At 39.4% G+C, this 62,585-nt stretch overlaps 2 protein-coding genes across 2 annotated transcripts; both read left to right on the plus strand.

Annotated features, from left to right (window-relative positions):
* Positions 1-28,203: 28,203 nt before the first annotated feature.
* LOC107553742 (transmembrane channel-like protein 3) lies at positions 28,204-31,298 on the plus strand. The gene is made up of 3 exons (XM_016236056.1): positions 28,204-28,439; positions 29,277-29,423; positions 31,205-31,298. The coding sequence occupies exons 1-3, from the start codon at positions 28,333-28,335 to the stop codon at positions 31,296-31,298; spliced, it is 348 nt and encodes a 115-aa protein (XP_016091542.1). The 5' UTR covers positions 28,204-28,332.
* A 1,965-nt stretch (positions 31,299-33,263) lies between these two features.
* On the plus strand, positions 33,264-55,250 carry LOC107553743 (transmembrane channel-like protein 3). Its single transcript, XM_016236057.1, has 18 exons — positions 33,264-33,275; positions 33,381-33,479; positions 33,627-33,769; positions 34,661-34,808; positions 35,705-35,748; positions 37,186-37,333; positions 38,394-38,503; positions 38,599-38,677; positions 43,450-43,734; positions 45,160-45,288; positions 46,265-46,332; positions 46,707-46,835; positions 49,362-49,472; positions 50,564-50,689; positions 52,278-52,356; positions 52,523-52,565; positions 54,773-55,037; positions 55,139-55,250. The coding sequence occupies exons 1-18, from the start codon at positions 33,264-33,266 to the stop codon at positions 55,248-55,250; spliced, it is 2,130 nt and encodes a 709-aa protein (XP_016091543.1).
* The last annotated feature ends 7,335 nt before the right edge of the window (positions 55,251-62,585 follow it).

The raw sequence follows: 62,585 nt of genomic DNA on the forward strand, positions 1-62,585 counted from the left end.
TATGGCAGGTTTTTAGCTCTTGGTGTCGGCCATTCGGCTGATCCACAGTACATACAGGGGCGTAACATTTCCGTCTCACGCTTGAGGTATTCGGCCAATCACAACGCACTGGATAGCTGGCCAATCACAGCACACCTCGCTTTTTCAGACTGATGAGCTTTGTAAAAATCGATGCGTTTCAGAAAGGCGGGGCATAGAAGAGAAACAATAATGTACAGTATGTGGAAAATAATGTGTTTTTTTAAACTTAAACCACATAAACACATTTCATTACACCAAATACACAAAATATTATTTTTAGCAGCATCATATGACCCCTTTAAATTCAAATGCAACATTTTGCATTTGAATGTGGATTTTTTTATTTTTATTCGATGATTATTCGACTACCATGTTATGAACAATAAAAATACAATAGCAGTCAATGTAATTCAACCAAAACTGTCAAAACATATTTTTTTGTGTTACACACAAAAAACAAAGTAATACAGTTTTGGAAAATGATTAAAATGTTCACCTTTGGGTGAACTATTCCTTGAAGTTTCAACAGCCCATGAGTTTTTTGTCCACTTTAAATTTGTGAAGACATCCATTTCTCACTTAACTACCCAGTGTTACGGGGCTGACAAGACTTGAGACGTGCGGATCCATGTGCAAGCTTTATTCTTAACAGAAGACAGAGACGTGGTCATAGAACAGGCATGGGTCAGATAATGGCAGACAGGTATATGGTGGGCAAGACACAAGATTAAACCTAAGGCTAGCGGAAATCAACGATCGGCAAACAGAATCAAAGGAGCGAGACTAGAGGAATAAACCAGGTAAACAGGCAAGGATCAAAGACTAAGAAAACAGACATGGCAAAACTAGGCTAGGACTAGGAATGAACGAGGACTCGGTAGAGTAGCTATCACTACGGGCGATAAGCGCATACACTAAGAGGAACCTACAAGGCACGACTATCCAATACTCGGCAGTTTGATAGGAGACGGATAGAGTGTTAAATAGTGAGTGAGTGATATGATACAGCTGTGTGCAATCAGTGCTGTGCGCAATCAGTATAATGAATGATGGGATATGTAGTCCAGGGTGATATGCAACAGTGTGTAGTGCGAGAGTCAATGAAATGGAAAGGGTGACCTCTGATGGCTAGCAGACGGAAGTTCATGGACCGGATACGTAACACCCAGGAATACACAAAAGCCTTTTTTTTGTATGTATGAAAGTAAATATGTTGTCTACCCTTGACTTTCACATTAAGCCATGTTATCCTACACAGCAAGAAAGTGCTGTAGATTTCAATACACTGGTGAACCATTCAAGGCCCTACTGGACTCTGTTTAGGTGCTGAGCATCAAGGTCTTCCTTAGTGCTGGGCGGTATGACCAAAAATTTATATCACGGTATTTTTCAAAATTATACTGGTTTCACGGTGACGGTACATGACGGCATTATTTTCCCATGCATGACCGGGTGTTAACCATATTTTCTACAGATTGAGAGAGGAAATACTGCAGTATATTGACTTAGAATGCCCTATTTTACTGTCATGATGAGTGAATATTGTCAAAAAATACCATACTAAATAGTGACTAAACACGACCCCTTTTTAATAGCCTACTGTTAACCAGGAGTCACTCTCATTTATAATCGCGGCATCGTCTGATAAAATCAACATGCATCTACACTAAAGAGTGGCTATGCGGTTGTTTTGGTTATATTACTTTTTTGTCTCATGCAGCGCACTGCCTGCGTCTGAGTAACAAACTAAAAAAACAACAAACAAAAAAGTGCACGTGATATTAACAGACGAACTACGCTCATATTTATAATTCCAAACAATCAGTAAGCGACAGGTGCTTGGAAACACGGTTTTGTACTCATTTATTGACGAGTCGGCTGCGGTGCGGCCAACTGAATGCGCTGCTTCTCTGCCGCTCGCTGCACAGAACAGACGCCGAGAGAGGTGACACTTCTCCGGGAAATTCCCTCGCGTTCGCGGGACAGCACTAGTGAAATCTTCCAACTGAACCATAGCTAAGATTTATCCAAAAAAAGTCGCTAGGTTTGTCAGTATGAATATTCTATGGAAAAAAGCCGCTAAAAGGGTCTGAAAGTTGCTAAATCTAGTGCTAAAGTCGCGCTAGTGTGTGTGTGAGATGCGGGAGCTGATGGGAGGGGGCAGTTGATATCTGTGGTGGTCAATGTGGATATTGTGGATGAGCTTCATGATAGACCCCTTTCAAACAGTGTCGCGTTCCGAACGTTGCTTAAGCAACATAAACACAGGTATTCGGTATGAACCGGTATACCGCCGAGCACTAGTCATCTACAGTACCATCGCAGCGCTTGATGCAAACGCCTTACTACATTTCTTTGTTCGCTGGCAACCGATACATTTTCCAAAATTCCAAATCCAGCTTTATTTTTCCTGGCAGCCGTTACTCCTGTAATGTCCCTCAGTCGGAGGGAAAGCACAATACTCTATGGGAGAGATGGAGGGAGAAGTCTACAGATAAAATGAAGAAAAAGGAGAGACGAGTGAATTAGTGCCTTTAATTTGTTTCCGTGGAATCTAATACTGGTGGAGCTCTGCTAGACTCATCACTGCGCACTACAGCTGATCACATGGAGGCCAAATCAAAACCAGGTGCCCTCATTACAGTGTTGACCATCACCTCTTCAGCCCGAAGCAGGGCGGCAGAGGGTGTTTACAAAAGCGCCGCTCTTTTCTCTGGCCTTCTCCTCAAATCCTTCAACTTTACCCTCCTTTTTCCTCTTTTAACTCAACGTCCTGGATATTTGCTCATGGAAGTAAAGCGAATAGAAATAGTATTTCTTGGCAAAAAGCGGACTTTAACATGGCATGTCTACCAGTGCGCTTAAATCAAAACCAGATGAGATGCACATATAAAATAAAGGAGAGTTGCTTAAGAACAGGTTGGTGCCATGCAGGCGGATATTTTCTGTTTGAATTAAAGCTAGTGTACTCTGATAAGAGCAATTTATTTAAAATAAATAAATAAAGCTATAGTCTCTCAAACTTGCATCGATATCCTTGCACTAAACGATGCACTGTTTATAACTGCATCTAGTGAGCGTGTCATTGCTTGAGGAGATTGTTTAAATACGCTGACTTCCTCTTGTACATTAAAGCATGTCGTTTAATATATAAAATTTCACAATTCTCCTCACCTCTTCACTGAGCTACAGAAAACAGCTTCAGATTTGGGTAAAATGACATGTTTCAAAAAAAGCCTCTGAGCTTTCAGAGCACAGCTCGTAAAATGTGACATGTCTCCTGCTTAAATTTATTTTGAAATTTCAGGTCCTACTCAAACAGCAATAAAGGAGAACATAAACTCAAAATGGACTGTACGTTTCCTTCTTAATGCACATTCCTAGTCTTAATGTGCATGATTCATCAGTGCATGAAATCCAAAGAAAACAAAGATATTGCTGATAAAATAAAATCCTGTTCTATATTATTTTTGTATTTTTTTTCACTACAGTAGCAAAACCGTTTACTGTGTTTCATGTTGACCTTAAAGACATGAAACTGCATTAACAACACATTTAACTTCAGCAAAAAATTAAAGACAGGATCTGACTGGATCAAACAAGTTAGGCTATAATATTATTGATTAACATTATCAAAAGTCATTTCAGAAGCAAATTACAATTTGAGGAAAAACATTAGAACAACAATAGCACTGATGAACAGTGTTGGGGAAGTTACTTTTAAAAGTAACTCATTACAATATTGCGTTGCTCCCTAAAAAAGTAACTAATTACGTTACCTAGTTACTTTTAATGGAAAGTAATGCATTGTTCCCTTTCATGGGAACTTCGAACTGCGTCCTCTAGGGGTCGCTATGGGGAACGCCTTGTCGTGACCCGTTTATTTCACACCAAAAAGAGAAATTAATATGCCTCAGGCTGAAGGAATAGTAAATTAATGTCTGCACAGCAGAATGCAGGAGAAGAAAGTTCAACACTCTTCAGCAATAAAGAAATGAAGCACAAATGTTAGTTTATCTAGAGTAATTTTTGCTTATTAGTATGATTGTAATTGTTTGAAGCTCAGCAGCAAAGACATTGGTTAATAAAATGGGATTAAATACATAAGGGATATTTGTGTTTTTCAATTATTGCAGATTTATGTCATATTCTGAGTTTGCATTTCACTGTTCTTTATTCATTTGGAAGAATACCGAATCTGTTTTTGTGCAAGTGAGATGAGTAAATACATGTTCATATTTACTCTAGAACTAACCATGCACGGGGTACACAAACCCTGCACTTACTCACGATTTTTCTTAACATAAGCCCAGGAGAGCTGTCAGTCAATAAATAGGAAAACGTGTACTGAATACATTTATTGAAAATAAATATAAATAAATGTTAAAAAATAGGATCAATTATGTCATGTTGAACTATTTTTAATTTCACATGGCATCTGGAAAAAAAATGGCAGAACATTAATCTGTGGTCATAAAATAAATAAATACAAATGTTCAAATATTCACACACCTGTCATAACATAATTTGAGTAATATTAATGTGTCAAGTTGCTTGTCAATTGTAAACAGCCTACTAATAAAAGTATATTACTTGTAATAAAAATTGCTTATTTGGTTGCAGAATGTCGTAAATGACTGAACTGCATACAGAACAAGATTACGCTCTCAGTATAGGAGTGAATGGCCAAAACAACCAGAGCCATAATAAACAGTGCATTTAAAAGTGCATGGGGTGATGGGATATAGATTTTTTTTTACTTTATTGTAATTGAATATTGGTCGAATATTGGTCTTTATCATCTTGCTGCCAGAGAGCACCATCAGAAAGTTGTCAGGTTAACGCTAATCCCATAAAACCAGTCTATTTCCAGTCCAATATTAAATTTTTTATGTTGAAAGACATGCCATTAAAAGCTCATCAAAAGTTTTGCCCAAGTTATTCAATAGATTCAACTTGAACAGACTGATTACATGCAGTTCTCTTTATGCTGGTTTATTTCTCATCAGACGCCAGACAGATGCTACTGCTTTGTCATGCATTGGAATTCATCTCCATGAGCATTTCTGTGCCTGTACATTTGAACGAAATAGTCAAGGATGCACTTGAACATTAACAAGTAGTTTGGCTTGGCAAAACAGTATGCCCCTGTTTGTAAAGTCCTTATCTGCACATTTTATGATTCTCGTGAGTTGATCTGACTGTGAAGCGTCTCTTGCACCCGGGTGCATCAGCTCAAATGCAGCAGAACGGTTCTGGATAGCTTGCTGGATAAGATGCATTTACATCGTCAAGAGTCTTGACAGTAATAATCTGGTCTGTCTGCAAAGTGATGTTCACGCACAGGTATTAGACTCGATCCCAGCAGTGAGGGTGTCCAAAAAACAGGCCTTCCAGATATGGAGAAGAATTCACCAGAGAGAGGAATTTTAAGAAAGCAAGGGAAATGCAAATTAATTTCCAGCGAGACAACGGGAGACAGTGGGGCGCCGGATGTACGCGCCTCCCCCATAATTTCCCACTCTCTGTGTCTGATTCATCTCCTGTCAGCGCGGTCCACTACCTAAACGCAGTCAAAACACTGTTATTGCAGTGCTCACAAACACATTGATTTTAAACATAGCTTTTGCACTCTCTTTGTCCAAAACATCCACATTCTCACTATGTGATCAATACATATAACATGAGCTTATAAATTAATACAAAATTACAATTCACACAGACGCTAGGGCTGTACGACTATGACAATGACAACAACTAAATAAAATAAAAATGACACAAAAAAAAAAAACTTACTAAACAAAAATATATAATTTACTAAATAAAAAAGAAATGTTACTTTTGTAATAAAATATATAATGTATAAAAATTATTTAAAATATAATTTGCAAATTTTTTTTTTACATAGTTTACCATATGACAAATGTAAAATTGCAATACAAATATTTAGGGCTTTTTTAAAGTCTTCATTTGAATCCAAATCAAAATGACAGACTCATAAATGTAAATAAATAAATGCATTTTTCCCCAAATTGTGCAGCTCTACTGTCAGCATTTCTAAAGGGTTGCAATTCTCACATTGTTCAAAACCTGTAAGATTTTCCCTCTAATTTGTGCAACACAAAAGATATTCTGAACAATGTGTCAAAAAGTCAGAGGGGTTCAGTGTTGTCCAATGCCCTTCAAAACATATTTTGTGCTTCACAGAAGAAAGTAAGTCTCAATTGAATCAAATGAAATTAATCGCAGTATTCTTGGCAATAATTCAGTTCCCTACAGGTATCATAAACATCGAGCTGATCCAAAGTATGTTTTCCCAGTCCTATTCATGACTGTCCAATCGAAAAAACAACCCCAAGCAAATTAACCTCGTTTCAACTTATTCAGCACTTGTTCACTTTTTATTTATTATCGCTTGCTAGAAATCTACAGTAACTCTTGCCAAAGCCGTGTTAAGAATTCACATTCATCCTCAGGCTACAATTGAGCACAGTCTAGACTGCATTAAGGAGTCTGTGCGGGTGAGAGACAATTAGAAAACAGTTCTTGGCTTCAGTTCACTGAAATGCAGACCATTTTGTTTAAAGCTGAGGTGTTTGTCATCTAGACTGGTTTGTATGTGTAGATTCATATTCCTGACTTTGAGGAGGTGTCGGGGTGAACGTGAACTGCAACATGCTTGCTGAGCTTCCACAGCTCTCCTTTGTTTCTGCTTATCTTTTGTTCATGCTTTCAACAATAGAGAGAGAGAGAGAGAGAGAGAGAGAGAGACAGGGAGAGGGAGGTAGAGAAAAAGAGGAGAGAGACACTGCAGGGAATTGCGGGCTTACAGGAATAGGGCTGGGTATCGAGTTCGATACTTTTTAGGCACCGACCGAATTGCCTCGATACCATCGAGTATCGAAAAACGTCTCGTCGTTCAGTACCAAATTTCGATACCTAAGGGGTTAATCTCATCAGCGTCAGTGAGCCAATAAGCCTGCAGCACTAGCTGGTGTGTTTGACTAGAAGAGGTGCGGTGCAGATCGATCATCTGTGAGAGCGATTCGAAAGCGCATGGTCTGCTCTCTTTAGCTCTCGTGGTACTGCATACACCGATCGGTCTGCACAGTCAGTCTGCGTCAAGTCGAACACACCTACTAGTTTACATCGGTTACACTCAGAGATGTGGTGCACACGTGAGGCTGTAGTGTGAATGCGTCCCAGCCCCCTTAGATGTAAGGCTACATTTACACTGGTGCGTTTATGTTTTAAAATGAAAATGATCCTCGTCATACTGGCATTTCCACTGAGTTTCAAGCTGGCTTTCCACTATCTCCGACAAGCGACAGACCGGTCATTCATTTCCAATGGAGAGTAGGGAGCTGCGTGGAGTTCCGATGCAGATGTCCGTTCATACTAACGTTACATGACCGAAAGTGCGTGTTATGTGACCATTCATGCAAACTGTAGCATCATGCTACATAAGACAATAAATAAGATTTATATTCCGCTTTTACTCAAAACTCACTTTAAACCACCATCGAGTGTTTGTAATAACTTCCAATTGCCGTCAAATGTGTGTTTTGGCCATGTAATGTTGCTGAAATTAATGTTATTACCTCTGAGTCAGAGCAGCGATCATGGAAGAGAGAACACAAGCAGACAGTGCTGGAAGCTGCTAATGCTCATCAGTAAATCAGTGGAAAATAAATAATTCAATTCATTTAAATTTTATTTGTACAGCGCTTTTCACAATACAAATCATTGCAAAGCAACTTTACAGCAAATTAAGTTTCTACAATATTTAGTGGTAGCTTATCAGTGGTGACTGTCAGTTAAGGCAGAAATGTACGGAAAAATCAATTAAAGACATAATCAAACAGACGATAAACACTATTAACAGCAATTATTATATGATGCAATCAAACTTATAGCAAAATGTGCTAGTTCTGTATGTTGTTTCAGGGTTGGCATCATCTGAGGTCCTCTGAGGGGTTGGCATCATCTCTTCTCAGGTGTTCTGGATCCAGACTGAAGCTTGTGTAAATCCTAGTTACCACGGGATGTCAATCCTGTGGCAGAAACAGAGAAACAAATAGAGACATAATTAGCATAGCTGCTGTTCCAACCAAGCAAAATGTATTTGTTTAACCCAAACTAAAGGTTACTTGTTTAACCTTTACAGTCTCTGCACTGGCTACCTATTAAGTTCAGTATCAGTTACAAAATATTATTACTTGCCTATAAGGCCATTAATGGGTTAGCTCCTGCGTACCTAACTAGTCTTCTACCATGCTACAATCAATCACGCTCCCTAAGGTCACAAGACTTTTGGTAGTATCTAGGATAGCAAAGTTCACTAAAGGAGGTAGAGCTTTTTCGCATTTGGCTCCCAAACCTTGGAATAGCCTTCCTGATAACGTTCGGTGTTCAGACACTCTCTCTCGGTTTAAATCTAGATTAAAGACACATCTCTTTGGCCAAGCATTCAAATAATGCATCTCATAATCTTGTACTGCAGTTATATCTGATCAAATGCACATTATTATTCTTTAGTTTGGGTTAAACAAATCAATTTTGCTTGGTTGGAACAGCAGCTACGCTAATTATGTCTCTATTTGTTTCTCTGTTTTTTGTAACTAGGATTTACACAAGCTTCAGTCTGGATCCAGAACACCTGAGAAGAGATGATGCCAACCCCTCAGAGGACCTCAGATGATGCCAACCCTGAAACAACATACAGAACTACCACATTTTGCTATAAGTTTGATTGCATCATATAATAATTGGTGTTAATAGTGTTCATCGTCTGTTTTATTGCATCTTAAATTGATTTTTCCGTACATTAACTGACAGTCACCACTAAATATTGTAGAAACTTAATTTGCTGTAAAGTTGCTTTGCAATGATTTGTATCGTGAAAAGCGCTATACAAATAAACTTGAATTGACTTGACTTGACTTAAAGAATAATAATGTGCATTTGATCAGATATAACTGCAGTACAAGATTATGATATGCATTATTTGAATGCTTGGCCAAAGATATGTGTCTTTAATCTAGATTTAAACAGAGAGAGTGTGTCTGAAATAGAAATCATGATTCTGTCTGAGCTATGCATTTTAAAATGAACACTAACTAGTGTAAATGTAGCCTAACAGATGTGTAAACTGAAGACTATTTGAGCTTTATTAAAACTATTTTGCACTGATTTATTGTGTTGGTTACATTTTGTTCCTTTGTGCAGTGGCTCAGGAGTCTTTGAGTTTGTATAAACATCAACAAGCTGAAAAATAAAACCAAAGTTTTTTTTTTTTTTAGATATGTAATCTTGTTCAAACTGATTTCATAAAAATGGTATAGAATAAAGTATCGTTCAGGAACCGGTATCGAAGTCAAGGTATCGGTATCGAAAATATTTGAACCATACCCAGCCCTAGACAGGAATAGACGCAGCCAGACACCAGTCATGCAATCTAGCTGTGCACAATCACAAACATACGATGAGCATGTTAAAGTCGAGGTGGTTTACTTTAACTTTCCTGCTCTTATTGTGCATGAATTATTGATGCATATAAGCACAACCTAAACTGTTTATCTTCATAATCTTTTATCGAAATGTAATAAGTTGATCCGCCTCTGAAATTGGCTGTGAATCCCCCAACCTCTTACCTACAAACCGTCTGCACACATTCTGGTCTGTTACACCCGTTTTACACAATCCAAACAATTCTCAATGGATAAAATCATCACATGAACTCTTGCATACTTAGCCGATTTATTTGTCAAGCACTCAAAAGTCACCAAAACGCACATCCCTAATAGATATTCCAGATACTCAAGGATGACTCTGTGGACCATTATTACCCATCCAGGTCTGTTCCCAAGACCACTGAACCAGATTTCTGGCTGTTTGTACAGTTATTCTTTTGTGTCACCTTTTGACTCCTGACCTACATGTGAAGTTGTATGTTACACATTTAGAGTCTCAAACAGGTGCATGCTTTTTCGACACAATGATATATTAATGTAGTTTACAAAGCCCCAAAGGAAAATTCAGTGCAAAACAGCTGTAAAGAGCGCAAAATACACAATTATGCATGCAGGTATTGCTGTATCAAGCACTACTGTAAATATCTAAAACAGAGGTATGAAACGTAAATGTTGTATTATACCCAACTATATTAAAATTGATATTTTAAAAATTAAAAATTCACTAATATTTTCCACATTTCAAAGCAAAAATAAAACAAAAAGTGTTAAAAGAAAGTTAAATTAGCAATGAAGATGCTCCAAATGCATGTTTTCCTTAATCAAGGGTCATCACAGGCCAACTTTGGCCATCTCTGATCTAAAATAAATGTTATAATATAACATTTGACTTACAAAAACTACAAATAAAGAAATATAATTTATTTTTGCACACTCCGATCATTTTGCTAGTAAGCACCCTTGTAAATCCATCGCAAAAGTTCATGGGCTATTATTGGACTGTCTATGGAAAACAGAAGCAGTATTCTTCAATATTAAACATTTTATTTCATTTTCACATTGCTATACATTTTAGAAGTCCCAGAGGGGACATAAGAAGATTATGTGAGGGAGTAAATTGTTTTCTATGTGTTCCATTACAAATAACTGAATTGATTTTAAATGTACAGAGTCTTTTACTAAAACTGGCAGAAATGGACTGCTGTGCTTGAGAAACCACACTGTTTTGTGTGCATAGCTCATCAAGATGTACACAATGAAAGCTATTCTGGTATGATGTTGTCATTACAGCAAGTACAGACATTCAAGGACAGACAACATCTCAAAAACCATCGGTAGCATGAAAATATTTTTTAATGATTGCAAGGAATCACAAAACTTCAGTCATATTCTAGAAATTCTTAATTTAAGTGTAATTTAATCTACTTGGACACATGACCTATAGGTTCGCACACTTGTTCAGCTGAATCCCCTCAATCATTTCATTTTTTCCATTACCTTTCATACAAAAAATATATTTTTTAAATTACTTACTATGTAAACAAACCAACTCAAACTTAAGTTGAACTTCTCTTTACAGAACATCTCTTTTTAACTCATCAATCCAACCCATCCTACAGGATCTTCATGAATCTGCAGTCGGCCTCATTATAGCACAGACTTGGCAAGGTGTGAGGAACCTTCATCAAAATAGGGCTGCACGATTAATCGAATGCGATTGTCATGCGCATTTTGTTAGTAAAGCCGGTTCTGTAATCAGCAGGAAATCATCATCACGTGCTTTCAGATGGAGCAGAATTTACTACACGTAGCCGTAGTTCACTGACAAGTTACGCAAAAAAATCGCATTTTATTTCGCGATTATGAAATCGAAGAAATTGTTCGCGATAATGACAGCTGTTTGCATAGCTTCTCAGTGAGCTACGGCTCTGTGAAGTAAATGCTGCTCCATCTGAAAGCATGTGAAAATACCACATTTAATACATTTTTTACTCCAAACTCACTTCATAAAGTCAGACGAGTGTTTGAAATAAATCCTTCTGTGAGATGATGTGGCTTCTTACACAGAATAAGGCACACAACATATTTCATAGTATTTAAGCAGTGATAAAGGCATTGCATTATAAATATACTTTATTTTAATGAAAATTATAATAATAAGAACTCAGATAAACCGTATATTACCGTAATCGTGTGTTTTTTAGTCACGTTGAATCAATGAAAGCAGTTGAATCTCCTGTTTATTCAGCTGCAGCGATAGGCCTTTTCTGGGTTTCTTCTGCGAGGAGTATTTGGAGTTTCAGTGCAAGAGTGCCCTCTGGCCTTTGGATGGAGATTTACTGCTGCGAAACTTGCGATTTCGATTCCATTTCGATTTATCGTGCAGCCCTGATCAATAATGCTCTTTAATCTCTGGCCGGGCCACTCCGGCCGTGACGCTTCCTCACGGACAGCTAGACTAACAGAGCAGGCCCACTGAACTCCATCACCAGTCTTAAATGCGCCAGAAAATAAGTCCCAAACCGGCTAGCCTGCTAACTCTGTGTTAATGCGACATTATTACGGCACAATCGCAGAAAGCTTCCTCAGCATCTACTGCAGTATTTCAGCATGCATCAGGAATATGAAACTTTTTTTTGGAATTACAGAAGAGCTTGCTATTTTAGGAACCTGATTTGGTTCCCCTGCAGCATAATGAACAACAATCATTCATAACATGCTGGTTTAACGGTTATGCAACCTTTCTTCATGAATCAGACCTGCACCACGTAGGCTGAAGCTTTGTGACAAATAACTACCCAAAATTCTGTGGGCACACACAGCAATGAGAAAGATGCATTATTTTCAGTGGGCAATAATATGGAAGTGATATTATATTTTTAAAAATACAACAGTCATTTGGCCCTCACATGAGCTGAATGTGTCTTTGAATGGACATGTAAGTAAGTGGGTGTTGTAAGAAGTGTGGGGATGATAAGACTGAGGAAATGCATTAAGAACAAGCAACCCAACAAAAGACTAGAGACCATGCACAATTTCTGATACCTTGAGGCTGCCCCCTAGTGGCACAGTATTACAATATAAAAAAAATGTTTCTGTCAATCATTAGGTCACTGTAAAAACAACTTTTCAGAAAATGTTCTCAAGACAAATAAAGGCAAAGTATTGCTAAGAATACAAGCATTTTTTTCTAAAGAAGACAAGTAGTAAGGATTGCCTGCTGCGTGACAGAGTTTAAGGCCAGTTGACAGAACCATCACTGCGCTGCCACTGAAAATCATGACAATAGTTCATAATTTTGCAAAAATGATTTGTGACAGTCTTGAAATCCTCAGTAACAATGAAATTACAACCCAGTCAGTAATGTTTTGCATCGTATGCCATTAATTAAAAAAGTAATAAGTTTGTTTATAGAGTTGGAATTATAGTTCTCAAACAAATAATCTTTGTTTGCTTATTTTCTTATTGTAAAGAAAACATGAAAATAATTCAATTTAGATCTGAAATCATGTATTGTTCTGCATTGCAAACTTTTAGTTTTCTGTGATGTACTACTCTACATTATCTTGGTCACAGCTGAGCAATATGTAACATCATTGTATCTAGCAGATGAGGTTGTGGAAAACTGAAAAAAAGAAGACTGTAATAAGTCCCTAAAAGCATCAGTACTGAAAACCACAAATCAATCTCAGATGTTTTGTATCATATTCCATCAGTTTCCAGAAAAAGTGTATTTATCTATTATTGCTTCCCAGCTTGTCACCTTTTTTGTAAAAATCTAAAAAATTAGTAATTAAAATTAAATAAATGTTTTTAAAAAATTAATGAACTAATGATAATATAATGAGAAATATAAATATTTCCAGCAAATATGAAACTGTATAAAAATAATAATTGATCATACTTTTGTGATGGGGGCAGCGAAAATTTAAAAATCAGAACTACTGGCCAGACTGGACCAGTATTATTGAATCCTGGAGGTGATGGAACTGTACTGTTGTTTACTTTGATGCCATCTGAAATGTATGACATGAATATAGTTTAAAATAAATACCACTAATGGAACTTAAACTCTATCTTCTGCTATTTTATTGTTGGTTTGGTGAAGATGGCGATCTCACATTCCACCAGAGTCCACATTCCTCCAGTTTACAAAGAATCTCTGTGTTACTTATAGATTAGACAGCTGTGTTTAGGTTCCCAGACAAATGAAGACAACATTTACACACGATAGTAAGGTGACATTACAAAATAGCAAAAGCCCAGAAGTAAAAGCCTAAAGCATGAATACATCCGCAGTGTTAAAATTCAGCGAGGCAGCTAGACTAAAGGGAAAATAAATGCCTTTTAAGGAGGTGGCTGATGCTTAGAGGTCTAATCTGAAGTCCTGGTCATTATGGGAAAAAATAACAGATCACCATGTGTGCCATTATACAGATGTGGAGCACATAGGCTCATGTCATGCATCTGAGGTTAAGTGCTCACAGGAAGAAAACCTGGGGCTGTGATACAGAGGCCGTTTGTTTTGGTGAGGTCTTTAGGTCTGACAGTCTTACTAGATGGATTCTGGGGATGGGTGGGGCAGTTTTAAAGGGGCAGAGGAACAGGGGTCAAAAGGAAGTCTATGGTTTAGGTCTCCAGAGGCTTGCAAATCACAGGGACACAATCCAGAGGCTGCTGCAAACCAGCAATGAAGCTGTTATTATGTACCAGGGGAGATGAGGTGAGGGAGGTCGGGAAATAACACCATGCAGATGTTGAGGCCAGGCTACTGGAACACCTCCATTCAGGAAAACAAGCAAACAGAACATCATGTTTCTGTCTTATCCCACTCTCGTTGCTGAACTACACAATAAAACATCTATTTTGTGCATGCTATTTACAGGTGGTCCTATCCTAGCCTAAAGCAATATTTGGCTTCAGTACAAGTTAAACTCGGCTGACAGCACTTGTGGAATAGTATTAATTGCTACAAAAATGAGCTTTGACGTGTGAGGCACTTACAATGGAAGTAAATGGAGACAATATTCGGAGGATTTAAAAGCATAAATAAGAAGTTTTATAAAATTATAAAGCACTTAAATTAGTTTTCTGTGTTATTTGAGCTGTACTTAAGTTGAACTTAAGCTGTTTAAGTTATAATATTTGCAGTCGTTTATGCATCATGTAGTCAAGATAAGTTGTAAAATTGGATATACCTTTACATAGAAAAGGAAAGTGATTCTTCCACTGAACCCAGAATATTCCTATAAAATGGTCTATACAATCTGACTCCCCCAAAAAATGTGTAAACAATAAATTCGCTATATATGACACTTTATTTTGAATCTCTCCTTCAGTGTAAATCTATCTGATTATTTGATCCGTTTTATCAATCACCAGGCCAAAAAAAGAAAGAAAAAAGTATTTGCATCACTAATTCAAAAGTTCCTCAAGCTGCTTGATTTGAGGAATCATTCATATACATAGCAAAAACAGTACAGGACAAGTTGCATGCAGAAGTTTAACAGTAAGTCTTAGTTATTCTGAAAAATCTTTAGCGATCACCACTAATAAGGAAGTACAAAAGGAATATGCATCAGAAGACTGCAGGGTGCGTTCCAAAACACTGCTTTGTTCGAGTTAGCTTCACCATGTGTTTCTGTACACCTTGTACAGCTTTAGGTTAGGCATCGCTGTGCCCAGGTTTTTCATTTATATTGGGTTGACTATATAATTCCAGATTAGTGCTAAATCCCCTTACTTTTACTTAGATTTGTGAAGCATGCAAAAGAGCCTTGGCAGCTAGGAAAATAAGACCCCATTTCAGAGTCACAAAAACACTGAAGGCACAATCCGTTTCCTTCACATCACATTCTAGGTGAACATCTGTAAGAAATTGATCAAATTCATTTTGCTGGTTAGGTGACCAATACAATTAGCAAATGTAAATCAGCCGTTTGCTGCAGTATCAATGTCTCTTGAAAAGAATAAACCTTCTGCTGATGTAGATACAAAACTGACTTCAGGCCCGTTTCATTAACAGAGAGGGATTGGGTTTCTCATACACACATATCCATCCATCTTAATGTGCAGACGTGTGCTCGCACCTCTGTCTTACGCTCTGACATAGCCTACAAGACAAAAATTACAAGTGTGCACAGATGCTTGTACCTCGAATAATCTGCACATCTGATGCAAAGCAGACTTTCAAACTAAAAATATTTTCAAAGATAAAATACAAGGCGGTAAAGACAGTACAATAACTATAATAAATTAAACTCGACAATCTAAAGCTCCAGATCACAGAGGAAGAATATTAAGACCATAGCTCTGCCATCTCATGCCTTGCATTTCAGGGTTGTCATTTTTTCCACAAGACATTCTTTCCTGCTTTGTCTTGATCCTAAAATGAACTAAAAATGTTCCCTTATTTTAATTTTTGTTTTGGTCTGTCTAACCATGTGCTCCTCTTTCAGCTTTAGCACAATCTTTTGCTAGTTTAAAATGTCACTAAAGTCCACTCTAAAAAAAACGTTCAGCAGCAAACAAATAGAAATCTCTATGAGCTCAATATTAGTTACAAATTGATGAAAAACAATACTCTATAGTCTGATTCACCAATAAATCACCTCTTATAGAAAATCAAAATCATCAGTGTTGCCAGATTCGGGAGACATATTACTCTTATGAGGCTATTAACAAATACTTCAATATAATTTACAGCTTTAGTAGAGAGAAAACAAAAGCTTGTGAATGAGTTTAAAATTGAGAAGTCAAATGCTTAACACCACCAGAGGGCGCTGTAGCCCAGTTTAAGGAAAACATCTCTAACCCGTGACTTCCGCTGCCTTCAAGTGCACCTGGGAAACTTGTACCCTTAGAGTCCAGCATTTGCTGTTGTCACATGGAAACATAACACAGAAGTAGACAAAATAAAACTTATTGAGAGCAATAAACCCAAATAACTACATCTGAATTCAAAATGATGATAAGTATTAATATTAATCACTTATTTATAGGCCTACATGGTATAAAAACTATTTTTATGTCATTCATTATAATTTGCTACAGACTTCTGCTTACTGGTGTCTATGGATCATAGATATATTCAAATCAACATGCCCCTGCCAACATCACAAATCAGCAACTTCTGTATCAAATAATTCAGAGTTTTCCACTTGTAAACATGGCTTTGCTTCAATATACAGTGGGTACGGAAAGTATTCAGACCCCCTTAAATTTTTCACTCTTTGTTATATTGCAGCCATTTGCTAAAATCATTTAAGTTATTTTTTTTTCCTCATTAATGTACACACAGCCCCCCATATTGACAGAAAAACACAGAATTGTTGACATTTTTGCAGATTTATTAAAAAAGAATAACTGAAATATCACATGGTCCTAAGTATTCAGACCCTTTGCTGTGACACTCATATATTTAACTCAGGTGCTGTCCATTTCTTCTGATCATCCTTGAGATGGTTCTACACCTTCATTTGAGTCCAGCTGTGTTTGATTATACTGATTGGACTTGATTAGGAAAGCCACACACCTGTCTATATAAGACCTTACAGCGCACAGTGCATGTCAGAGCAAATCACTTGAAGGGCACATTATATATTACTTTAGGATTGTCTACAACCTTTCTTTCTGTCCTTTTTAGTACTCACCTAACCAGAAATGGCTGAGATCTTTCACTCTCTGAAATAGTCTTCCTGTCAGCTCCACATTTTTGCCAGTGCAGCATGTTTGTGAGACTTACAGCATACTTCAAGTTCAAGTTCAAGTCTGCTTTATTGTCAATTCTTCCACATGTACAGGACATACTCACAGAGGATTGAAATTGCGTTACTCTCAGACCCTTGGGTGCATACAGATAACATAAATACAGATTAAATACAAAATACAACTATACAAATAAGGTCAAATGTAAAAATATATATATAAGGCACAAGGCATATGGCAGATAGAGTGCAAACCAGTAAAGTAAACAACAGTGCAGAAATAGTGATTGTAGTGCAAAAAATGATTTGTAGTGCAAAAGAGCTTATTCAGACTGATTAAAGTGACAGTGTGTGTGTGTGTATTTGGGAGGGGGGAGTGGGAGAGTCCGTTTGAGGGTCAGAGTTCAGTGGTGCGTGGGGCAAAAGAGGGGAGGGGGGGCAAGGTCGGGAGGGAGTTCAGCTTCCTGACAGCCTGATGGATGAAGCTGTCCTTCAGTCTGCTGGTCCTGGCCTGGAGACTCCGCAGTCTCCTCCCTGATGGCAGCAGACTGAAGAAGCTGTGTGTCGGGTGGGTGGGATCACCTGCAATGCAGAGGGCTTTGCGGGGGAGACGGGGGTTGTAGATGTCCTGAAGGGGGGGGTGAGAGGCACCAACGATCTTCTTAGCTGCTCTCACTATGCGTTGAAGTGTCTTGCGGCAGGACGCGTTGCAGGCGCCATACCACACAGTGATGCAGCTGGTCAGGATGCTCTCGATGGTGCCTCTGTAGAAGGTTCACATGATGGGGGCCGGGGCTCTGGCTCTTCTCAGTTTGCGGAGGAAGTAGAGACGCTGCTGTGCTTTCTTGGCCAGTGCTGCGGTGTTGTCAGTACAGGAGAGATCCTCTTGCAGCTGGCTTCCCTTATATTTAGGGAGCCTGTATAACTTTTCTCTCAGCGTGCCATTGTCTTTACAATGTAAGTGGTTAATAGTTCAGGAAGTGCAAAAAATGTAACACTCATAAAAAAAAAAGAAAAGAAAATGTGTTAATTGAAATGAAGCTGGAATAAAATTAATTATTAGATGAAAACATTTAACTTAAATGACTAAAATTGTATAAAACTAAAATAAAAACACAGCAAAATAAAAACAAATATTTTAAAAAGGTATACCATAAAAGCACATACAAAGATTATTAACTCATACTGAAATTAAAATGAAAACTGAACATGTAAAAATACAAGCTAATTAAAAAAAATTATAAATAATATAATATATAAATTATACTAAAATGGTATTAATAAGAGGCATACTAAACACATTGAGAAAGTCACATTTGGCTTATTACAAGTATCTTAAATGTTGCATTCCTACCAATATCCAGACAACTTCATAATCAAATTTTATAGAAAAGTGACTGCCAGGCAGTTCATTATCCTAAACAACTCAACATTAATTTGCTCCAAAAAAAAACAAAAAAAACAATATGATAGTAACAAATGTTCTGTGAAACCAAAAAATTATTTCATGCTTTTTTGTCCTTATTGCAAAACAGAGGGCTTATATAGTACAAGGACTACACTCTTAAAAATAAAGGTGCTTCACGATGCCATAGAAGAACCTTTTTGTCTAAATGGTTCCATAAAGAACCTTTAACATCTGAAGAACCTTTCTGTTTCACAAAAGGTTCTTTGTGGCGAAAGAATGTTCTTCAGATTATAAAAAGGTAAGAAAGAGACGGTTCTTTAAAGATACCTTTGACTGAATGGTTCTTCATGGAACTAAAAATGGTTCTTCTATGGCATCGCTTGAAGAACCTTTTGAAGCACCTTTATTTTTAAGAGTGTATAGGGTCACTCTGCCTACCTAGCCAAAAAAAAAAAAAAGAGGCAGAAAATTGAAACGTGTCTAAGCGGCAGCTATGGTTGTAGGGCTGATCTCTCAGTCGGCTACAGTATACTCAAAAATGAGACAAGTTCACAGGAAGTTCACGTCTGCTTTCCTTTCATATGACAAGCCTTTCATGTCTGTCTCCCAGCCGCCCACAGCCTCACAGCAGCAAAAAGGATCTAATCTGCACTTCATACTGAATGTGCACTTCAAACCAGCTCAATATTTAATGCTGCTGTTTTTAGCCTCCATAAAATGATACACTCATATTCTCTTTGAATTATGCAACAACAGAAAAACAATCACTTACTATAATTAGCTGGAAAATAAGCTTAATTTATTTGTACTGTTTTGATTAGCAATCAAAAAGCAATGGAAATAATAAGATTATAGATATCTAATTCAGCAGATTTTGGGATTCTAATTATTGCCATTTACTGCATCCCCATACTTTAATGTGGTCTTTGCAGGCACACAGAGAGGTTTTTCGTTATTTTATTGCTTCTTCAAAAGCCCATCTTCTTCGCAAAGTAAATGCGTGTCCTTTCTTAATGCACAGCTATGGCTTATTGTATATCTGTGCATATGTACATTACATAAATATTAACTTGCATCAAGCTGACAATATTATATCTGTCCACTAGGTGTCAGCAGTGCTCTATGAACGCTTAGATTCGTTCCACAATCGCTTTACATAAGTGCACTTTGATTTCATATCATAACTGGCAATAAAATGTGCAACAATCGATTACACAGCAGATTATGACATCCTAAAACTCACTGCTACACAGTGGAAGTTAATTGAAAATTCTGCTTTCATTCTTGTACCCTTTTAAGCGCTGACAAGAGATATTAGCAACAGCTATGGCAGATGTCATCCCATCTATCAGTGCTCTGACGTGCAACATTTAAGTATTAAAATTTAGCAATAATTATCCCCCCACCCCCCAATCTAAGACAAAATAACAAGGACAGAGAGTGATTCGGAGAGGAAGGAAGCAACAGGAGCCCATTGCGAAATCTTTTGCCCTCACAAGAAATTCCTATTAATAAAATTACTGGATTTCACCTGCGAACATTCACCTAACAACCTTAAGAAAAAAAACTAGCTATTCTTTAGTACTGCATATAAGTTATTGATTTTTAGTTTAGATGCCTTCCCTCTAAGGATTATGGGATACGTATACAGAGTTGTAGAGCAAAAGTTGGTTGTATACTACAAATCAGATTTGTTTTTTTTTTTTGTTTTTTTTCTCATTTATGCATAACATTATGGAATTAAATGGTTCACTCTTGAGTTTGGACAGTACAAAAAAACAGCCGACACAGATACAGTGCACTATACGTATAGGCTAGAGTGATTTCAGGAGAAAACAAAACACTGCAGCACTTATGATATTCAATTTCATCTCTAGAATTGTAACATAAATCTAGGATTCTACATTAAGTAGCGCTTTCACTGAAAGGAATTGAATCACTGCAGATGGCAGTGTATTTGTAGTATCATTGTCCGCACTCACAATGGTAGTGTCACTGTCCATTTGAATCAGACTTCATCACTTGGCCAACACCACAGTAGTATGAGATATACAATTCTGAACAAATATTCTGATAAGCCAAAAAGGAAAGTGTTTGTTTTTTTTCTCATTTATGCATAACATTATGGAATTAAATGGTTCACTCTTGAGTTTGGACAGTACAAAAAAAACAGCCGACACAGATACAGTGCACTATACGTATAGGCTAGAGTGATTTCAGGAGAAAACAAAACACTGCAGCACTTATGATATTCAATTTCATCTCTAGAATTGTAACATAAATCTAGGATTCTACATTAAGTAGCGCTTTCACTGAAAGGAATTGAATCACTGCAGATGGCAGTGTATTTGTAGTATCATTGTCCGCACTCACAATGGTAGTGTCACTGTCCATTTGAATCAGACTTCATCACTTGGCCAACACCACAGTAGTATGAGATATACAATTCTGAACAAATATTCTGATAAGCCAAAAAGGAAAGTATTACTACCAGCGTACAATCTGTGGTTCTGAGAACGTTGTTGGTTAGCCACAATTTTTTTTCTCTCCAATTAAGAACAAATTGAATCCTTTTTTTTTAATTCATGAAATGTTCTAAATTATTGTCCTGTCTTGTGCCTTTCTTAAATTTGCTAATCTTCACCAATTTCAAGCAAAGATATGACAACAACTCCACAGCAAAACGTAACATCCGAATCAACTTTCAAAGATCACATAAACTCCTCAGAGCACAAATCTAAAAATCTCTTTAAAATTATGATTTTTATATCAATCTTCTTGAGGAACTGTTAATTTAGCTAAATCAAATCCTTAAGAAACGCCAAGAAAAAAAAAATACTAGTACTAACAGATTAAAAGTCTTCTAAAGGAGAATCTTGAAAGTAATCCGTTCCGCGTTTCGTTTGTCCTCTTCGTGCAAACCTCGCCATCTTGAACGCGGGAGATCGTCGTGAACGGTGGTTGGTTGTAGGCAAGTGAACGAAAAATGACAGTCTTAAACTGAGTGTATCGATATTTTATTGTTTTTACTTAAAAATAACTAACTTATATAGTCAAATCAAACAAGCTGTCCCAGTCAAGTTTATTAACTGTTACTGGACAAAATAGCATCTGTTAATTTCCAAATGGCACTATTCAGACATATTCCACAAAATAGAGCATATTTTCAAGATTAAAGAGAAAAAAACTCACCAAATACCATTTAAATAAGCCATTGTAAAAGTTTGTGGAAAGTAGGCTAACGTTAGCATAAACTCTTCAAGTTTGGTGTTGGCGCTTGCTATTAATAAACGTTTTATTATTCGTACCGTTTCATAGATTACGGCAATTATAATCAGAGATTTCACTTTAAACAAATAATATTTATTTTATTTTCTTTGTTGTATATTTCATGGTGAAAATGAAACTCTGAGAAGTCTGAGTTAAATGTATTGGTTATTTTTCTTTCTTTTGATTGGTCATTTGATACCTGCAGTGACATTCTTTCTCTTATTTGATTGGTTGTTTTGGTATATTGCATTGTTTAGACAAATTAGGCAGTTTATTTAAATTTATTAGCATATATCTAATTTTAGTATACTATTTCACTGTTTCATCTCTGGTCTTACTTGAGCCTAAACCTTGGATCATCTCCTAAATGAATTAACCTGGCTTCTACAGAAAAACATGTTTTTATCTGATTTGTGTATTCTCTAAAGTGGTGCATTGGGAATAGTAATTGTATTCACTTCTGTAGTTCTGTTACCACATGCCATGGCATTGTGTTCTTATCAATAGACTTTTGTAATTGTCTCTTTTTACCAACTTTTCTCATTATCCTCTACCTAACAGATAGTGAGACCCAATGTCCTTCTCTTTGCACTGCAAGGTCTTTGCCCATGTGTGAACTGCATTACTGCAAACCAGATAAAACCTTGTATAGGATTTACAGAGCAATGCAATGCAATGCAATTGCTTTTTGAATTGACATAGGTTATATCCCAAGTCAAACAATTCACTTTGGCCAGCCTTGATTGTCTTTTAGAGTTATAGCAATGGCTAAACTACCCACTCTGCAAGCAATCCAAATTTCCTCCATGGGATAATAAATTTGACATGACTTGACTCTACTCTTTTTAGGACTGTCCTCTCATAAAGACTATAATGCCAATATGGGACTACGGTAAAGTGTAAAGTGAGTGACCTTGAACTTGACCTGTGTTTGGTGCCACCATAGTTCATCATTAATCATTTATTTTGTTTTATTTTTATATTTTTCTGGCAAATGCTCAGATGCCTTATTAAAGGGGTCATATGATGCGATTACCTAAAACGGCTCGTTCTAACACGCCCCTACATGTCTACGTCACGCTGTGGGAAGATTTGCATAATGCCACCCAAATGTGCATGCAAAGAAAGAAGGCGTAACTTTTATTCTCGCTGTAGTATTGTTGCTGCCGCCATGTCGTGAAGGCGCTGTGTGTTTCATTGTGAAAGCGAAGCTACTTTGTTTGGCCTTCCAAAAGAGGACGATATCCGCTTCGTCATGCCTGGAGCTGATCCGTGATGGTCACCTGAGGAAATACTTCAATTTCGCGCTGTGGATCGCCGGATCGGCTTTCACCGTGGATGAAGCGGAGTCCAGCCCGGGGTCGTCACATGTGGTTACCGCAAGCGAAACTACTTTGTTTGGCCTTCCAAATGAGGACACGGCTAGAAATCAGTAGTTAAGTTGTATTTACAACACTGTTCCAAAACAGTTCAACCCAAATATTCAGATGTGTGCAGCACATTTTATGGAGGACTGTTTCCTGATCCTGGTAGAGTAGACTACAGTGCCAGTTGTTCTGACTCACAGACTGTAAGTACGTTTTCATATTTAAAGGATTTGCCACTGACGATTTAAACACGAGTTTTGAGCAGTGTAGAGTAGCGCTTGTTGTTTGTCATTTCTCCGGTCACAAATGCAGAGGGTTTTATAAAAGACAGTATAAGTCATTATAATCCGTAATTATGTCCACACTGGATGCAACAAATGCCTCGTTTATAATGGGTTTTAATGTTTTTGTCTCGTCGCTCCGGGACAAGGCATCACACTATGGTAGGGGCGTAACATTTCCGTCACCCGCTTGAGGTATTCGGCCAATCACAACGCACTGGATAGCTGGCCAATCAGAGCACACCTCACTTTTCAGACCGATGAGCTTTGTAAAAATCGGCGCGTTTCAGAAAGGCGGGGCATAGAGGAGAAACAATAATGTACAGTATGTGGAAAATAATGTGTTTTTTAACTTTAAACTGCATAAACACATTTCATTACACCAAATACACAAAATAATGTTCTTTTTAGCAACATCATATGACCCCTTTAAATAAGTAGAAACAACAACAAAAAGAACAGCTAATAAAAAAGTAATCATAATTATTATTCTAACTGAATTCATAAAAGATTATGGTTTTAAATATGTTTGTCGTTCAGTTGTATTTAGTAAAGTAGATTTTACTCTTCTTTGCATGATAACTGATATCATAATAAGATTGGAATGATAACTGATGCTATGTTTGGGAAAGGATCTTTTTATGTTACTGTTTCAACACAGCTCATATGCGATCAATAAGCCTCATTGATTTGTGTTTATTGGGTTAAATGTTAAATTGAAACCGGACCTCTGGGACTGTAATTTGTCATTTGTTTCAGGGCTCAAGATAGACACTCGGCGGTGGAAAAATTACAACAAAATGGCTCTATACATATGATTCTGACCAATGATGGCATCAGTGCTTTTAGAGGTATTTTTGGATTACCTGTAACTTCTGCCACCTTTTCTATTATGCTATATACAGTAAATGTACATATATGAAATCTGATATAAACTGATCTAAAAGTCCACAAGCATTGTGAAGAATAGAGAAGGAACCTAATGAGAGGACATTAACAAAAGCCTATTAAAACTATCCTCTAAGAAAAAGGCTGTTAGAATTAATTTCATTAATTTCCGCTTGCACATTTGGACTGCACAATGCTCATTCTCCTGACCACATTTTAGTCACGGCAATGTTCAGGCTTAGATGTGTGTGTGCACAATGTGAGACATAACTTTTAGTGGACTATAGCTAATAAAATCACAAGTGCTGCAAGATTCCTCAAAAAATGGTTGTTTCTTCACATGGCTTAACACACTATTTAAAAAAAAAATAAAAAAAGGCGCTAGACATACTGTACATGTATGGAAGTCTCTTTCCACGGAATTAAAAAATATAATTTATTATTAAAAATAAAAAAGTTTCAACTTTTTGTCTCGCTTTTTTTTTTTGGCAGAAACTGAATATTGAGATGTAAACTTCAAGTTTCTCACAATTCTGAGTTTATAATTCTGTCGCAATTCTGACATTTTTGAACAATAAAAAACGAAATTGCAAGATGTCAAGATGAGAAACTCATAATTCAAAGAAAGTTGGTTAGAATTCTGAGATCTAAGCTTGAAATGGTGAGAAAAATTGCAATTCTGACTTTCTATGATTTGTTTTTCTTTTTTTCAACTTTTTATCTTGCAATCGCAAGTTTTATTTCTTGCATCTTACTTCCATGTGTTTGTGCATAATTTTCAATTATGAGAATTGTAGTATTATACTCCAATAGGATAAATTCTTCTTATTGCTTTATTCAGTGCTTGAGTAAATTTTTTAATACCTGACCAGTTCCTGTATTAGACTATACAGCTCTATATTGTCTACTGTCACAGTATCAGTTGCATTTGTTATAGCTGAAGTGTTTGTGAGTTCCCAACATGCATTGCAGCATGAATAAATTGTGTGGTTATACTGGTATAGGATTATTGTTTTGCTGTTTGCTGACTTTATTCATACTTTTGTTTTTGTTTGTATTACTATTGTTAGTTATTTCTTATTTTGTGATGTAAAAGCTCATCTTTTTGCATTTGTTGATTGTCACCATTCTGAGGTTTGTGTAAAGCACTTACTAACTATAATCCAGATATCTTTGCTTTGTAAGATGATTGCTTCAGAAAAAAAGATAGCATAGCTTACTAAATTTTACTAGATTTTAAATCCGGAAGATGAAAATAGCGCAAAAAAAAAAAAAGCTTAAAATTTTTCTCCAGCAATTAAAATTAATGGATGCTAACATTGTCTTCTATGATGTGCAACACAAACACCTCTCCTAAAATCTCAGCAAAAGTAGTCTGGGGTTTCATGACCCTTTAAAGGGGTCATATGATGCTGCCAAAAAGAACATTATTTTGTGTATTTGGTGTAATGAAATGTGTTTATGCAGTTTAATGTTCAAAAAACACATTATTTTCCACATACTGTACATTATTGTTTCTCCTCTATGCCCCGCCTTTCTGAAACGTGTCGATTTTTACAAAGCTCATCGGTCTGAAAAGCGAGGTGTGCTCTGATTGGCCAGTTATCCAGTGCGTTATGATTGGCCGGATACCTCAAGCGTGTGACGGAAATGTTACGCCCCTCACCATACTGTAATGCTTTGTCCCGGAGCACGAGACAAAAATATTAAAACCCATTATAAACGAGGCATTTGTTGCATCCAGTGCGGACATAATTACGGATTATAATAACTTATACTGTCTTTTTACGCATTGCGTTGCATCGTGCCGCATAAACAAAAAATCATGTCTGCATTTGTGATCGGAGAAATTACAAACAAGAAGTACTACTCTACACTGCTCAAAACTCGCATTTGAATCGTCAGTGGCAAATTCTTTAAACATAAAAAACTTACTTACAGTCTGTGAGTCAGAACAGCTGGCATTGTAGTCTACTCTACCAGGATCAGGAAACAGTCCTCCATAAAATGCGCTGGATACATCTGAATATTTGGGTTGAAGTGTTCTGGAACAGTGTTGTAAATACAACTTAACCACTGATTTCTAGTCGTGTCCTCTTTTTTCGCTTTCACAACGAAACAGCGTTACACACCGCGGCCTTGAGTGAGCGGAGGCCGGAGGCCTAGAGTGAGTCGCGGCCTAGAGTGAGCGGAGGCCGGCTTGAGTGAGCAGAGGCTTGCGGCTTGCGGCTACCACATGTGACGACCCCGGGCTGGACTCCGCTTCGTCCATGGTGAAAGCCAATCCGGCGATCGACAGCGCAAAGTTGATGTATTCCATCAGCGACCAGCACGGATCAGCACTAGGCATGACGAAGCGTCCTCTTTTGGAAGGCCAACCAAAGTAGTTTCGCTTTCACAACGAAACACACAGCGTCTTCACGACATGGCGGCGGGGGCAACAACAATACTACAGCAAGAATAAAAGTTACGCCTTCTTTCTTTGTGTGAACATTAGGGCGGCGATGTGCGAATCTTCCCACACCGTGACGTAGACATGTGGGGGCGTGTTAGAACGAGCCGTTTTAGGTAGGCGTGGTTGACTCTTAACTTTTATAAAGAATATCTCTTTGGATTTGAGACTTTAGTATTTGCAACTTTACAGATCTTCTTTATGCACCAAGAGCTTGTAACACTCCAAAGAGAAAGGAAAAATTGAAATCGCATCATATGACCCCTTTAACAAATGCGAAAATAGTAAAACACTATAAATAGTAAAATAACAACACTTTGGTGTTCTTCATGGGCCTGATGTGCTCTATAAAAGTTAGACTTGTGCTTATGGAAAAGTGAAAGTGGTGAGCTAGTGTTACATATGGCACATTATCATATTGAGCTACTATGGCCTTTTTTCTTTTGCATGTGGGTACATTTATTTTCCTTGTACGTGATGATGTTGTTTAATTCCAGTGCACTTTAAGGCCACTTTATAAGGAAAACTGGAATTTCACCCATGTGTGCCTACTTAAAATTCATGGTGCGTTTTTCATCTATATTATCTGTCTGTTCATTACCGCTCAGACAAAACTCCAGAGTAAATTAACACGATTGATCATGGCACAGAACACTAACTATTGTCATGAGAAAAATTGAAAATCTAGTATGCATGCAGCTTTCCAGAGGGAATTTGAAAATGTAATTTAAAATAGACTGTTAAAAGGAAGAGGAAGGTTTGTGTTGGTGTGCAATTAAAAAATGACATATTTAGAAGTATCAAGCAATCATCTCATGTGTCTCCTGATTATGATGTTGCAACTTGGATAAACATGACCGCAAATTACATTTAATAGCTACGACAGAGGGGTTGGTTATATAACTAATGACTATTATGATTAAGAAACACAAAATGGTATTGTATGGCATTAAAATATAACAAGTTGTATGAGCTGCTGTAATGAATTTAATGCTGTCTGTTTTCGTCCCATTTGAAGCTCAGCTTTACACATTTTAAAATAGTTTGTCATGTGACAAGCAGAAGCGCAGACATTCTGCTTTTGTTTCATAAAAGAAAGAATAACATTTGAGGAAGTAAATGAGAATTAATCAATTTAATATTTTGTTGTTAACTAGTGTTTTAATGTACAATGTTTGCTGTGAAGTGTGAGAATAGTGTTGTCTTCTCTCTTGTTAGAATCGCTTTGTACAGAGGTGTATGCGTTCATCAGCAGGTTGCAGTTCTCGCGCTGTCCCTTTAAGAAGCCAGTCCAGCTGTCATTGAAGTGATTGTCTGAGCTTCAACTCCTCTGGTGGAGGGTCTTATGCAGCATTTCAGTCGGATCCAATCGGGCAGGTAGCGCTCCTCGTTCCTGCTCCCCCCTACAGATGGGACACATGCTCACTGAAGACTGCAGAAAGTTTTAAGGCTGGGAAATTAGCGAAATGGCAGAACCAGCAACTATAACCAGACCCCTGATATCTTCCAAGCGACATAAGAGCATAAGAAAGAGTTCCAGAAGGATTTATTCCCCATATCAAGACGATAATGGGTAAGTCACCTTTTTGTCTAAATCTGAAATTATTTTTTAACTCTAGGTTACATTGGCTTATTTTGCACCTGACACTTGTAGACTGTAGCATTCAGACTCTTAGGTATGTTATTTATTTATTCATTATTTGGAATATTTATCCTTTATAGCATAACAAAGCATTATATTCAATTTAAATGTAAAACTTCGTAACTTGTGGTTTGCATATAAACTATGTTTAGTTTATAAACTATATTTATAGAAATTTATATTCAAAAATGTATATAATTCTTGAAAAATCTTGTATATCACGTTTTCATAATTTCTGAGTCTGATTTCTATTATACAAGGAATTTAAATGATAAGCATCCATGTCTTTTACACATGTACAGTATGTGGATCTGTTGCATTATATACACAGTCCACATTGCGCCACATAAATATAGTATGATTTTTCTGCAACCCACTTTGCATATAACAAGTTTCATAAGCAAACTAGAGAACAGAAAGGGACTTTAGTCATCATTTATAATTTTTTACATACAACTAGAAATTATAACAGGTTGTATATACAATTTTAGGGTTCTGAATCCAGTTCACCTTCAACCTTAAAAGTGTGTCTACATATTTTGCAGCATCCACATAATTAATTCAACGTTTAATTATAGTTTAGTTATAATATTTAATTATAATATTACAAATTTTGGAATACATTTTTTTGTACATCCATTGTATTTTTCATGTTCTTTTTAAATATACCGGTAAATCAACAATGTTTTGTTATGTGCTGCACAAATAAAAGTCTAATGTTACTGTTAGATAAATTGCAGTGATTATTGAGCTTTGGTTGTGTTTCAGACCATCTGATGATGAGGATAAGGATGGAGAAAGAGTGGACAGTAATGATCCAGAGGAGTCGTTCCAGAACATTCAGCTTCAGAAGGAAATCATCGCCAACATCCAAACTAAACCCTGGCCAATAAGACGCAAGCTAAAAGTGCTCAAGTAAGACCCCATCAAGTGTATGTCAGGAAAATGCCATCAGAATTTCTGCACATCCTGTACTGAAATTATTACAGATCATAAAATTTAATAGTTCTCTAGTGGAACAGTTTAAATAGCACAAGATAAAGAGGATATAGGATTTATAAGTTCAGCATTTATAAGACCAAAATGTGAGCGTAAATGTGAATGTGCAGGTAAAATGTGCTGTAAAGGTATTTTTGAGCTGATGCCAGTGTTTATATAGCAGTTGACATGGTTGTTAGTAAGATTCCTTATATAAATAGGAAGAATGAAAAGAACTAAGCATTATTTCTGTCTAAAATGATTATTTGACCCCATTACCGCCATTAGCCTTCTTGGAAACGGCATTCGAAAATGTTTGAAACTGATGATAATGGCTTAGGGAAGCATCCTCGCATTAAACCCGTAAGGTAAATAACAATTAACTTTCAGTGCTTGAAAGCGGCTGCCATATTTACAACATGATGCTTGGAGAACAAACTAAATTGACTGAGTAATTGTTTCATTAGCCTGGCCAGCAGTTTCTTAGTTTACTGGTTGGGTACAGATCGCTGCGGCTTCTTTGCGCTTGGGTCAGGGATGCGTAAATGCACCCGCTTTGAATGACTGGGGTTACGCCAAGATCACATTCTGGTTTTATTCTGGTACAGTGTACAAGCAATCATTGTGGATTTATGCACCTGAGAAAGCACTCAAAATACTGGGATTTACTTACATGTTTAACTCATTGATATTCACTAAATAGGAAGTTGGTTCATATTTACATAGAAGAAAGTATAACTCATATGCTTCTTTCCATATTTTTTTGCCTTCTCTTTTTAAATGAACCTCCATTGTCACAAATTCAATGCATTAAAAATATATCAAGGAAGTAAAGAAAATACTGCATTAAATGTGCACACACACACACACACACACACACACACACACACACATATATATATATATATATATTTACATAGAAGAAAGTATAACTCATATGCTTCTTTCCATATTTTTTTGCCTTCTCTTTTTAAATGAACCTCCATTGTCACAAATTCAATGCATTAAAAATATATCATGTATATTTAATATAATTATAATGTAAGGAAGTAAAGAAAATACTGCATTAAATGTGCACACACACACACAACATATTTTTATACATATTTTTTAATATTAAAAAAATTATAATATTTAAATTAGATATATTAAATAATGTTTGAAAGATAGAATGGAGCATAGCATGTCAAATTTCCAAATGTATTTTATGTCAGCTCCCACCATATGCTTTCATTATTCATTTATTTCAGGGGTTCTGAACATTTGCATCCACCCAAATGTCCAAAGATGATGTTTGTCCAACTAATTATCAGTGTGCTTTCATTAGCACATTTATCTATGAAGTTTCTTAAAATAACTGGCAGGTTTCTGCCTGATGGTGCATGATGCATGCTCCATTTTACGAGTGTCTTCATCATCTTTGGGTGAGCACTCATGATTACATACACCCACCTTCTGAATGTGTTTGATTCCTCTATTATGTTGTCATTGAATTTTATGGACTAATTTTGTTGTTTCTGGTTTGTTTTTCATTTTTATTAATAAAGAAACCAATGAAGCACCATTTTTAATGGGTAAAACATTTATGAAAACAAATATTAACAAAAGTGTTCTAGAGATGTGTTCAGGATCATAGAACAGGAAAGCCTTCTATTATTGCCCTCACTATCACTAGCAACAGCTAACAATCCATAACATTGAATTTGTGTGTGTTTTAGGCAAGCCAGAGAGATTGTTCTGAAATATGAGGGCAGACTGACCAGGACGAGAGGTTACCAGGCAGCCGGGGCACTGCGGTTCTTCCCCCTCTGAGTGAGAGCTCGCTGATGCGGCCATCTTTTTCTGAGGAGATTGATGTTGTTGGTGTGACTGAGTGGCTCGCGTGCTGCCGAGGCAACGCGTATATTACGTAATTCGATTTCGATGTAAATCTTACTCACCAGACCGTATTTACCCCTCTGGTGGTTGACTGCATTTAATTCTGAGGAATAAAATGAAGTATTTTCTGACTATGAGAAGTTAGATACACAGAGGGGTGTTTACCTCTCTTCCTCTGAGGAGGTTGAGGCGGTCAGCAATGCACAAAAACAGAAAAACAGAGCGTGGCCTCACCTACTCCCCCGTGTCGAGACAGTGGGTCGAGGCGACGCTCTAGGTCGGGGGCCTCGAAATCTAAGCCGGATCTGCGGACCGTACTTAAGACTAAGAGGTCCTCGGCCAAAAAGTCCTGACGCCACTGGCCCAGGACTCATGAGGGCAGTCCCCTCTGGGGTGCAGCGGGTTACACCGCATTACACGGTGTCCGTCTCGCCTCAGTGCCCTCAGGAGATCGGCTGCTAACCCTGCCAGAGTTACAGGGCACAGCGGTCTCCCGCGAGCGCCACTCTCAGTTACCGCCCGGCAACGTAGCGGTGCTAAGAGGCTCGCCACCTCCGCGGAGGTCTCTAGAGCAGCGGGTTCGATTGTCCCTGCCGGTTCGCCGTTACAGGGCACCGAGCTGGCTGCTCGTATTACACCAGAGATCAGTCTCGAGAGACTGATTCCCTTAGTAGACGTTTTGGCAGCGTGGGTATTCTCCAAAATGGCACCAGGGTGACGGAGGAGACAAATTGTTGAATAAAGTCGTTTTTTTTTTCTTTTGCACACAAAAAGTATTCTCGAAGATTAGTAAAATTACGGTTAAAAATTGCGTTCCCTTTTGCGTTCTCTCGCAAAGATATTTTGCGTTCCCTCGCAAAACTTTTGCGTTCTCTCGCAAAGATATTTGCATTCCCTCGCAAAACTTTTGCGTTTTCTCGCAAAGATATTTGCGTTCCCTTTTGCGTTTTCTCGCAAAGATATTTGCTTTCCTCGCAAAACTTTTGCGTTCTCTCGCTAAGATATTTGCGTTCCCCCGCAAAACTATTGCGTTCTCTCGCAAAGATATTTGCGTTCCCTCGTAAAACTTTTGCGTTCTCTCACAAAGATATTTGCGTTCCCTTTTGCGTTCTCTCGCAAAGATATTTTGCGTTCCCTCACAAAACGTTTTGCTCTGTAACATCTCAGGTGTAATAAGGTGAAAAATCTCCCCCAGAAAAGTATGAAAATGATTTTAAAAAAATTTAGAAGTAGTTATACCCTTTGTGAACGAAGTCACAAAATTTCAGTCCAATGCGATAACATTAACTAGTATTTTCGGGAAAAATAAAAAAATTTCAGAGCAAAAAGGACTCGAACACCACATGAGGGTTTTAATTTCTCACCCTCATGTCGTTCTAAACTCGTAAGACCTCCGTTCATCTTCGAAACACAAATTAAGATATTTTTTGATGAATTCTGAGAGTTCTCTGATCCTCCCATAGACAGCAATGTAATTACTACGATCAAGGTCCAGAAACGTAGCGAGGAGATCGGTAAAATAATCCATGTGACATCAGGGGTTCAACCGTAAATTTATGAAGCTACGAGAATACTTTTTGTATGCAAAGAAAACAAAAATAACTACTTCAACAATTCGTCTCCTCCGCATCATTTTGCATCCACCCTAGCGCCATTTTGGAGAGTATCAGCTGAACGTAAACAGCGTATGCTGTATACCGATCTCCTTGCTACATTTCTGGACCTTGATTGTGGTAATTACCTTGCTGTCTATGGAGGGTCAGAGTGCTCTCAGAATTCATCAAAAATATGATGAACGGAGGTCTTACGGGTTTGGAACGACATAATTAATGACAGAATTTTCATTTTTGGGTGAACTATCCCTTTAAAACTCAACAAGGACATTTTTTAAACCTGTAAATGGAAAATACGGTTAGATTTATTTCACTCCTGGTGCAGAGACACAAAGCAATTTCTGCTCAGGTATCATCTGTTGTCCTCTATCATTCCCTCTGTCTCTTCAATCTGTCCAATCAGCTCCTGGCCGGCGCTCCGTTCGGTACCACCCGCAGCAAGACCATCCCCAAGGAGCACCTTGCCTCCGCACAAGACCTGGACACCATCTGGTCGCTGGGGGCAAGACTATCATCTCTCGTTTTTACTACTTTACAAATATGATGTGCATATTATCTGCGGAACTTCGGGGTTTAATCGCAAATCATTTATTTTTGATGTTCAATCTGCCAGTTTGTCAACCGTTTTTGTTTTATGTCCATATTTCAGGGATATCTACAATACTCTGTGCTTTTTTACGGCTACTACAGCAATGTGCGTAAAATCGGCAGTGCCGGCTACAGACTACCCTTGGCCTATTTTCTGGTCGGGATGGCCATTTTTGCCTACAGCTTCATCACTTTGCTTAGAAAGTAATCACTACTTCAAAGACACTTTGCTTGAAATTAACCTCCGTACATTCAAATTTAAGCATTTGGTGGATGCTTTTATTTAAATCGACTTATAGCTATAGCTATATTTTCATTTCATGTCAAACTCATGGCTTTAACTAACTCATTTACGACAGGTATGGAGTTTCTGTTGAAGCTGGTTTATTAAGGATCTGGTTAACCTGTCTTTTTTTAGCAGGGTTGATGAAAGTATCTGGTAAAAAAATGATGTTGCTTTTTAACCCTTGTGCTGTGCTGAAAATCTTTTGTTTAATTTGATGTTGCTTGTAAATCTATTATTATGCTACATTATCAGCAAATCTTGGATACAGTGTTTTTGTCATCTTGTTTTTTTTTTCAATTAGCACAGGTTTTTTTTCTTTTCTTTTGGCACCTCAGTTTTTAAGTGAAAAACATTGTGTGAATAATTTTGGTACTGAGGTGCATGAGCTCAGATCAATGAGGCCTACAATCAATTAATTCCAAAAAGTTATACAAAACCTGTGCTAACTAAAAAAAAACAAGCAGATAAAAAGATTGAATCCAAGATTTAGTAATAATGTCGCATCACAAAAGAAAATCTGTAGGCAATTTTCTAGGCCTGTCATTTTCGACAGGGAATGCCATAAATGTAAAATGCCATAAATGTGTTTTGGGCAAAATGCCAAGTCAGTCAATTTTAGTCCAATATCATAACATGAACTAGCATTTCCAGACATTCTCTCTGGGTCACAATTAACAGAACACAACATAAATGCCAAGTCATTTTTCACCATGTGGTAATTTTTTCATAGTCATATTCACTAAGAAATGTATTATTGTTCTTTAGAAAAAGCTCAATTTGTGTTCCTCATTTGCTGTTGTTTTTATCAGAATGGCTAAAAACTCCCGCATGAGTTTAGCTGGCGCCTCAGACGAGAATTACACCTTCTGCTGGCGTGTCTTCTGTGCATGGGACTATCTGATTGGGAACCCAGAGGCGGCCGAGAGTAAAGGGGCGGCCATCGTCAATTGCATCAGAGTGAGTATCTTCTACATCCAACAGACCCAAATAAACAATCTGTCCTTGATTCCATTCTCAGTGATCATCCAGTTTTAATCCACTTCATCATTGCCTACACAGGAGGTTTATGTTCCACTATTAGTGCTGATTTCTCCAAGGAAAACATGTTATTTGAGTCTCATTTGTGTGATGCTAAATTCCAGATATTTCTTTGGAACATCATTAAATTTGTTCATACACGAATGTTGCACTTGTTGCATGTTTTTAAAAGTGCAAAAGTTGTGATTGCACTCAGATGGATGTGATAACCATATCAGTCAGGTCCACTAACTGGTCGAGATTTGGATTTTGCACATTGCCAGTAAATAGATATTATATTTTCTAAATATCTGTATCAGGATCAACCATGTTGGTCAATCCAAAATATTAATTTTCTTTCTTTATTTATGATGATGGTACCAAAGTACCACAATTTATTGAAGTAACAGTTACTATAATACCTGCACCTATTTGGCAGATATTATTATTATTATTAATCATAATCATATTATTAATCATATTACTTAACAATTAATTATTAATGTTTTTTGGATTTTGAAATGTATTTTGGATGCTAACCAGTGTTATTTTATCATTGAGATACTATTACAGTTTTTATTAATATTTTGAATCAGGGTTTTTTCCCCCGTATTTTCCATTTTCCTTTAAATTTGAGTAATTTAGCATAATTTAGTTTTTGTAATTGTTTGTAGTTTTTGTTTTTCATATATATACATCTATATAGTTTGTTTATTTTCGTTTTAGATATTTTATTACATCAAGTTAAAACCATTTTTTTCTTTATGGTTTTAGTTTTAGATATAACTAATAATCCTGATGCCAACTAACCAAAATGTTTTGCTTCTGTTTATTAGGAGGCCATTGTAGAAGAGCAAGAAAAGAAGAAAGACACAAGCCTGCAAGTTTTCCTCTTTATTTGAGTTTCCATTATGACCTCCACATATCCCTAAATGCTGACTAAGTGTTTTCTCCAAACTCTCTCGGAAGTGCATGTTTAACAGAACTGTGTTTTGAGGGTGGGAATGATCGTGTCAGTAAGTGACTTACAGTGATGTGCTGTTTCTCAGCGCCTGTAATGCTTCCTCAGACCGCCCTGATTTATACATCTCCTCCCCGTCCAATGCAATCACAGCAGAACATGCGAAAACGGAAAACATCCCACCGTATTTTATACAAACGGCCTTTTACTGCGGGCCGATGACTGCACCTAAATCGCCAGCAGACCTGCTCACACATTAAAGCCGATTAATACAGTATGTTGTGGGAATGCGACACCCATGCACACAGGGTTATGCTAACATTTGTACAGTATCTCTAGATAATTATAGTTAAACTTTATACTTGAATCTAACAAGACCACGACACATTTCACCCCAAAATCAAACAACTGAAAGAAGAAATAAATATGTATATTTTGCTTATTTATTTGTTTATTTTATTTATTTATTTATTTATTGCATTATGGACATTTAACAGGATTTCTGCTGGTCTTAAAAAGTCTTAATTTGCCCTTCCTCAAATTAAGGCCTTAAAAAGGTAGCAGAAAGATTTAAATTCATAAAGTCATGGCATATTGCATGCATTGCAAAAATAATAAAATAAAAATAAGCAAGTTTATGTTTGATTTTGCTTATGAAATCTTGTTTTATCTTTTAAATTAAGGTACTTTTTCAGTTTTTCTTACCTTATATTATTTTACAAAAACCATGTGATATTGAAGTGTGTACTTGTGCTTTTGTCTGTGATAAAACTTGTTCAGGCAAACTGGGAAATGAAGTGCATCAAGTCAGAAAGGAATTGTTTATTGATAATGTGCTTACAGTGTTCATCCAATGCTGAATTTTAGATCTGAAGGGGGGAGAGAACCCTGTTATGATACTAGAATTCCTCTTGAGCATGTCTTCTGCTTTTATAGTGTATATGTACAACCTCCTGAATCAGAAAGATGCTGTCAGAAAAACTTTTATTGAAGTAATCTTTTGGGGTTATTGGTCCCTGGCAATAGAAAGTGTACACATTATTCATAATGTAAATCAGAATATAATACAGTGTGGTTTTCTTATACTCAGCTCTCTATAATATTTTAGTCCGGTTGGTCAGTCGCAGCATTTTACAGATGTTACCTAGTGCTAGTTTCAGGTTGCATATCTCTTTGAACTCTCACATAAAATAATTAAGAGTGAATAATCAATAGTTAATGTCAATGGATTTGAAAGTAGCCATGTAAGCGGGTTCATGTACAGTCAGCTGTCCATCATCACTTAATAAATCTATTTCACGATGGTACAGGATCAGATGTTTGTTGGTGTATCTGACTGTGTTTCTGTCCCAACAGAGCCGTACTGATCAGTTTGCGGATTCTGGCAAACATTCTGGTGCTGCTGTCTCTGACTGGCAGCATCTACATCATCTACTTTGTGGTGGATCGCTCTCAGAAACTAGAGCAGGAGAAACCAGAGCTAACACTCTGGGAGAAGAACGAGGTACACTTTGAGTTATGTTTTTTTACACATTGTCTATAAGTGTACATGAGTACTTGACAAAATATTTTGTCTTGGGCTAGAGGTTACACAAGTTTTCTGCTCCTCCTCCTTTTTCTCATTTAATTCTTTTTTTATTATTATTATTGTGTAGCATCCCAGTTTGCCTCCTTATACTACGCCCTAAAAGTATGTACCCTTTTTGTGAAGAAAAAGTGCATAGTTTTGAGTATGTAGTAGAATAGTGTGCAAGCTCTGAGACTACTTGGTCATAATTACATCTTTAACGAAGCACTCTTTGTTACGTGCATCCTGTCACCGATAAGATATAACATGGATTTTTTATCAGGTTAGATATTTGTTAATCACTCAAACCCCTTGCTTATCTGCCATGTTTATTGTTTGTTTTTTGTTTGTAGTTCTAATTGAATCCACATCCAAAGCAGAATGGGTTGTGGGCAATATTGTGTGTAAATTGGGACACAGCGTTGTTGTTGTTGTTTTTTTTTTTGTTATTTTCTAATTATTTAATTACTATTATTTCTTCTTTTTCTGCTTCTTTTTCTTATGTCTGCCATATCCAGATATTTCATTAGGGACGATGTGTTGTATGTTAGAGAAAGATGAGTGATTTTACTGTATATGTGACCCTGGACCACAAAACCAGTCTTAAGTGTCAATTTTTGGAAATTGAGATTTATACACCATCCGAAAGCTGAATAAACAAGCTTTCCATTGATGTATGGTTTGTTAGGATATGACAATATTTGTTTGAGATACAACTATTTGAAAATCTGGAATCTGAGGGTGCAAAAAATCTAAATATTGAGAAAATCACCTTTAAAGTTGTCCAAATGAAGTTCTTAGCAATGCATATTGCTAATCAAAAATTAAGTTTTGATATATTTACGGTAGGAAATTTACAAAATATCTTCATGGAACATGATCATCTTTTCATTAAAAAAAATCAATAATTTTGACCCACACAATGTATTTTTGGCTATTGCTACAAATATATGGTTTTGTGGTCCAGGGTCACATATGTATTGGGTTTGTTCTTTAGGTGAGTGTGGTTGTGTCCCTCATCACAATGATTGCTCCTTCAGCCTTTGAGTTAGTGGCTCAGCTGGAAATGTACCACCCCAGAACGAGTCTCCGCTTCCAGCTTGCCAGGTCTGAAAATTACTCTTTGAACACTCTTGTTGCTCTAGTTTGGCTCTACCTTTTTATATTTTGTTTGTCAAAAGAGAAATATGCCTTTTGTTTAGAGTTCTGGTGTTGTACCTTGGAAACCTCTACAGTTTGATTATTGCCCTCCTGGATAAAGTCAACAGCATGAGCTCTGCTGTGAGTCACAGTTACATTCTTATTGCATTCTCAACCTTTTCTCTATGTCTACATGATTAATCAATACAATTGAAATCTTAATTTGTGTGCACTCACAATATCAAGAAAATGTTGTGCTTTTGTAAAATACAGAAAACAAACAGGATGCGCTTGTTGCCTCGGTCTTGAGCAGGAGCGCTTCACAAAAATGAACCGAAAATCTGCTAATATTTTCCTTACAAACATAATGAATACATCTATGGAAAACTTTAAATGACTACAAAACAATTTCAATTCAAAACAAAAACTATTTTATTATGTAATTATAACAAGATAACAAGATGCATTTCTTTCTAAAGGCGCGTCCAATGATGAGATGGCGAGTCAGGATCATCAATTTCATCTTTGCGACACTGACTCAGAAAACACTAGTTTATTAAATGATGTTTTATTAACAAGATTTGGGAGGACAGCATCAGATACTTAGCCTAATTAACACAGGTGGAGCACACCCAAGTTAATCAACACCATGATATAAATACAGCTGACTTACCTCTATCCATTGACGGTTTATCAGCATCTTGGTTCGCTCGTCTACAACCATGTCGCAAAAACAAACCTCCACGTCTGAAGACGAATCCAACTCTCCTCCGGTCCCATCGTCGCAACCAGCCGGCCCTAAGACCACTCCTCCTCGGCGTAGCACCGCAATCGAGCCCCAGGCCCCATCTTGCGGATGCAGTACGGCTCGAGCAGCCACTCGCCTCTCAAGATGCCTAGGCCTACCCTCGCCACCTCCGGCGAGAACCCCAGTCGACTCCCCGGCGTCCTCCTATCGCTCGGCCAGGCCAACAATTCCACTTATAGGAAAGTGGACCGTGTCGAGTCTGAGGCAAGCGCTGACCAAATCCGACGTCCAACCTTCACGCAAGTTAAACAAAGCAGAATTATATGACTTGTACACAAATCTGCATCTAACTAACCTCTCTCCCGAGTCCACCCCAACCCCAAAGAAGGGCAAAAGGCAAGACAAACCTCCAGATATGCCTCACCGGACTCCACCGTCTTCCTCTCGCGCAAGGCCCAGCTCTCCGCGATTATCAAGCCGCGGTGTCAGGGCGTCAACAAGTCTGGGCCGCGCCCCGGATCCCGCCACCACAAGGGTGCATGTGACATCGGCAGCTCAGCCTTGCACCGCGGCTTCTACTCCAACAACGCCGGGGCCCGTAGCTCAAGCAAGCACTCCGCCGCCAATCACAGCCCTGCCGCACGCCACTTTCGGCTCAGACCTCACAGCCCAAGCAAGCGCTTGGCCGCACTGGCTATCGAACACAGCCCCGCCGCCCACCACCTTCAATTCGGGGACCGCAGCCCAAGCAGGCGTTTGGCCGCACTGGCCATCACACACAGCCCCGCCGCCCGCCCCTTCCAGCTCGGAGCCCGCGGCCCAAGCAAGTGCTTGGCCGTACTGGCCGTCACACACAGCCCCGCGGCCCACCCCTTCCAGCTCGGGGCCCGCTGCCCAAGCAAGCGCTTGGCCGTACTCGCTGGCAAAACACAGCCCCGCCCCCAGTCCCCTTCAACTCTCTCCTCCAAGCGAAATCAAAAATACCCGCTCTTCACTGCTAAACAAATGCCCGCCCCATCAAACGCCGTCGCCTCTGAACCTCCCCAAGTGGCTCACAACATCAGAGCGCAGATATTAGCAGGTGCGGACGTCAATCTGTCTTCTCTTCTTTCCCTCCTGCCCACTTCCGACTCAAACTGTCAAATAGACTGCGGGGATTTCTTTTTCTGAGTTCACCATTGCATTTAGTCGGTTCACCGAGATAATCTTTACAGCCTTCCCCCACAGGCGACGCGAACTCAATGATTATCTGTCAATTATAGCCGAACTCGCATTTTCCTACGGGGGGAGCCATTTTCACACGTACCACAAGCTTTTTTCTGCAAAATGTGCAGTACGAGTCGCCCAATGGAACCAGTGCCCTTACTGGGGGGCACTCAATCCAGATCTCCACAGCCGGGTATTTTTAGGCTGCAGGAACATTTCTTGTGCGGTTTGTAGGTCAGTCGCTCACTCCACCATGACTTGCCCACAAATCAACCCCTCTATACCCTCATGCCCCCATACTTCCTCTGTGAAATCCACCAGCTACGTCCCAAGATCCGCAAATACTGCAAACTCGGGTCCCAAATAACCAGCCCCATCAGAAGCAGATAACAGGCAGCCATGCATCTCATTTAACAATGGTAGATGCATCAGACAGCGCTGCCGGATTCTACACATCTGCAGTTTCTGTGGCAGAGCTCACGCCCGCATCGTCTGCCCAGTGTTTAAAGCTGTGAATAAAAAATCTAAAAATTACCTATCGACTCCCGTGAATATTTCACGCCTGACCATCGAACTCCGTCTTACGTTCGGAGAGGCTTACCGTTTCGATGCTGTGAGTATTGAGCTCCCGTCGGACGTCGGCAAGAGTCTCCCGGCCACATAACTTTACTTTTCCGTTCGACGGTTGGCGAGGCTTAGCCGTCCGACGCCATGAGTCTCGACCTCCTGCCGAACGCTGTCAGAACCCTCTCAGCTAAACCTCACGTCTTTTCCCCCCGCCTGGCGAGGCTTACCCGTTCGATGTTCTGAGTCTGATACCCTATCGGATGCTGCAAGAGCCCTCCCAGTCGAGTTTTCCTTTTCTCTCTCCCCGCCCGGCGAGGCTTACCCGTCTGATGCAGCGAGTCTTGATCTCCCGTCAGATGTCGGCGAGAGTACTCCCGGTTGGGCTTCTATACTTGCCGTCCGCAAGCAAGACTTATCCATCCGATGCCGTGAGTCTTGATCTCCCGTCAGATGTCGGCGAGAGTACTCCCGGTTGGGCTTCTATACTTGCCGTCCGCAAGCAAGACTTATCCATCCGATGCCGTGAGTCTTGATCTCCCGTCGGGTGTTGCAAGATTCCTCCTTGCCGGATGGCCCAAAGTCTTTTTATCTGCCAAACCGAGAGGACCCACACGTCCGTCGTCCTGAGTCTTAATTTCCAGTCGGAGGCTTCATGGACCCTCTCGGTCAGCCATTTTGCCCTCTGCCCACTGATTAGCAGGGGCCTATCAGCCAGTAGGGCCCGTACGCTGACACCGCGAGCTATTCCAGTCGAGGCAACTTGGGCCCTCCTGGTAGGGCTATACAATCACGCTGCTCCTCCCTCATCAGCCGGTAGGGCTCACCCGTTCCAACGATGTGAGCTTCCGTTGAGCATCGGCTCGAGCCCTCCCGACCGGGTGCCCCAAACCACGTAGTCCAATGCCAACAGCCGGTAGGGCCTACCCTCCCATCGCTTAAGTCGCTCTCACCTGAGTACGTAGGCTCTTTCGGTTTGCCAACCAGGCGACTTCTCAAAACATCAGCCCCTGCCAGTTCTCAGTGCTTATTTTGAGGGGGTTCTCAGTCTGGCGGCTGTCCTTTGCTCAATTGCTTTTTTGGGGGTACTCTAGGTTCGGGCCATTCCCGGGCTCGGAGCCCTTCCCCGGACAGCACGCCAAATATGCATTACCATACTTCAGCTAATTATATGTAAGCGTGAACTCGTGAAATGATGTTTTATTAACAAGGTTCGGGAGGAGCGTGTCAGATACTTAGCCTGATTAACACAGGTGGAGCACACCCAAGTTAATCAACACCATGATATAAATACAGTTGACTTACCTCTATCCATTGACGGTTTATCAGCATCCCTCCGCCGCCCCATCTCCTCACTTCGAGTTCATACTACACTTATAAGGGGGGGGGAGGGGGTACTCTAGGTTCGGGCCATTCCCGAGCTCGGAGCCCTTCCCCGGACAGCACGCCATATATGCATTACCATACTTCAGCTAATTATATGTAAGCGTGAACTTGTAGCGTGAACCTTACTATTTCCCCCCAACATATACATGGTAACTTTTGCGGCAAGCCTATTTAGTGCGCTCACGCGTTGGTGTGCGCCATGGTCACGAAAACTCATCATCTTCATGCATTAAGCATTGTGGTTTAAAAACAAGTGATTGAAACGCAAAAAACAGCACTACATGTGCAAGCTGTCTGTTTCTGAGCATGATTTCTGCAATTAGGTCGGATCATATTCACACCTTAAACGAACCATACCAGAGTTTGTTTGGAAGCGGACCGAGACCACTTCTTCAGCTGGGTCTCGGTATGGTTGTTTGGTCCGCACCCGAGTGCGATTGCTGTATTCACACCTGCCCAAAAGATCCACACCAAGAGGGGAAACGAACTTGAGTTCGATTCAGTCGAACCAAACAAGACAGGTGTGAATACACCCTTAATTTCACAGTGAAATATTAGAATAGTAATGTTTATTTTGTCTAATATTTTACATAATAATAATAAGTATTGTTATGATTATTATTATTATTATTATTTTATAGTGATATTGATATTTAATCACAATTTTTTGGCCAAATTGTGCAGTACTTTACACAGTACAAACAAGCACGTTTTATCACATTCACAATTTTATCAGAAATTTTTTTTGAAAAAATGAAATGTTCTTTTCCCAAATTGAGCAGCCCTATTTTTTTCTGATGTATTACTCAGCTGAAAATATATAAAATGTTTGAATGAATTAATGAAATCAGAACATTTATTTAACAACCATCAATAGATATTTGTGCAGTGAAAATATTCAGATTTTTGCCATCATTTAGTTAGGAAATTTACTTTATTTTTGTAAAAAAAAAAAATTACATATAACATAAACAAGCAAACAAACCATACATGTTTTGAATAATTTCAGATCACTGGGGGTCCAGGAAACCTGTCTGACTCAACATCATACCTTGCGACGATTTCCCAGCCTACTGAGGACAACCTGTCCACCATCGTCCCGGATGTCACAGAGCGGCAGAACAGCACACTGACCATGACTCTCCTGGACCTCAACAACAGTATGACCACCATCAAGAGCACCACATCCTCCGCACAACCGATGAGAATGCAGTCTCTGCTAAACCAGACTGTCCTTTATGAGTACAACACCAGATCACAGCAGGACCCCTGCTGGGAAACATATGTCGGCCAGGTACTCGCTCACATCAAAATCATTGCTCTCTGATCCAGATTTAGCTTCTCAGGGCTTCCTGGTTTCCACACCTGACTGGAGGATAGGAATGAACCCTTCATAGGTGCTAGCTAGAATTATCACTTAGCACATTTGTTGACTCACTGCTGACGTTACCAGTTGGCAGAGCCTTCTGCTTGGTCTTGAAAATGAAACTTGAAAGCAAAAACTTTTAAATCTCTAAAATGTACTTTAATTCTGGTTTTTATTTGGCATAATGCATCATTGTTATACCAAGTAAACAAAATGTTTTCATAATGCTTGATTCAATCAATTCCTGATATATAGAATAAAGTTCCTCCCTACATTTTTTCTCAATGTCTTGAAAATATGGCCAAGCAAAATTAAGCTCTCAAAAATATATCTCACAAATGCACACTAACATTCAAAAGGTAGGGGGTCGGTAAGATTTATAAATGTTTTATTTTACAGTAATATTGTGAAATATTATTACAATTTAAAATAACTATTTTCTATTTGAATATATTGTAAAATGTAATTTATTTCTGTGATGCAAAGCTGAATTTTCAGCATCTTTACTCCACTTTTCACTGTCACATGATCCTTCAGAAATCATTCTAATATTCTGATTTGTTTATTGTCATGAATGTTGAAAACAGTTGTGCTGCTTAATATTTTAGTGGAAACTGTGATACATTTTATAGTATCATTTAATGAATAGACAGTTCAAAAGATGTTTATTTGAAATAGTAATCCCTTGTGTGTTTTAATCATTTATATAAATGGATTTACTGTCACTTTAGATTAGTTTAATATTTACTTGCTAAATAAAAGTATTAATTAATTTCCAAAAATTATATTTTACTTCCAACACCCCCTAAAAAAACAATTCCTTAAATATGACACAATATATAATATAGTAAAAATAAATAATTAATAAATATAAATAAATAAATAGATAAAAGTATTTCTCAAGTAATTCTGAAAAGCTTTTCTTAGAACTAATACCACTTTTCTGAGCCACTTTTTCCAATTATTTTTAACTGTGGGTATTGGTAGAAATGCTAGCAGACATGCTTGGCATCCTTTAACCACTATGACACAATCTTGCCTTCAAGTGAACTAATGAAATATCTCAATTCCAAGCTACACTGTTATTTATTAAAGGCATTATTGTGACAAACAGTGTAAGAATGTTTCCCTCTAGAAGAGAGGAATATGGATTGGACACGTGGCTTGAAATATCCAGCCCGGCTTTTATTTAATGAAACTGCTGTCAGCACTGACTTTCTCTTGGTTTCAATCCAATGGACTGATTGAGAGTCCTGCTTGGTGATTGATACTGATGGTCTGCGGAGGGGTAAAATTGCACCCTGCACAAGGAAGGTGAATGCAGACTGTTTGTTTTGTTTATCTTATTTACAGGAGATGTTAAAGCTCTCCATCATTGATATGATCTTCACGGTGGCAAGTATCCTGCTTATTGATTTCATCCGGGGACTGGTGGTTCGATACTTGAGTGACTGCTGCTGTTGGGACTTGGAGAGCAAGTTTGTAAGTCGGTTGCACTTTCAAAGGTTTTTCAAGTAGATAAATGAGCGATAGATAGCCCTGCCTGGAATCTGCACCTGTTGAAAACATTGGTCACATTTTCAAACACCACCAAAAACTGTGTAGGTCTCCACTTGGGTCACATATTTTTTACATATTTAACAAGTTTAACACATTTAAAGCAATGCTCCAGGTTCAATACAAGTTAACGATAAGGTGTGTAACATCTGTGCAAAGCCAAACAGAATAGCACAATATTTTCAAACAGGTTTCACAGACTATTGGGCATTAGTTGATCAAATGCTTCTGTATCTGCTCAGTCAATTAAGTTGAGACAGGAATACAGGATGAAGTATTTTAATATTGAAAATATTACACACATCACTTTTAAGCATTTCATCAGCATCTGTGATGTGCTTTTGATTACCACTGGAATATAATTGTTCCTTAAAAAACTAACAAACCTCAGTATCATAAACTGCAGAAAATAATGTGTGCTAATCATATCCTACTGATATGATTAAAAACATTGTCAATAGAAGTGAATTTTTGAAGTTGTCATTTTTGTTCTAGATTCTGATTTTTCTGTAACAGGGATTCCCAAACATTTTTTTTATCAGCCGAATCCCTTTGACCTCAAATATTTATTTGAAGTACTTCCTGAAATTTGACATGAATATTTAAGTAATTTAACAACACATTTGCATATTCACGGTTCTCTAATTTTGATTAAGGGTCACATGACATAACCATAAAAATGAAAAAAATATATATACTGTATATACTGTATATATATATATTTTTAGTAAGATTCATTGTCATTTATTTAAATGCTTTATTTATTTTAATTTTACATTTTAAGATGTTTTTAATTATTAACATTTCATCAGCTTGTGAAGCAAACCCCAGTTTGGGAAACCCTCTTCTATACCATGCCTTTATAAATTCCCTTTTTAATTAAATTAAATTCCCTTTCCAGCCAGAATATGGTGAATTTAAAATTGCAGAAAATGTTCTTCATCTGATATACAACCAAGGAATGATATGGTAAGTGAGTGATGATTCATCATTTATCAATACATTGTCTAAGATATGATCATCAGTATAAAAGGAAATGTATCACAATCTTTTTTTTTTTACATTTACTGTGACTGCTTTTTATCTCTAATACACATTCCTAATTTAAAATACTATCTCTCTCTGTGTTAATCGTTATTATTATATATGAGCTTTCCTATCTATATCTACTATAAACTCTCCTGTTCCTGAGGTGCTCTTTACACAGGTCCTCAATGCTCCATTGCCCTCCAGCTTCAGACTGTAATCACACAATAATGACTTGTCTGAAGCTATAGGTGCACAAGCAAAACTCCTTTAAGATGGGAAATAAATCTTCCCGGTCTCTTTGTCTCTCCCTGTAGGATGGGAGCGTTCTTTTCACCCTGTCTGCCCGCCTTTAACGTCCTGAAGCTTGTCGGCTTGATGTACCTGCGGAGCTGGGCTGTGCTGACCTGTAATGTTCCCCATCAGCAGGTCTTTAGGGCCTCCAGGTCAGTGAGGCAGAATTCGGTCATTAGAGGTTATACATTCATTTAGAACGAATCTGAGGTCAGTGCTGCACTGTTCCAGTAGCACCAATCTAATGATTTGATATGAGAACTCAGGCAGTTTGGTTTATTAGTGGAGCTGAGCTTGGATAATCTGCCATCATTTGCTTATAATAAAACCATTACAAATACTGGTTTCATTAATCCTGGGACCAACTGAGCAGGTTGATGCAAGTATTTTTAGTTTTTTTTTTTTAAATAAAGATGTGTGGAATTTGGCTGAACATTACTCATTCTTTCTGTCTTGTAATAATTATACAAACTTTTTTAAATAATATTCATCCCTAGCGCTAAATTATTGAGTTCAGTCTCAAAAAATGCATTTAAATCCTTAGTAATCACAAAATAAATGGAAATCATGAAAATAATATAAATGTATTGTTTATATCCTCATTTCAGATCAAATGTAAAGTTAATTATAAATCAATTTCATGATTTTATTTAAATATTAAAATTCCTTTTAATGTAACATTTCTATATTATATATTCCTTCGAATATTAAATATTTAATTGTCCTCATATTTCCAGGTTTTGTGATTATTTGTAATAATTAGTATAACTGCTTCAAGATAATTCCACACATTTGTAGAAATGTAAAAATGTCTTCATTAAAAAAAAATTTAAATACTTAATTGCTTAATTTCATATTGGGCCCAAAGTGGTTTAGTCTTTTTTTTCTGTACTGAAGTAAGTATTTTTCATAATTAGTGGTGCTTTCTAAGGTAAGTTAGGGATTTGAACGAACCCCTAAACCAAAGTGTAAGTAAGTAATCAGTGGATGTGAATAATCAACGTATAATAATCCGATATCCAGAATACTAAAACTGCACACATTATGATAGATAGGTGTATTTAAAATACTGAAGGAGCTTGTTTGATTCATTTTAATCATCAGATCTCTTTTAATATTTAATGTTTGCAGTTGACATTTATTATTCAGTGTTTGTAAGTTGCAGCTCTTGGCCTTTGATGTTTTCCTATATTTGACACTGCACACTTTTGTAGGCAGTGAGAGGCAGCCTGATTTAAATACTTAATTGCTTAATTTCAAATTGGGCCCAAAGTGGTTTAGTCTTTTTTTTTCTGTACTGAAGTAAGTATTTTTCATAATTAGTGGTGCTTTCTAAGGTAAGTTAGGGATTTGAACGAACCCCTAAACCAAAGTGTAAGTAAGTAATCAGTGGATGTGAATAATCAACGTATAATAATCCGATATCCAGAATACTAAAACTGCACACATTATGATAGATAGGTGTATTTAAAATACTGAAGGAGCTTGTTTGATTCATTTTAATCATCAGATCTCTTTTAATATTTAATGTTTGCAGTTGACATTTATTATTCAGTGTTTGTAAGTTGCAGCTCTTGGCCTTTGATGTTTTCCTATATTTGACACTGCACACTTTTGTAGGCAGTGAGAGGCAGCCTGCCAAAACCGCTTGACAGAGCTGACATCAACACTAAAGCACAAGATCACTTTAAATGAAGCACTGACAGTGGTGGAAAGGAATCTATAAATAGATATATTCAGCATTTCTACATTTGCACTACAAGGCTTGCACAGATACCATATTTTGAAGCATGATCAATTTTTGTCCTGTTTGTTTACATTCACTTAAAACTGTGTTGACATTAATACCTCACTCAGCAAGGCGCGTTAGGCTGTTGTAGTTTTGGATAATATATGCATATTAATCTAAATGTAAACATCAAATACATTCTGATTAGCTGGTGAACTGTTGCATTTTACATTCAGTTTGGACAACAATAAAAATTGCTTATTCTTACAATTGTATAGCATTGCAAATGGTTAGTGAACAGAGTTAGTCGAATCGACCCTTAACCTAAACCGAGTTTAGCAGGCTTTTGTCAAATCCAGGTATGTTTAGATTAAATTACAACAAATAACTGTTATTTCTACATCTTTCTTACTTAAAAACATCCCCAGCGTACATGTTTCCTTTGCTGGAAAACAATGAGGAGTGTAAATTCCTCTGACAAGAGCTGCAATGTGAAACAATTTTGCTTTTTACGAGCTGTGAGATTAATTTGAAGTCAGCCAGCATTCAGTGTATGGCTCAGGGACTCTCTGAACGCAACACTTTTGCTCTCTGCTTGACTGAATTCAAATCCCTCTCGTTTTCCAGTGTGGTGAGTACAGAGATAACAGTGGATACTTCAGTGTGACAAGCGACTGGGTTGGTCAAAGCATCAGTCTCACTCTCCTTTTAAGATTTATGTAATTGCATCTTCATAGCTTTATCAGTCAGTCGCAGATGTGAGGCGAAACATTGCCGTGTAGTCTAAGCGTATTTCATCTTCAGTGCTGTGTTTTATAAATGATAAAAAGGAATCATCCCACTGCAGGCGGGGAGTGTGTAACTTATCAGATATGATTAGTTTCATTGTCTACCTGAGTGAATTCAAAGTATATAACGGTTTTTAATTGAAATTTATTTTATTCCCCAGATCAAATAATTTCTATCTGGCGATGCTTCTCTTCATGCTTTTCCTGTGTATGTTACCGACCATTTTTGCCATCGTAAAGTACCGGCCGTCTCAGTACTGTGGACCGTTCAGGTAAATAAAACTGTCCTCTTTGGGGCTGCATTTAAATCTAATCTCATTTAAGGTGATGTGTATTATTTTTTTGGATGTTGAAATACTTTCTCGTATCCCGGAAATAAGTGGAGACACCTATAAGTAAGCCATCTGCGGTTGACTACCCTTCAAAGTGTTAAAGCATTACTCTGAATCGCGAATAGGGCAACAAAGCGATACTGACTGAAACATTGGTTTGAGTTTGGGATGAGATTAAATTGCAGATGCAGGGAGTGTTTGGTAGCTTTTTTGTAAATTATCACTATTTTAGCAATTTTGTTTGGTGGCACTAATGGAAATGCAAAGAAACCAAACAGTATACACTACATGCTACAAACAAACTACTGCAATATACTATAGTTGTGTGTAGAAATATATATACAGTGGGTACGGAAAGTATTCAGACCCCCTTAAATGTTTCACTCTTTGTTATATTGCAGCCATTTGCTAAAATCATTTAAGTTATTTTTTTTTCCTCATTAATGTACACACAGCACCCCATATTGACAGAAAAACACAGAATTGTTGACATTTTTGCAGATTTATTAAAAATGCATTATTATTATTTTTCAGCTATTTGCCAAGGCAACTTTTTACATTTTCATTTAGTTTAACTTTATGCACTAAAATAACTGTAACTGAAAATACAAAAATAATTAATTAATACTATAGTATCTCAGTTATATTAAAGCAATTAATAACAATTGCTTACAGTCAACTGATCATGTGCAAAATAAATCCATGTGATCAGACTCGTATCACCCTCTAGAGGTTTATTTACTGCCTAGTAAACTGTAGGTTATCTTACTAACTACACAGCTACGTTCAAAATAAATGAATAAATGCACATAAAATTTATTTGAGTTGAAATTAATTTAAGATGTGACCAGAACCAATATGTAGAAAATAATTTGCCTGCTTCAAACAGTTTAGCATCACTTCTACAAAAATATTGCATTACAAAATGATTTACCATTCAGAATCAAATATTAGCGCAGTATAAGAATTGTTTAAAATTTGCATTAAAGTATGCAGCTGCATTTCTTCGCATTTCCTCTGCTGCTCTGTAGTGGCCAGGAGAAGATTTACGACATAATTTCCGAAACCATCGCCAATGACTTTCCGCTGTGGTTCAGTAAAGTGATGAGTTACGTCACCAGTCCTGTGGTGGTGCTGCCTGCTCTGCTGCTACTCTTGTAAGTAGGTTTACTTCCCTCTACACTGGCCTTAATTACCACTGAGAAAAAAGCTAGAAAAAGGCAGTCTTACCAACAACAAACAGACGTTGGCTTGACAAAGTTTTATCTGAAAGATTAGCTTCTTCTTAGAATGTTCTGTGTGGTTATGCATGGCTACTAAGGTGTTTTAGGAGATCTCAAAAGTCTCTTTTATTCACCAAGGCTGCGTTTATTTGATCAAAAATAGAGTAAAAAGAGAAATATTGTCAAATATTATTCGAATTTAAAATAACTGTCTTCTACTGCAATATATTTTAAAATGTAATTTATTCCTGTGACGCAAAGCTGATTTTTCAGCATCATCACTCCAGTCTTCACTGTCACATAATTCTTCAAAAATCATTTTTATATACAGTACTGTGCAAAAGTCTTAGGCCACTAGTATTTTCACCAGCTAAAAATGGTTTAAAGTCAGTTATATCTATCTTTTGCTGTAGTGTTTCAGTACAAAATATCAGTTTACATTTCCAAACATTCATTTGCAGGTAGGTCTCTTGAAGCATCTTGGAGATGTTGGCAGTTTGTCTCAGTTTGTTCTGTTTCTTCATGTCATTACAGACAGACTGATGATGATCAGACAACTATAAAAAAAATACTGACCCCCAACTGTCTTCTACTGCAATATATTTTAAAATATAAAATATTTATTTTATATTTTAAATAAATAAAATATAAAAAATATTTTATCCCCCCCAACAATAAGTGGGATATATGGTAATGTAGGTGTTTTTCATAGTGTGCTGTAGGAAAAACACAGGTTGATTCAGGAAGAGCATAGCTTCATTGCTGCTGAGTTTGGAGGATGTAGACTGAAAACTTTAGGATTTACATTTACAAGTTTTTGGCCTATGGTTGGAGAGTTAGAAAAAGTCCTTACCCCTGTATGTAGGCTACAACATCAGTATGTTGGTTCTGTCAAGCCAACATAATTCGACCAGGCGAGCAGGACACATGCCTTCAGTTACTCAACCTTGTGCTGTTAGTACTGTGCAAAAGTCTTAGGCCACTAGTATTTTCACCAGCTAAAAATGGTTTAAAGTCAGTTATATCTATCTTTTGCTGTAGTGTTTCAGTACAAAATATCAGTTTACATTTCCAAACATTCATTTGCAGGTAGGTCTCTTGAAGCATCTTGGAGATGTTGGCAGTTTGTCTCAGTTTGTTCTGTTTCTTCATGTCATTACAGACAGACTGATGATGATCAGACAACTATAAAAAAAATACTGACCCCCCCCCTCCCCAACAATAAGTGGGATATATGGTAATGTAGGTGTTTTTCATAGTGTGCTGTAGGAAAAACACAGGTTGATTCAGGAAGAGCATAGCTTCATTGCTGCTGAGTTTGGAGGATGTAGACTGAAAACTTTAGGATTTACATTTACAAGTTTTTGGCCTATGGTTGGAGAGTTAGAAAAAGTCCTTACCCCTGTATGTAGGCTACAACATCAGTATGTTGGTTCTGTCAAGCCAACATAATTCGACCAGGCGAGCAGGACACATGCCTTCAGTTACTCAACCTTGTGCTGTTCGTCACTGTCTCTTTCAGCATGCTGATCTACTACCTCCAGGCCATCGCTAGATCACTCAAAGTCACCAACAGCCAGCTGAGACTGCAGCTGCAGACCGTAAGCACTCGAAACTGAATATCATCATGATGTATTTCAGTTCATTTAACAGATCCGTGATTTACAATAAGGAACCCGAGCGAAACAGGATGAGGTCTTTGGATTTCATATAATCTAATTTCTCCAGCAGTTTATTTTATAACGCTAATTAAATCTCCTGTTGCAGGAGAGGACAGACGACAAGAAGAAAGTATTTCAGTTAGCTGCAGGTACTTTGTCTATAAACTATCTTCATTACGAATACAAGAGAACATTTCGGGCCCATTTCAGCCTGCTGAGCAGTAACGGCCAAAGTTATGTAGGGGAGAGCGGGGCACAAAGTATAAGGTTCAGAGTATAATTTTTTTATCCACAGTAACTTCACACTTGTCTAGTACAAATATGTTGCTTTGTTTCATAATTACAGTGTATACGTTTTTCTTTATTTACCCTCAAAAATTGGAAGTGAAATGTGACAACATGCCCCATAGGTGGGGTACATTGTAACAGCTGAGGGGCACTTGTAAGATGACCATATGTGACAGCTTAAAATGCTATTTGATCGCATGAAAAAAATATACAAGACAAACTAAAATATTTTGTCAATAAAATAAAATAATTATTTATTTCAAATAAAATAATGGCGTTTTTTAAGAATAAAAAATAATCTGATTTTGGAGTTTGACAATGAACACATTGCAACCATGCTTGGGACAGCCCACATAAACGAGCCAAAATGCTTTACATGTCTTGAAATAATAATTTCTTAACATTAAACATTGACTGTTATTATTTATTCACCTGTTTCTCATCGTTTATCATTAAAATGTATTACAGTAAATAGTCTGAATTACATCGCTAATGTCATAGAATAGCACGGAAGGGCACATTGTAACACAGTGTTACAATGTGCCCCATCTGCACAACTGTAATTTAAAACCGGTTACTGTCTTCTTACAGTTAGCGAAGCATTTAAAAATCTAAACTGATATATAACAGATTGGAGATTAAAGGGGTCATATGATGCTATTTTAAAGATGATTAATTTGTGTATTTGGTGTAACAGAATATGTTGACATGATTTAATGTTCAAAAAACACATTATTTTTCAAATAATGTACATTATTGTAGGTCCTCTATGCCCCGCCTCTCTCAAACACGTCGTTTTCAACAAAGCCCCCTCCTTTGACAAGCGCAGTCTGCTCTGATTGGCCAGCTGACCCAGCGCATTGTGATTGGCCTAACACCGCAAGCACTCGTCGGAAATGTAACGCCCCTTACCATAATCGCGAGCTTCAGCTTTCAAAGTAAATATCAGTTCAAGCCTGAAAGGGCAACAAAGTCGCGTGACAGACACAGTGATGATGCAGTGCACAAGCCACGGTTAAGACAGCTGACGTGCTATGATTTCTGACAGGCAGTTCACTCTCCTGTGATGTGACCCTGTTCCCCTCACACACACACACACGACGCGTTACTCTGCGCTGCGCAAAACTCCGCATTTGAACAGTCAATAGCAAATACTTAAACTAATAACAAAATATACTTAGTCGCTGATTCAGAAGCGCCAGATTGTCATAGGAAAGACAGAATTTACCCTTTGTTTTTTTGTTTTTGTTTTTTTTAAATAGCCTTTGTGCACAGCCAGCCTTGTACTCTTCTAGGTTCAAAAAACTGTAGTCCATAAAATACGTTGCACAAATTCGAACATCTGGGTTGTGCTGTTCTGTTGTAAATAAATCTTAACCAATGATTCCTAATTGCAACTACTTTCGGAAGGCCAAATAAAGTGCTTTTGCTTTCGCACAGATACACACAGCGTCTCCCTGACATGGCTGCATTAACACTAACTGCTGTTCCTGAAACCACGCCTTCTTTCTTTGCGTGTGACTTGAATTGTTTATGTGCATTACTGTAAATGTGCATTTTTAATTAATTTATTTATTAAACTTAGGGACAAGTCAAATAATCCTCTCTTTCTATACTTTTCTGCATTTGATGTTATACTTATATTATACTTGGCACTGTATGTCTCATGAAGCATTGACTTTGAATACATTGCTTGTGATGTTTTTTCTTTGTAGGTCGTTTTGGATAAAAGTGTTTGCTAAAATAATAAATGTAAATGTAGATGCTGTTCAAAGAGCTTCACTTAAAAAACGAACTTAAATATCTATCTGTATCTGTACCTTTATATATATTGCTCTAATTTTGGTGCACTTTTTTTAATCTAGATAATGTTGATATGGTAACTAGTAAATGCTGTAAATTTGGTTATGCTAGCATGTGTGGAAATATTTAAACCACATGCGTTACAACTTACCCCGCGTTACTTTGTGCCAAGCGCTCCCCTACTCACAATATATAACGTCATAAGCCAATATCAGCTTGTCACCAGTTGGCTGGACATTTGGGTGAGTAAATGTGTGATTTACAGCGCGTCTGCAGGCACCTGAGGGCAGCGATAAAAAGCCGGAGCAAGAGAGCGACATTACTAGTATGGAGTCGTCCGCCCGCTCAGCCTCTCCTCAGCGCCGCAACGGTAGCGTCGCCAACTTCGAATCTCCCGTCCGCATCGGCAACAGCATCCGAACCATAACGCAGTCGGCTTCACGGTTGGACATCCCTAGAGCCGCCGGAGCGACTCGGAGCCCTTCTGTTCCCGTGCGGCAGAAACACAAAGCAGAGCCTGTGGCCAGTAGGTCTGTGCTGATCTGTGGCTTTATATTTCACTGCTGCTTAGCTTCCATACATCTGCAGTTCATGAAGCTAGCTTCACTGCCCTCCATTTCTGCCCATGTAGTGCTTTCAGAATGTACAGCAACCCCTCAGTTCCTCAAAGACAAGTACGACGAGTGGAGTACATACCCATCAGGTTTGGTATATTCATGAAGTTTGGTTATGAAAAAACATAATTCTGCAATTTCGTTTTTACCTATGAGGGTAATCTATTAAAGCAGTGTTCCAGTATTCAATACAAATGAAGCTCTATCAACAGCATGTAGATTACTGCAGAAAATAATATCAGTCCTAATTTTTTTAAAGGTAAAAATAACGATTGCAGTTGTGTTGTAACTAAAATTCAAATTATTAAAATATTTTTGTAAATTGAAATGGAGCTGAAACAAATTATAAATATTGAATAAAAACTAACATTTCTCAAACTAAAATAAAGCGCTAAAAAAAACATTAAAAATAATAAAAATGACACAATCACATAACAAAATTATTAACATTTAAATACTGAAGAAAAATAAATGCTAATTCAAAAAAATACTATAATAGTATATAAATAATACTAAAATAAAACTGGATTACAGTAAGGTGGGTAAAGTAAAATACTACACTTGAAACACTTTCAAAAGCACAGCCACTATATTTAAACATGATAGGTTTTGACATAATGTAAGACTAGTGTGACAGAAGCACTTGCTGATGCTGTGTCGGTGTAAAATAAGGTATCCAAATATTTAATTTGTCATACCGTGTGACTTCAGCTTGATATGCATAAGGATGCATAAAGCAAACTGCACTGCAGGAATTATGTCAGTAAATCATAACCAGAAGTTCATCCACTTAGAAAATTTGTCCCATCTCAAAAAGTATAATTTAGACTGCTTTACTGACCAAACAAAAAACTGCAGTAAACACTTTCTGAATAATTAATGTTAAGTGCTTTAACAAAATACAAACTTTATATTTCTGCTTTTAAACCCTTTAGAACACTGGCTTGCTTGACTTGAATTGTTTATGTGCATTACTGTAAATGTGCATTTTTAATTAATTTATTTATTAAACTTAGGGACAAGTCAAATAATCCTCTCTTTCTATACTTTTCTGCATTTGATGTTATACTTATATTATACTTGGCACTGTATGTCTCATGAAGCATTGACTTTGAAAACATTGCTTGTGATGTTTTTTCTTTGTAGGTCGTTTTGGATAAAAGTGTTTGCTAAAATAATAAATGTAAATGTAGATGCTGTTCAAAGAGCTTCACTTAAAAAACGAACTTAAATATCTATCTGTATCTGTACCTTTATATATATTGCTCTATCATATCAGATCACAGACAGGGTCATTAGTGCTTGCACTTTGAGAGTAAAACTTAATTTGGCTTTTTTCATTTCATAAAATGCAATGCACTTCATACTACTTAATTAAAGGAACTATTCACTAAAACTGAAAACATAGTCATTATTTACTCATCCTCATGTTATTCCAACCCTACATTATTTTCCTTTTTCTGTGAAACACAAAGTGAGCTCTTAAGAAGAATGTGGGCAGATTGCTTTTATGGTGCTTTTAGTCCTTGACAGTACAAATCACCAGCCATTTTTTTTTTTTGGCTTAACATCTCCTTTTGTTTCACAAAAGAAAGAACAATAAAGGTTTTGGAACTACTTAGTAAATGATGAAAAAAAAGAACTGCAGTTTTGGTTGAACTATTCCTTTAAAGGGGTCATACGACGTTGATAAAAGAACATTAATTTGTGTATTTGGTGTAATGCAATGTGTTTATGCGGTTTAAGGTTAAAAAAACACATTATTTTCCACATACTGTACATTATTGTTCCCTTTCAGTCAGTCACTCCGAGTCACGTCGGTGACCGACGAATTGGGATATCGCTTCGATAGACCAATCTACTTCGAGTGTAAACTAAACGAGCCAATGCACATTGGCTTGCAGTTATTGCATCCAGCTGCCGCTGATCACAGCGTGAGTATAATAAGACAGCAGGTGCAATGCATACCAGCTTTTCGCTTTGGAGCCGAGCGACAACGTCGTTCTGCTCAACTGTGTCTGTTCGAGAACTACGATTTCAGCATGCTCTCGGAAGCTTCTTGTGTTTGCGAGACAGCGCTTCAGCGGTGGTCGTTCCAGTGTCGAGTGGGTTGGGCACTTCAGGCTGCACTGAACCCCTGTCGTGTTGCAAGCGGCTATCTCCCCTGTGCGCCTCAGCACTAAAAGAGCATTTCCTAAAGAGCAAATTTCTCTAAAAGAGCTACACGGGTGCGTCTTTATAAAGACGACGGATCGTCCTTATAAGAATGCCGTTTCACCCGTGCGTTTCTGGGTGCAGTCATTACCTGGCACCGGATGATGGTCACGATCGCTGCCTCACGTGTCTGGCCATCAAGCACGCTGAGGTGGCCTTCGTGGATGAGTCATGTTCTCATTGCGGGAACATGACCATCTCGGAGCTGCAAACCAGGCTCCGCTACTCGCAAGGGGGCGGAGTCCCATTGCCGCGATCTGGGGCTCGTTCTGGTGGACAGACGAGAACCACTTCTAGCAGTAGCGCAGGCGGTTTGAGGGTTACAGTGATTGCAAACCCCACAGGGAACCAACCCTCTGGGGACCATCACTCCTCTTGCACCTCCGATCCAGTGTAGCGACCCACGGAATGCGCTGAGCCCTCTTTAAAGAGCGTACCAGCGGTATCCAGTGGACCTCCCCCCGACCAGATGTCGATCTCAGCATCGGAGGGAGAGCTGTCCGATGAAGATTCGGCCGCGCTGCCGCCCTCCGGGATGGTAGCAAGGCCTGGATCGGATCCGGAGATGGCAGCTATGCTTTCCCGGGTCGCCGAGGGGTTGGGCTCGAGTGGAAACCCCCACCGCGTCCCGAGCCCTCAAGGCTGGATGATTGGTTTCTCGGGGTGGCTCGCGCTGGTTCTCAGTGCCCCGCCCCGGTGCCTTTCTTCCCGGAAGTGCATGACGAGCTCACTAGGTCATGGATGGCACCTTTTACTGCCAGAAACCGGCCGGTAGGCTCCTCCTCCATCACCACCCTCGACGGCGGTGCAGCGAAGGGGTATTCGGCGATCCCCCCGGTAGAGCAGGCGGTAGCGATGCAATTGTGTCCTAAGTCCACCTCCTCCTGGCAGGGAGACCCGGTACTTCCTTCCCGGGCCTGTAGGCATTCATCTGGTCTAACCGGCAGTGCCTATATGGCTTGCGGGGAAGCTGCTTCCGCCTTACATGCTATGGCATTACTGCAGGTGCACCAGGCTAAGGCACTGAAGGACCTGCACGAGGGTGGTCATGATCTGGATGTTCTGAAAGAGCTCCAAACCGCCACTGACCTCGCGCTCCGAGCGGCGAAGGTCACCGCGAGTTCTCTGGGTTGTGCGATGTCCACCTTCAGGCTGCACTGAACCCCTGTCGTGTTGCAAGCGGCTATCTCCCCTGTGCGCCTCAGCACTAAAAGAGCATTTCCTAAAGAGCAAATTTCTCTAAAAGAGCTACACGGGTGCGTCTTTATAAAGACGACGGATCGTCCTTATAAGAATGCCGTTTCACCCGTGCGTTTCTGGTTGCAGTCATTACCTGGCACCGGATGATGGTCACGATCGCTGCCTCACGTGTCTGGCCATCAAGCACGCTGAGGTGGCCTTCGTGGATGAGTCATGTTCTCATTGCGGGAACATGACCATCTCGGAGCTGCAAACCAGGCTCCGCTACTCGCAAGGGGGCGGAGTCCCATTGCCGCGATCTGGGGCTCGTTCTGGTGGACAGACGAGAACCACTTCTAGCAGTAGCGCAGGCGGTTTGAGGGTTACAGTGATTGCAAACCCCACAGGGAACCAACCCTCTGGGGACCATCACTCCTCTTGCACCTCCGATCCAGTGTAGCGACCCACGGAATGCGCTGAGCCCTCTTTAAAGAGCGTACCAGCGGTATCCAGTGGACCTCCCCCCGACCAGATGTCGATCTCAGCATCGGAGGGAGGGCTGTCCGATGAAGATTCGGCCGCGCTGCCGCCCTCCGGGACGGTAGCAAGGCCTGGATCGGATCCGGAGATGGCAGCTATGCTTTCCCGGGTCGCCGAGGGGTTGGGCTCGAGTGGAAACCCCCACCGCGTCCCGAGCCCTCAAGGCTGGATGATTGGTTTCTCGGGGTGGCTCGCGCTGGTTCTCAGTGCCCCGCCCCGGTGCCTTTCTTCCCGGAAGTGCATGACGAGCTCACTAGGTCATGGATGGCACCTTTTACTGCCAGAAACCGGCCGGTAGGCTCCTCCTCCATCACCACCCTCGACGGCGGTGCAGCGAAGGGGTATTCGGCGATCCCCCCGGTAGAGCAGGCGGTAGCGATGCAATTGTGTCCTAAGTCCAGCGCAGGGGTACGCGGGAGTTCACCAGGTGAAGCGGTCGGTTGTGATGCAATTGTGTCCAAATGCCGCTACCACTTGGCGGGGCAAACCGCTGCTCCCCTCCCGGGCCTGTAGGCACTCGTCGGCCCTGATCGGCAGTGCTTACTCGGCCTGTGGAGAAGCTGCGTCTGCCTTACATGCTTCGGTGTTATTGCAAGTGCACCAGGGTGGTCACGACCCGGAAGTTCTCAAAGAACTCTGCACCGCGATGGACCTCGCGCTACATGTGACGAGGGTTACGGCGTGGTCTCTGGGTCGTGCGATGTCAACTATGGTAGTCCAGGAGCACCATCTCTGGCTGTGTCTGGCCGACATGCGCGAGACCGACAAGGTTCGGTTCCTCAGTTCCCCTGTGTCCCAGACACAGCGACACTGTGTCCTCTTCGCAGTCGAGAGATTTGCCCAGCAGTTCTCGCCTGCCCAGAAGCAGACTGAGGCGATCCGACACATCCTGCCCCGGCGGACAGCTGCTGCCTCCACCCATCCGCCGGCTGCAGCGCCCCAGCCTGCTCGTCGCCGAGGGCGGGCCCCCGCTCCCAAATTCTCGACAAAGAGCAGTTTCCTTTATCTCTGTGTCCCAGGAGGGCACAGAGAGTTGCGGACGGACCAACGCCGGACCTCACTCATCCTCCTCCTTTGCCAGCCGGCAGCAGCGGGTGGTTCGAGAGCGTCTACAAAGGCCCTACTCATGCACCCTCTGCCAACCCGTGGAACCAGGGGAGCCTTGCACCCCACACTCACACCCCTCTCCGGGCCGTCAGCTTCGGCTATGCGATTCAGTTCGCCCGGCGTCTCCCCAAGTTCAGCGGTATCCGCTTCACTACAGTCAGGATGGCTGATGCCCCTGTTCTGCGGGCAGAGATCGCAGTCCTACTGGCGAAGGATGCGATAGAGCCGGTCCCTCCAGCCGTTATGAGGTCGGGGTTTTACAGCCCTTACTTTATTGTACCCAAGAAAGGTGGTGGGTTACGGCCAGTCTTTTTGAACCGGGCCCTTCATCGGCTACCGTTCAAGATGTTGACGCAGAAACGCATCTTCAGGGGCGTCCGTCCCTGAGATTGGTTTGAAGCGATCGACCTGAAGGATGCGTACTTTCATGTGTCGATCCTTCCACGCCACAGACCATTTCTGCGGTTTGAATTCGAAGGACAGGCATATCAGTACAAGGACCTGCCCTTCGGGCTGTCCCTGTCTCCCCGTGTCTTCACGAAAGTCACGGAGGCAGCTCTTGTTCCCCTCAGAGAGCAGGGTGTTCGCGTCCTCAACTATCTAGACGATTGACTTATACTAGCACAGTCTCAGGATCAGTCGTGCGAGCATAGGGACCTGGCGCTCCGGCACCTCAGCTTGTTGGGCCTTCGGGTCAACTGGGAAAAGACCAAACTCTCCCCGACGCAGAGGATCTCTTTTTTCAGTATGGAGTTGGATTCGGTCGAACAGACAGCGCGCCTCACAGAGGAACGTGTGCGGTCGGTGCTAGCCTGCTTGAATACGTTCAAGGGCAGGACAGCGGTCCCACTGATACTTTTTCAGAGGCTCCTGGGGCATATGGCGGCCGCAGCAGCACTTACACCCCTCAGTCTGTTACATATGAGACTGCTCCAGCACTGGCTTTATGGCAGAGTCCCGAGGTGGGCGTGGAAGCGCGGCACTCACCGGGTCCAAGTCACACCGGCCTGTCGCCAAACCTTCACCCCGTGGTCAGATCTTGCGTTCCTCCTGGCAGGGCTGCCCCTAGAGCAGATCTCCAGGCATGCCGTGGTCTACACGGATGCCTCCACCACCGGGTGGGGTGCCACGTACAACGGGCATGCAATCTCAGGGGGTTGGACGGGCCCGCAGCTGCACTGGCACATCAATTGCCTAGAGTTGTTGGCAGTGCGACTTGCCTTGAACCATCTCAAAGGGCGCTTACGAGGCAAGCACGTGCTGGTCCGAACGGACAACACAGCGACCATTGCATACATCAACCGACAAGGTGGTCTGCGCTCCCGTCGCATGTCGCAACTCCACCTCCTCCTTTGGAGTCGTTCTGAGGTCACTTTGTGCTGTGCACATTCCGGGCCTGCTCAACCATACAGCCGATGAGCTGTCTCAAGCAATGCTCCCGGGAGAATGGCGACTCCATCCCCAGACGGTCCAGCTGATTTGGAGACGTTTCGGAGCCGCTCAGGTAGACCTGTTTGCTTCTCCAGAGACCTCTCACTGCCGGTTGTTCTACTCCCTGACCGAGGGAACACTCGACACTGGCACACAGCTGGCAGCGGGGCCTACGCAAGTATGCGTTCCCCCAGTGAGCCTTCTCGCACAGACACTGTGCAAAGTCCGGGAGGACGAGGAGTGAGTCTTGCTAGTGGCGCCGTATTGGCCCACTCGGACCTGGTTCCCTGAACTAGTGCTCCTTGCAACAGCCCCTCCTAGGCCGATTCCTCTGAGGAGGGATCTACTGACTCTGAGATGGGGCACCATTTGGCACCCGCGTCCAGACCTTTGGAAACTCCATGTCTGGTCCCTAGGTTGAATCCTTCCCGGCCCCCCTCTATACCCTATTGGGACCTGTCTCTAGTGCTAAAATCACTACAGCGGGGCCCATTCGAGCCTTTGCATTCAGTTGAGCTAAAGTTTCTTTCATTGAAAACTCTGCTCCTGCTTGCACTGGCCTCCATCAAGGCAGACCTAGCTCTGGAAGCTTTGCTCTGTCCCGTCTGAGAATTAAGATGCTACGTAGACCAGACACAAAGCTTCAGGACCTCAGACCAGCTCTTCGTCTGTTATGGATGCCGGCAGAAGGGGAATGCTGTCTCTAAGCAGAGGATGGCCCACTGGAGTGTGGATGCCATCACCCTGGCTTATCAGGCTCAGGGTGTGCCCTGCCCGTTCAGGCTGCGAGCTCACTCAACTAGAATTGTTGCATCCTCCTGGGCGCTGGCTCGTGGTGCCTCACTGACAGATATTTGTAGAGCTGCGGCCTGGGCAACCCCCAACACGTTCGCTAGATTCTATAGCCTCTGTGTGGAGCCGGTATCCTCCTGTGTTCTCACCTCAAACGGGTAGTGGCACCGAGAGGCCCCGGTTAGTGTTGGCTTGCTAAAA

This window comes from Sinocyclocheilus grahami, unplaced genomic scaffold (assembly GCF_001515645.1).
Source record: "Sinocyclocheilus grahami isolate Dianchi unplaced genomic scaffold, SAMN03320097.WGS_v1.1 scaffold480.1, whole genome shotgun sequence".
NCBI classification, from domain to species: Eukaryota; Metazoa; Chordata; class Actinopteri; order Cypriniformes; family Cyprinidae; genus Sinocyclocheilus; species Sinocyclocheilus grahami.

Excerpts from the sequence above, each read along its gene's own strand:
- LOC107553742 (XM_016236056.1), top strand. The coding sequence starts at position 28,333 with ATGGCAGAACCAGCAACTATAACCAGACCCCTGATATCTTCCAAGCGA. Across the intron at positions 28,440-29,276 it reads CCATATCAAGACGATAATGG|ACCATCTGATGATGAGGATA; the intron begins GTAAGTCACCTT and ends GTTGTGTTTCAG. Across the intron at positions 29,424-31,204 it reads CGCAAGCTAAAAGTGCTCAA|GCAAGCCAGAGAGATTGTTC; the intron begins GTAAGACCCCAT and ends TGTGTGTTTTAG.
- LOC107553743 (XM_016236057.1), top strand. Across the intron at positions 45,289-46,264 it reads GGGACTTGGAGAGCAAGTTT|CCAGAATATGGTGAATTTAA; the intron begins GTAAGTCGGTTG and ends TTCCCTTTCCAG. Across the intron at positions 46,836-49,361 it reads CAGGTCTTTAGGGCCTCCAG|ATCAAATAATTTCTATCTGG; the intron begins GTCAGTGAGGCA and ends TTTATTCCCCAG.